The sequence below is a fragment of the Miscanthus floridulus genome, chromosome 13 (assembly GCF_019320115.1).
Source record: "Miscanthus floridulus cultivar M001 chromosome 13, ASM1932011v1, whole genome shotgun sequence".
In the NCBI taxonomy this organism is placed as follows: domain Eukaryota; kingdom Viridiplantae; phylum Streptophyta; class Magnoliopsida; order Poales; family Poaceae; genus Miscanthus; species Miscanthus floridulus.
The window spans coordinates 43,571,827-43,643,915 of record NC_089592.1 but is presented as its reverse complement, the minus strand read 5'-3'; the positions used below and the strand labels follow the sequence as shown (position 1 = coordinate 43,643,915).

General features: G+C 43.1%; 1 protein-coding gene and 1 pseudogene across 1 annotated transcript; one reads left to right on the top strand and one right to left on the bottom strand.

Annotated features, from left to right (window-relative positions):
* The first annotated feature begins 13,168 nt into the window (after positions 1–13,168).
* Positions 13,169–18,322, top strand: LOC136500313 (syntaxin-52-like). Its single transcript, XM_066495656.1, has 8 exons — positions 13,169–13,376; positions 13,489–13,586; positions 14,490–14,706; positions 17,074–17,175; positions 17,341–17,441; positions 17,665–17,765; positions 17,839–17,883; positions 18,045–18,322. Exons 3-8 carry the CDS (start codon positions 14,492–14,494, stop codon positions 18,174–18,176), a joined length of 696 nt encoding a protein of 231 aa, XP_066351753.1. The 5' UTR covers positions 13,169–13,376; positions 13,489–13,586; positions 14,490–14,491; the 3' UTR covers positions 18,177–18,322.
* A 2,899-nt stretch (positions 18,323–21,221) lies between these two features.
* Positions 21,222–53,867, bottom strand: LOC136499015 (arginine decarboxylase 2-like; annotated as a pseudogene).
* Between the last annotated feature and the right edge of the window lie 18,222 nt (positions 53,868–72,089).

Sequence of the window (72,089 nt, the reverse complement as noted above, 5' to 3'; positions counted from 1 at the left end):
CACTATAATTTTCTAAGAAGTTATTATGCACATTTGGTATAGGTTTATTATTTAACCTAATTTTCTAAATAAATTAATAAAGGCATATAATAAATAGTTTGGGCTTGACTATTATGTTTTATTGAGTGTATTTGATGTTATTGAACTGTTGGTATACTTGGTGGTGTCAAATTTGGAATGCTTACATGTGGTATAATATTGTTGCTTTATAATTCGAGTTAGAAGGGTTTTCGGATAGATTCTGTGGTTTGGTATGTTGCATAGCGAAAATGATGTTTTCTATGGAAATGGTTAATAACAAAGTTGTAGAGAACTTCTTCATCTACCTTGTTTTAAAATTTCAGGGTAATAGGCCAAAGGGTTTAGGAGTTATAGCTGTTTAAAGTTAGTCTCCCAAAATGCTTGCTCTCTGGAATTTCTGGACAACACTAGATTGATTGCCTATTTTGGTTAGGATAGATGGTGAATTAGCTTTTGGTGATTAAATAAGAGTTGTAGGAAATTTTATAGGCTTTCCAGAAAGTCCAAGATCACAGTATTTGGATAAGTAAAACTTTAGTTATGATGTAAACTTATAACTGTCATATGTAGCTTAGACATTGCCTTGTGTGAAATTTGTAAGTAGATAGAGAAGAGATATGCACCTACTAGGTAAACAAGGAGTTAACATTGCTATCATGGTGTTACTTATTTGCATTGTCGTAGCATGTACATTCCTCTATCACATCCTCCATGATCCTTCTTATGCATTCATGGGACTTACTTATGCATATGCATGCAATAGGTGCCACCGATGAGATCACACTTGTGGAGCTCGACGTCGACCCACAGGAGGAGCGTCAGGAAGTGCAGCACCAGGAGGTTCCTGGAGAAGAAGAGCCTGAAGCCAATCACATTTCCGAGTGCCCCAATCACCAGCCTTCAACATTCATGAAAGGCAAGCCCCAGAGCATTATAAGTCTCCCTATTTTATTAATGTCACTTAAAGTTATTCGTATTGCTGCATTACGTGACAGGAGTTGTTTGGAAACAATTGCTGCATATTACCTTCCTTGACTAGAAATATCTACCATGAATCCTATTTAAGTCCAGGAACGCTTATGATGCTTAGCTATGCTTAGACCGATGAAGTCGAGTGATTTCCTGTCACCTGCGAGCTATGGGTGATAACTTAATCATGGTTGGCTATATTGTGCTATCGTGGAACATAACCTGGTAATGTGGAATAAATGGAGACCGGTCGGAGTCTTATATGTGGTATTGTAGTGATTCCGTCTGTGTCGTTTAAGGACCGGACGTTGGAGGTCATCTTATCATCTTGAACGTAGCCTCTCACATAGTTGGTCGGATAAGTCGTTCCGACCGCGAAGCCGAGTAGCTCAACTCAGGCCAGGACCACGAGCGGTAAAACTGCGCACTCTAGATGGTAGTAAGGATGTGCGGAGAGCCATTGGTGTAAGCCCAAGGGTGGGATAGAGTCCCAATCACCCTTGGCAGAGTAGTTCTCTGATTGTGCAGCGCTGGTCGTACCCGCTAATTTGGTTCCTGAGTTGTACCAAAGGTGACTTAAGGCTACCTTGGTGTAGGTATGTCTGGGTATGTGTTAGGAATAAATCCCCAGCTGGGTAGGAATCGATTCGAATCGCCATCTCTCGGATAGTGAGAACTTGACTTGAGTTCCTTTCATCGTAGTAAATTATGGAAATGTTGGTTATGAGATTATGCAAGAACTCAACTAGATATGGTTATTATTGTGATGACTTAATGGTACCAACATGTTTGGCATAGGATAGTTGCTAATCTAGTATGAGATAGGATTAATAACTGGTGATTCACAATTAAAGGTATGTTGGAGAACTTATGCTATTTCTGCAAATAATGTCTACCAGCTCTACTTATAAAGCCTTGCATACTCCTTGGTGTCTTATTATAGTAGTTGGATGGGTAAGTCTAGCTGAGTACATTCTCGTACTCAGGGTTTTATTCCCATTGTTGCAGATAATGTTATGTATCATGGCTACTGCAAGAACTGCCTTGCTCCTGCTATGGATGAGGACTAGGACCATAGACAATGGTCATTCTGTATTTCATCTCACCTTTGTGCTTTTGGTTGGAGATGACTATGACACTGGCTTTGTACTAAACTACTTGTGATGTTGATGTTAAACTACTTTGCTTTCGCTACTTTCAAACTTGGTTTGTAATAATTATTCGAACTCTGATGTATGAGAAATATTTATGAACTGTGATGTAACATGTGATGGGTTGTGTTGAATCTATATGATCTTGGTTTGTATGTTGGTTGTTTGAGATCCTTCACGATTTCGTTGGACTACCAGGTTTATATGGGCTCAAGTATGACAGTTTGATCGCTTCGGTGATTGCTATTGTACTTGTGCTCTTATAAATTGGACGGTTCTGTGATAGATCTAAGGAAGAAGAAGATAAGGGGCTAGAGGAATGGATTGGAGATGCCACGTCCCCTAGGGGACTCCCTTTATAGCCAAAGGCGGTGCGCTATGAGTGGCTCTGGGCCCTCCGATCTGTCATCAGCGGCTACAAAGGAACCGGCGAGGCATCCCTTCAATCCTCGCAGGCCATGTATAAGGCGAGGGCATGGCTAGCCATGCTAGGCTTGACAGTGCTTTAGAATGCTATGTGAGGAAAAGAGTAATGCTTGGAGCTTGGTGTGAGGGGAGGAGAGGCTATGGGGTGGCTTATATAGGAGCTCGGGCCTCTACTGCGATGGAAACAAACCATGCACCGTCATGGCTACGATACACCGAGCATCAAGAAGACGCACGAGAAGATTGGGGGCCAGCAGAGCCAGGGTGGTGCGGCCACACCAAGGGTGTGCCCGCACCCCTAGGTGCTCCCCTTGGCCTGATTTTTCGTCCAGGTACTTGTGCCCATATGGGGATCCTTATGATACCGGTGTTGGATTATGATTCAACAGTATCACAGTGTGATAGAGCAAAGATGCACTTGATCAAGTTGAATCAAGAATATTCATATTGCATAATTTTCACATGATCTTGTATTAATGAGTGAATACACATGTGATCAGCAAAAATCAAGCAAGATAGAGCAAGAATCATGGTTTGTCTAGTGAGGGCATAAAGGACATTTTACCATGATGACTTGCTTAAGAAAAGAATAAACAATATTTTTATATTTTAAGTAAATGAAAGAATATGTTAGCAAAATTAATTTTTAAATTTTTATAAGTTTTGAGTGAATTTATAAAAAGCAATTAAGTCTATTCTATCTATTTCTATGTTAGTGTTATAAGAAGGCTCTAGGAAAACTTTTAAACATTGACCGTTAACTTTAAAAATGTTACCATCATCATCCTGGATGGTGATCGCGCCATGTGGCGAAGTGTTGATGACGGTGTATGGTCCTTGCCATTTGCTTCTTAATTTTCCTTCACCGAAGAGTTTGACTCAGGAGTTGAACAGAAGAACGTTATCTCCCTCCTTGAACTCTTTGTATTGGATTCGATGAACGTGCCATCTCTTAGTTCTTTCCTTGTAGAGCTTGGCACTGTGGTACGCCTTCTCTCGCCATTCTTCTAGCTCGGCAATTTGTTTTTGATGATTTCTGTTGCTAGCTTCACATCCATGTTCTAGCTCTTTATGGCCTAGTGAGCTCGGTGTTCAAGCTCAACTGGTAAATGGCAGTTTTTCCCATATACGAGCTGGAACGGAGACATGCCAATGGGGTTTTGTATGCTGTCCTGTATGGCCAGAGTGCATTAGGAAGCTTATTTTTTCAACCTTTCCCCATCTCATTGACCATTTTTTGTAATATGTTCTTGATCTGTTTGTTTGAGGTCTCAGCTTGGCCACTGGTTTGCGGATGGTATGGAGTGGTAATGTTGTGCTTAGCTCCAAGTTCTTTCAGAAATGCTCTAAATGTTTTGTCTATGAAGTGAGATCCCCTGTCGCTTATCACCATCCTTGGTGTTCCAAAGCGAGGGAAGATTACATCAGGGAACATCTTCCTTGCATGCCTGGAGAGCAACTCGGCAAGGTAGTGCTTCCACCTATTTTGATACGTAGTCAACAGTGTCGAGGATGTGCTCATAATCTTGGGACTTTTGAAACATGAAGCCAATGCCCCACACATCAAATATTTCTATTTGAAGATTATAGTGTAAGGGCATTGCGTTGCAAGCGTTGATGCTTCCTTAGAATTGGCACTTTTGACACCTTCGGATGAACTCCTTAGTGTCCTCGTACATCGTTGGCCAGAAGAATCCACATTACCAGATTTTGGCTTGTGTGTAGAATACTTCGTAATGGCCTCCGTACAGTGTTGCATGGCATCTTTCAATGATTTGTAGTCCCTCTGCTATTGGCACGCATCTCCTTAGCAGGCCATCTGAACATACACGGTACAGATACGAATCATCCCAAAGGTGACGTCGGCTTTCAACTTGCAATTTTCTCTTGTTCTCACCTGGTGGTACATATCCTAAAACCATGTAGGTTACGATGTTTGCATACCACGGGTTGGAATTCGTCACCTTGAGTAGCATGTCATTGCGTAGGAAGTTATTTATTGGTAGTTCCTGCATGTTATTGACTTGCATACACGACAAATCATCTGCAACGGTATTCTCTACTCCCTTTTTATCTTTTATTTCAAGGTCAAATTCTTGGAGTAAGAGAACCCATCTTATTAATCTAGGTTTAGCGTCTTTCTTTGTGAGCAAATATTTAAGTGCAGCATGATCAGTATAAATGATAACTTTTGCACCCACTAAGTAAGACCTAAACTTGTCGATAGCAAAAATGACTGCTAAGAGCTCTTTTGTTGTGGTAGCGTAATTAAGATGTGCTCTTGTCAGCGCTTTGCAAGCGTACGCAATTGTGTGATACTTCTTATCTTTGGTTTGGCCAAGGACCGCACCAACCCCATAGTCACTAGCATCACACATGATCTCGAACGGCAGCGACCAATAGAGTGGTTGAATGATTGGCACTAAGATGAGTGCTTTCTTGAGAGTGTGAAAAGAAATTAAGCACTCATCTGTGAACTCAAAAGGTGCATCTTTAGCTAGCAGGTTCGTGAGGGGTCTAGCGATTTGTAAAAAATCTTTGACAAACCACCTATAGAACCCTGCATGACCTAGGAAGCTATGGATCCCTTTTATGTTCATGGGGGATGGTAGTTGCTCAATGGCTTCTATCTTTGCCTTGTCTACCTCAATCTCCCTCTCGGACACAATGTGCCCAAGAACGATGCCTTCACGGACCATGAAGTGGCACTTTTCCTAGTTAAGTACTAGGTCCTTCTCTTGGCATCTCTGCAAGACTTTGTCTAGGTTCTCCAGACAGTTGTCAAAGGTTTTGCCATAGACTGAAAAGTCATCCATGAAAACCTCCATGATTTCTTCTATCATGTGTGAGAAAATAGACATCATGCACCGTTGAAATGATGCGGGCGCATTACACAACCCGAACGACATTCTGCGATAAGCATATGTTCTATATGGGCATGTAAATGTCGTCTTGCTCTGATCATTGGGGTGGATGGAATCTGATGATATCCTAAATACCCATCGAGGAAATAGAAGAAAGAATGCTTCGCCAACCGCTCTAACATTTCATCAATGAAAGGCAGTGGGAAGTGGTCTTTCTTTGTTGCCGTGTTGAGTTTTTGGTAATCAATGCACATTCTCCACCCCATGACGGTACATTGTGGAATTAACTCCTTTTTATTGTTTTCAATGACCATCATTCTTTCTTTCTTTGGAACCACTTGGATGGGACTAACCCAGTCGCTACGTGGTACGAGATAAATAATCCCAGCGTGAAGAAGTTTGAGGACTTCCTTCTTCATGACTTCCCGCATCGCATTATTGAGCCTACGCTAAGGCTCTCGAGATGGTGTACTTGAAGGGTCAATCAGAATGCCTTGGGTACAGAGAGTTAGGCTAATCCCCTTGAGATCTTGCAAAGAATACCCAAAAACTAACCAATATTTTTCTAAGATGGCGATGAGTTTGCATGTCTCCTCATTAGAAAGCGTCTCACTAATGATTACATGAGTGTTCTTGTCGCCAATTAGGAAAGCATAGCGTAGACCAGCGGGTTGGGTCTTTAGCTCAACCGGAGGTTGTGCCGGTACTTCCTCTTCAGGAAGATCTATGGTTTCTCCTAAGTTGTCCTCTTCTTCTATGAAGAGTTTTGCATGTTTTTCTAAGGATGACTCGGGGGAATCAAGGGGCAAAACTGACATAATTTCCTTGGGCAGATCAAGATGGGGAAGAGATTCTGCCACTAAGTTTTTGGCTCGAGTGATAGGAATGGTGAAGGTGTCTCTTCCCAACTTTATGTCCAATGCCCCTAATGAAGGAGGCTCCACAATAAGTTTTTCTAAGGGATGCCCTATCAAGATGTCAAAAACCTAGATTTCAAAGACATGGAAATCAAGGGCTACTTCAATATCCCTGTGATGTAAAATTGTATCGTGGAGAATCCCAAGCCCTTTTACGCTAGTTCATGGAATAGACCAAAGGGACTTAACTATTGGAGCCAGGGATTTTTCACCTAGATAAGCAGATGCGAAGGCTGCAAACATTAGGTTTGCTCCAACAGATGGGTTATACAACACATCCACCCAAGTTCCTTGAATTTTGCAATGAATGGTTGAAGAGGGAGTGAGTATCTAAATTTCTTCAGAAGAACGCTCTCTCTCGTCCACCCATTCAATGCTCATGATAGCGGTCAACTCCTTGATGGACTCTATAAGGGATTCTTTGTCTAATGGTTCAAGAGGAGTGACAGGAACTTGTGGCCTCTTTTGGCAGGAGTACTTCGAGGTGTTTCTGAAATCTTCAAAAAATTGGTCCTCAAAATACGGAAGATTCGAAGGTTGGAAACCTTCCTCCGAATCTTTTGGTTGGGGCGAGGGTCTCTCTAAAGATGCTATGGGTTTGGCTTCAGACGAAGAGACTTCCTCGTGGCTTGGTTCAGGTTCTACATGGAGGGGTTCTAGCGAAGGAGTGTTCTCTAGAATGCGGTCTTGGAGAGCTTCTCCTTCTGCTGTGGTTTTATGAGTAAATGAACCTTCGATAGCTATGTTGAGCTATAGGGCAGATTCCTTGCTAAGCCCTAACTAGAAATGATGTAAAAGCACATGGTTGGGTATAGACAAGTCTAGGCCAGATCTCGTTAAAATTGAAAAGCTATCCCAAGCTGCACCTATGGTTTCCTTCTCTTTTTGTTGAAAGTTGAGTATCTCCTGTCATAGGGCAGCGATTCGAGATATAGGGAAGAATGCGAGACATAATCTATTCCTTAGTACTTCCCAATCACCAGCTACCTTCCCTACATTGTGGGCGTACCATTGTTTCGCTCTCTCATCAAGTGAGAAAGGAAACAACTTCCATCGAAGTGTTTCTTTTGACATGCCTAAAACGGTCAGGCAAGCACAGAGCTACCCAAACTCCCTTAGGTGATGATAGGGGTTTTCACAATCTAACCATGAGAAGGCTCGTTCCCGAACCATGGCTATAAAGCCAGGGCGGAGTTCATAACTAGAAGCTGTGATTGGCTTCGAGGATTGTGGTGGTTCAACAAACTCACCCTTAGGAGCAAAAAGGTTAAGAACGGTAGGCTGCTCCATTGGAAAAGAGTAAAAAGAAAAGAAAGGTAAAAACAAAGGATACACGAGCAACTAGGTTCGGAGACTAAAAACGATACTTCCTTGTCAACGATGCCAGAAATGCTTGCTGGTGCTTCTTAGCGTAAGTAGAAAAGTCCACAAGCACACGGAAGTACCGTTGTAGCACTTCACCCAAAAGTATTCAGGGTATCGTATTTTCCCAAAGGAATGGTAGTGTAAGTAGTCTCTTGGGTAGTGTACCTAGGACAACAAGATGAAGGGTAACTTGGGTAGTGAGGTTCTTCTAAGGGCAAAAACCTTAATCGAAGATAACTTTTGCTACTATAGACTCATCTTGGGCACCAGGTTGCAACTGGTCTGCCAGTCGATGCCGGCCTATAGCTCTACACCATATCCGAACGTGGGGGATTATGAAAGACAGATAAGGCTGTCACCACCTACCGCCTACCCCTCAACCGAGGGATACGAGGCAAACAAAGGTAACGTGTAGCTTAGACACCACGTCTACGTTAACTGTTACTACTCTAGCATTGGCTATGAACTTTCGTCTTTATCAGGAGTCCTCTACTAGAGCACCTACCATGAGGACGAACAATGAACCCACAAGTAAGTAGAAACAATGATAACTTTTACTTAAGGGATCAAACCGAAAGATGAACACGAACTTCTTACTCAAAGTAGTAAGACGAATGTAGAGGTACAAGAGTAGAGGGGCCAACAAGTCTGGCACTCCGTCCACTCGATGTACAAGGCTTGCCGAGTACAAGAAGTATAGGGCACCGCTACTCCGCTATTCCTCTAACTCTTTCCTCTCTCACTCCCTACTCAAGTCTAGCAGGAAGCTAATGGAATGTGTGTAGCCCTTCTTCTTCTCCAAATGTGTATATGATTCTTGAATGTGAGGAGGGGGCTCCTTTTATAGCTTGAGTATGATGGTTTGGTGAGGTATTTTTGGGAAACACCTATGCAACCGTCCTTGGGCGCATTAATTGCAACGCCTCCAACTTTATCCCTTTGTGTTGTCCTTGATTGAACTAGCTAGAAGAAATACCTCCGTTCCCTATGGAAAATATGATACCCTAAATACTTTTGGGTAAAAGCTACAACGGTAATTCCGTGCGCTTGCGGAATCTTTCTGTTTGCGTTAAGAAATACCAACAAACTTTCTGGCGCCGTTGTCGTGGAACGGTTGCTATTTTCTTTGAACCTAGTTCATCCTCGTATTTGTATCTTTTATTTTTTATAAAAACAAAATAGTTTCTTTTATCTTTTTTCATCATGAAGTCATCACAATGCCAAGATCTTTGTGCTTCAAAGGGGGAGTTCCTCGAGACACCACCTCTTTCAAAACCAAACCTCTCATCTGACGGTGAACTCCACCCTAGTCTAAAAGCCATGGTTTAGGCACAACCCTTCTCAAGGCATAAAAATGAAAACCCTTGCTATCACTTGCACAAATTCAAGGAGATGTGTTCATGCCTGAGCATCTCAGGCATGACACAGGAAGCACTAAGGTGGAAATTATTTTCCTTCTCTCTCACAGCGAAGGCGAAATAATGGTACACTAACACCGTCAGAAGTATGAATGGGGACTAGGATGAACTTAAGGACAAGTTTTGTCTAGCATTTTTTCCCATCCCGTATCGTCTCTCTACCAAGGGTGATCCTCGACTTTGAGCAAAATGAGGAGTCTATAGGTGTAGCATGGGCTAGGTTTTCAAGGTTAATACATACCGACCTAGACTTGTCTTTACCTGACAGCGTATTGTTGCATCTCTTTTGTTCAGGTATTGACATAAATGTTGACCTATGCCTAGACGTGACTGCAGGAGGATAGTTTATACACAAACCCATGACGAAACAAGTAAAATTCCTCAAAAACTTCTTAGAAAGTCACACTTCTTCCGTCACACTTCTTTGAACCGGTGAAGCCTGTCACTGGAATTTGTTTCTTAATCGAAATCAACTCCAAAAACTACAATCCACGCAAATTCCACAGACTAAGTGGTGCTCAGTTTGGAATGGTGTTCTAAGTTTCAGTCATCTTTGATAGAAGTATTAGTGTATCATGGTAGATAACTAATACATACATCCCAAAGAGAATAATCAATAGAAACTGGACACAAGTGAGACTAAGGCTTCTTTGGAGAGGACCAAGCGACAATTTAAATACCATGAGGTGATATGAGATGCTAGCCTTAGGTATGCTAAATAGAAGGTTCCGAATGAATGTCTTCTTATTAAATGGATCTGAAGAATTGAAAGTAATTTTCAGCACCCATGGTATCAGTTGCTTTTTTCCTCTAATACGCAGGAGAGTTGATATCATTGCATTAAGAAGAATAACTCAGAGAATACAATGCACCCAAGGCATTACAGTTAAGGTAGAAATTTCCTCGAACTGCAGGGTCAAGAAAAGGCCCTAAAAGCTAGTTGCCCAGGACGCACCTACAGCACATGCCTACAGAACGTGTATATCTGAAGACAGTTACACCGCAAGGGGCCTTTTCTTCGTGCAAGCCACAGCTCAAACCCCACCAGCAGCCTACCGACTAGAGGTCCTACCGTTGCACTATCACTGAGTTTGCCACACCTCTCATACAGAAAAATATCATTTGTGCCTTTGATGAACTAAAATGACCCAACCAAACCGAACTACCAGCCTCCTATCTAGCAATGACCTCTGGGTGAGCCAGATCCCAAGCACCCGCTTGGCACAAGTTGTACACTGGGAGCAACTCCATCAAAGACAGCATCATTTCAATGCTTCCACAAGGACAAAGGAGCCAAAGTGATCAACGAATTTTAGGCCTCCCTTGATGTTGCCCGGGCCAAAACAAGTATTCTCAACCACCATTCACATAAGATTTTTCATCAGGGAATGGTGATAAATCAGATAGTCCATATCAACAAAAGAGGAGGAACCACACTTGTCTTGCAAATACACAGACACAAAGGATGTGTTGGATTGTCTTGTTCTCCTGGCCACATAGGGGGCAGTGAGCAGGGTGAGGTAAACCCCTAATGGCAGGTCCATCGGCCGGCCAACATCTGTTGTGCATTTCAAGCTAATCTTATGGAGGCACAGTGAGCAGGGTATCAGTTGCTGAGGAACAAATACATGCCACATGGGGGCTCGTTTTAGACACTGATCCTTATGGAGGGCCCATTTCTTGGTGGGGCTGTATGCCTGTATCCCATGTCTTGTTTGAAAAGGGGTTATCATATATTGTTCACAATAGCAGGTAGACAAGGTGTTCGACTGATATTTGGACACATGATGCCTCTCTTACAACCTTATTCTCCTTTGTCTTCTCAACTTGCAGGGATCGACTCACAAAACTAATTCACTTTTACAAGGAGGGGGAATGAGAGATTGGGTTCTGGAGACATTTTGTCCAAAATAAATCTTCAGACAGTGGGAACTACTTAATATGTTGAACTAAGTACCATATTATTAGTTGCGGATGAAAACAAGGGTTGAATGGGTTCAAGCAAAGTGCAGACAGTATACAAACAGGGGCCAATCTGTGTATAGATACTTGACTATGAGGAATATTTCAAGCTACGATGCACAGAAAATTTGGAACTGCAAAATGCCCTTGGAGGTGAAGATTTTCCTATGGCAAGCATTGCATGATAAGATCCAATCGGCTACAAAAGAGAAGGGGAAAAATAACTGGCAGTGGGGTGAATTTTGTGCTGTATGTGTCAAGCTTGAAAGTGTAAATCACATATGTTTGATTGCTTCATGAAAACATTCCAGTAGTCTTGCATCAAAGAATAGTGCAACTTGGATGCAAGCCCTAGGTCTCTGGAAGATATTATTCCTGACAGGATTTTCCATAAATTGGGAGTTACTTCTCTTTGGGGACAATTCAGTTTTTCAGAGGTTTTCTGGGCTGTTTGGCACATCAGAAATAAAACAGAGTTAACAAGTTCCCTAACAAATCTATACATGCATTTTTACTCATTTCTAGCTAAATTGGAGCGGTGGAAACTGCTTCTAGCGATCAATTTCAAAAGAAATCCCTAAATAACCTTATAGTACGATGCAAAACTAAACGACACACTTGTGACAAATCCTCAGCCAATGCTATAATTGTCAGGATTGTAACTTGTATCATGAAGCAAAAGCAAAGCAAGCTGAAACATTCCCAGCGAAATGGGACTAGTCAACTTCCATCTCATCTCGTTGCCCCTATCCTACTACCATTCCATCTAACCTTGCCTCGAGATGTAATTGCTACCGACATTAAGAAAGGAAGATGACCGTCTCTTGATACTCACCCGAACTCCTTGCGCTTTGGGGAGGGGGGGGGGGGGGGGGGGCTCCAGTCTAAGTTTTGGACTTGCTTGTGCGCCTCCGCCCGTGCCCGCGATGCCGCCGCCACCCGGGCCTCCGCTGCGGCCGCGGCCATCGCTGCTGCGTCGACGGGGAGATTGCTCTCGCCAGTGACAGAGGAGGTGGGGGTGGAGAGGAGGCGACGCAGGGATGCCACCAGGAGCCGGCTGCGAGGCCACAGCGCCGGAAGCATCGGGTCAAACCCGTGTTGTGGGGTCGGGCCCGTTCGGCACCCTTGAGGGCTTTGAAGGACCACGCTAGATTTTTCCGGGCCGTATGATGGAACGCCTAACGGTCCAAATCGATGCTTCCGCATGAAAATTGCATATTCTTTTTTACTCTATATCGATATAAGTATTATAAGTCCCTCTTTATAAAAAAAATCCGTGTTTGACAACTCAACTTTATTAGTAAAGCAGTTTTTTTATTTCATCTTTACGAGTAGCTTTACCAATAAAACTAAAACTATTTAAAAAAATTATTTAGCAAAACAACATCAATGAGTCCATGCAGGAGTCCAACGCTTTGGAGACTAGCACCGCTCCGCTCGACCGTGTATGAGTCTACCCCTCTAGAAGCCGTCTCACCGTGTGGGCCCGGGTGGTGGGCGAGGTCCTGCTTGCGGCCTACTTGTCTTACTTTAGCGCCGCCTCTGGGTGGTCGTGTGACACGGTAGTGGAGCTTGTCGATGCAGCCGCGCGATGAAGTGGCTGCGGCGAGCTGCTCGCCGTGTACCTTAGTTCAACTTCGGGCGACGAGGGGCGGGTCACGGCACCGCTCAAGCTTTGGTGGGCGTTCTTCTTGCTGTTGTTTGTCCTAACCCCGACTAGTCTACACATCGGCACAAAGCCACGACCTCAGCCAGTCGGAGGACTTCGTCGGCACGCAGGTGTCGAGGACACGCAATACAAAATATTTTAGCTTTTTTCTTGGAGATACTCTTAACAATTTCATGCATGACCGAGTGAGGAGAATTGTCCAAGATACCTCTGTCCCTATGACATATTCTATCATTTGGAGTTGTATGCTTATATATGGTGATATGAATTTAAAAGTAATATATTTAAGTGCGTATGAATTAAAAAATAATACAAAATAATGTAAATCATTAGGAAGCAATATTTGTCTTGTTTAATGTTTATTGTTCCATATAGTCACCATTCCTTTGTAGCAATATTTGGCGCATGCAGTCAGTAGCAGGAGGGAGGGAGACACACGCAGCCGCAGACACGCTCGGACTCTCCATCGCGGGTCGCGGCGTCGCCCAGATCCGCTCGCGGCCTCGCGCGCACGTAGCAGCCGGCAGCTGGCCACGCGCCGCTCCTCCAGTCCTCCTCCTCCTGCCTGCTGGCTGCTGCTGCTCCAGTCGCCGCTCTCTTACCGGTTACCGCTGGTCCGCAGCAGGCAGGGGCGCCGGCCCGCAAACGGGCCGGCAGTCCCGTGTTTTATATTTGTCAAACAAAAGAAAAAGTCCAATCATTGCCTCTCTTTCTTCCTCGCTACAGCTTCGTCAAAGGCGCGCGGAAAAGAAGTGGGGAGGCGACTCGGCCGAGGCCCCGGTCCCGATCTCCGGTTCTCCGATTTGCGCGTCCGGATCCACCAGGTTTGCTGTTTCGTGCCCTGATCTTTCCTCTGTATTCTGTTTCCTCGCCATGGGTACCCGCTTATTGAAGTTACGTGTGTCCGTTGGTATCTCGGTAGGGTATTTCGGGGAAACGGCGGCTGGGGATTTTGGTTATTCTGTAGATGCATACGCGTGATTCTACGGTGGGGGAGAAGATAGGTCATGGGGAATTTTGGGTTAATGGTGAATTCTAGCATTTTGATTTGGTCTTGCTGCTTTCAGCATGAGGCTTTAATTTAGTAACATAGTGTAGTAGGATTAATAATTGCTGTGAAGGGAGTTATCTTGTTGCAGCCTGCCACAAGTCGTTAACCTGCACATATAGAAGTAAAAAATGTGGTTTGAGTACCAACAAGCTGTGAAGCAAGAGACAGCATGCTATAGTCATCCGTATGTTGGGGTTAGCTGCAGCAGAGGCAAGCTAATCTTTTGGCAATGGTCATTGTAAACTTGAGTAGTCTTGTTTATCTAAGTGCTACCTTGGTGTTCTTTAGCCCATGTCTTGTTCTATCTTACTTAATGCCAAGGGTAGGTTTGCTGGAAAAAAAGAATGCTATTCTCGCAGATTCATGATGTATCATTTGCTCTAGTCAAACAAAATTCTTCTACATATGCAAATCCTTTTCTATGAAGCTTGTTGTACTCAATAATGGCATTGATAGACAGAAATGCCTAGAAATTATCTGTTGATAGCTTGCTCGTAAGAGCTCCCTGCATTTTGAGCCACAGTTTTTGTGGTGCTTTACATGGATATGAAAAGGCTCTACATGATACTAGTTTATTACAATGAAATTGTATGATAATGGGTTACAACGTTGTTGTGCTATTATGCTTATCCAAATGCTGCTCACATGACCTGTTCTGTCATTTTGAACGAACCAGCAATGGCATCATCTTTGGACCCATGGATGAAGGAGTACAATGAATCATCCAGACTTGCTGATGACATCAGTTCCATGATTGCCGATAGAGGGTCTCTTCCACAATCAGGCCCAGAAATTATGCGGCATACTTCAGCCATTCGGAGAAAAATAACTATTCTTGGGACTAGAATGGATAGCTTGGAGTCCTTGCTTGGCAGAATTCCTCCAAAGTCAATGTATGTCCTGTTGCAACTACTTTTGCAATTATGTGATACTGACAATGGGTGGAGTGCTTGCAATGACGCTATATTTGTTTTTCTCAGGTCTGATACTTAGCAATGAAACATATCGCTATTGAATCTTGGAGAACTTGTTTAAATGGATGATCTGTTCTGTCAATTCCATATTTGACGTGTCCTTAGAATCAAATTGAACAATATTGCATGCTGCCGTAAACGAAGGGTTATGATGTTAACACTGGCTAATCATCTTTTATTATCTGTTCACAACTTGTACATGGGAGACTAGATCTAGGGATGCAAAGTCGAATGATTGAGCTGTGAACTATGCCATGAGTAAGTGAATCAATAAAGATAAACACCTTAGGAGATGAAATGAAATGTTAGGATAGCACTCTCCTCAAAGCACCTCTTGCCTGCACAACTGGGTGCGCTCAAAAATGGTCGTATTGACTATGCAGGCTTAGCCTTTGCGGTGCTTGCAGCCGCTGTGCAGCCTGATGCACCCACTATGCAATTGTGCAGCCTAATCCACCTTTTGCCCTGACACTCGTGGACGAGGCCGCGCAGGCGTGCGACGACGAAGCGGAGTTCGGGAGAGGTGGCGACGGCAAGGCCGAGCTCTAACGTGACGACGAGGTGGACCTGAAGCGCCACCGCAACGGCAAGGCAGAGCGTGTGACGCGCGGTCATGCCAGCGAGGAGGAAAGGGCGCGGGCGAGCCGACAAGGCTGGGAGGTGGAGGAAGGGACACTTGGAGAGCGGCCGTGGAGCTTGCTTCTGCGTCGACTGAGGAGGACGCACTTTTTTTTTTGGGAGAGAGAGCTCATGTACAACCTGAAGAAAAGATGGAACTGGGAAGGAGTCTGCAAGTGCCTCAAATCACACATGTCGACGCCTCGTCACACTCCACGAATCGGCCGGCCACATCCTCGCCAAGTTCCGAGGTGCTCCTCCTAGCCGCTGAGGAGCTTGACATCACGCTCCTCTTGGCTGGTGTTTGGGCGGCTGCGAGCTGGCACAACTGCTGCTCCAATCACGTAGCAAGTGTGTTCGATGAATTGCCAATACCAATCTCAGATATGCAATGTAACCAAACACATATTAGTAGTTGCGGCTTACGACTATGCATTCAACCAACCAGACATACAAACAACTCAATAGAGTAATGCAGCCTAACCAAACAACAACAAATTGCATTCACTTGTGCAGGCATAGCTTATGTTGTATAACCTTTAATGCAATGCAAGTCCTATGCAAGTAACCAATCAGACCCTATGTGTTGTGCACAATTGCACATTGTTTCAGAATAGGTCGTGTAATAGTTTGTTTTCTTGTAGACTCTAGACTCCAGGAGGCCTGACCAAATATTGGTCATGGCCAAAGTTAGGCTAATACCAAATTTGTGTTATAAATATAGCATTTTGTTTGTGACCAAGCCAAAGTTGTGGCCATGCCAAAATTGGACTTGGTTGCAACCATGCCAATTTTTTTCTAAAACAAGTACGATAATGTGGGGACCACATCAGTGTTTTTTTATTAAATTTCGAAATATATTCATCATGGGTCTTATTTTTTTAGATTAAATCACAAGTAAGTTAATGAAGGGCAGGCCTGGTGCAAGCGGTAGAGTCTTACCGCCTGTGACCGGAAGGTCCTGGGTTCGAGTCGCAGTCTCCTCGCATTACACAGGCGAGGGTAAGGCTTGCCACTGACACTCTTCCCCAGACCCCGTACAGAGCGGGAGCTCTCTGCACTGGGTATGTCCACAAGTAAGTTAATGTTAAATGGATCACATACTGGACACATAGTTAGAAAACAAAAGTCCAAAGACTTACAAAATGTGCAGCACTTCTTGGACCACCCTCCAGCTGATGCATCAGCATTGCAGGTTGCAGCCCAGCCAAAATTTGACCAGCAATTTGCTAGCCTTTGCCTGGCCAACGATTTGGCCTGACCAAAATACTTTTGGGTACTAGAGCAGACACCTGCCAAATTGCATGGGCAGGGCCAGAACTTGGATGCCTGCTGGGGCACTGATCCAAACAACCCATAAGTTATTACATGAAAAGAGTGCAACTTATTGGTTATACTAGTAAATGGTTTCCTGCTTACAAATGGAAAACATGATTTCTTTGTTCTGCTGATTACTATGACGGTGTGGACAGCATTTCAGTCTATACATGTTTTGTGTGTACAAGTTGAGAGAAAAAATTCATTATGAGAAGGATTTGCATGTCAATGAAAAATATTATTCCTTGACAAAGAACTTCATAGTTTGATGTCTAGACATTTACTTTGATCTGATTTTTTGTGTACTATCAAACATTTTTGCTTGAAATTGATTTCTTTTGACTTGTGCAGCACTGACAAGGAGATGCATAAACGCCTAGACATGCTTTCCAATTTGAAGTCTAAAGCAAAGCAGATGGCCACAAGTTTCAACATGTCAAACTTTGCTAACAGGTCTGTCGTGTTAGCAATGATCTATAAGAACTCGTCCTTCCTAAATCATAATCTATTTTTTAAACACATTAGTTTACTGTATTCAAGTTTTCAGGTAAATATTATTATGATTTTTTGTTAGAACTATTATGTGAATATGTGCCCTTTTTTTCTTTTCCAATTTAGGGAGGATTTGCTTGGTCAGAGTAAAAAGGCAGATGATATGAGCAGAGTTGCTGGGTTAGATAACCAAGGAATTGTTGGCCTTCAGAGGCAAGTTATGAAAGGTATTGGTTTATTGTGGTTTGTTCAGTAGTGTTTGCTCGATGGACCTTACTTAAGGGGTGCAATCAACTGTTTGGATGGGATCATGTAGCACTGTTTCTTCACATCATTTGCATTTCATTTGGTTGGTACAGATCTACTAGGTTTCTTGGAAATGACAGTTGTGGGAGCAAGAACCATTTCATGGTGCTTTATTTGTTTGAGTTGTGTATCAACATTTTGCAGAGCAAGATGAGGGTCTTGAGAAGCTGGAAGAGACAGTGCTGAGCACAAAGCATATTGCATTAGCAGTCAATGAGGAACTTACACTGCACACAAGATTGATAGTTAGTGCCCCCTAACAAAACCAGTAGTATTTGTGTCTTTTACACGATGATAACTTCTTTATCTTGTTTGCAGGATGACCTTGAAGATCATGTTGATGTTACAAATTCACGTCTTCAGGTTAGGAATTAGTATCAGTATTTAAACCGTTGCTATTGCTTAACTATTACTACTACTTTGAATTGCTTGACTACTACTATGTACAAATTTTCACTGCCACATGCTATTCAAACTTCTCAAGTTTGCAATGGAACACTGATACAAAATTCCGTTTTGTTCAGCGTGTGCAAAAGAGGCTTGCAATTCTGAACAAGCGTACCAAAGGTGGCTGCTCATGCATGTGCCTGCTTCTATCTGTTGTCGCCATCGTGATTCTTGCAGTCGTTGTTTGGCTTCTCGTCAAGTATCTGTAAAGAGAAGAAAGAAGCAGCCGGCTACCCTGCAGACGAAATGCCCCTTATGTGTTACCTGCAGCCTTCGCTTGTAAAAGTCCCTTCTGTGTTACTCCATTGAAATGTACAGCCCTTTAAAAATAATATATATACGGTGGTTTCAGTCTCATCTTCCCTTTCGTGAGGGGAATTGTTATGCAATATGGGTCTGATTGCCTGCATGTCTCCTTATCCAAGGCACCGTAGTGCAAAGTCCAGTTTGGTTTTCTGCATATCTCCTTATACAGGATAGCACTCTCCTCAAAGCACCACTTGCCTGCACAACCGGGTGCGCTAAAAAATGGTCGTATCCACTATGCAGGCTAATGTCACGTCGAATGTTTAGATATATGCATAGAGTATTAAATATAGATCAATTATAAAATTAATTGTACAATTTGCGACTAATTTACGAGATGAATCTTTTAAGCTTAACTAGTCCATGATTTGACAATGTGGTGCTACAATAAACATATGTTAATGATAGATTAATTAGACTTAAAAAATCGTCTCTCAAATTAGCCTCTATCTCTATAATTGGTTTTATAATTAATCTATATTGAATACTCATTATTAATATCTAAACATACGATGTGAATTCTAGAAGCGAACCAAACACCCCTTAGCCTTTGCGGTGCTTGCAGCCTGACGCACCCGCTATGCAGTTGTGCAGCCTAATCCACCTTTTGCCCCGACGCTCGCGGACGAGGGCGCGCGACGACAAAGCGGAGTTCGGGCGAGGTGGAGATGGCAAGGCAGAGCTCTGACGCGATGGCGAGGCGGAGCTTGGACGCGACGGCGAGGTGGACCTGAAGCGCCGCCGCGACGGCAAGGCAGAGCGTGCGACGCGTGGTCATGCCGGCGAGGAGGAAAGGGCGCGGGCGAGCCGATGCGACTGTAGAGGACGAGAAAGGGTCGCTGGGGAGGCCCGATGCGGCTGGGAGGAGGAGGAAGGGACACTTGGAGAGCGGCCGTGGAGCTTGCTTGTGCGCCGACTGAGGAGGACGCACTTTTTTTTTGGGAGAGAGAGCTCACGTACAACCTGAAGAAGAGATGGAACTGGGAAGGAGTCTGCAAGTGCCTCAAATCACACATGTCGACGCCTCGTCACGCTCCACGAATCGGCCGGCCACATCCTCGCCGAGTTCCGAGGTGCTCCTCCTGGCCGCTGAGGAGCTTGACATCACGCTCCTCTTGGCTGGTGTTTGGGCGGCCGCGAGCTGGCACAACTGCTGCTCCAATCACGTAGCAAGTGTGTTCGATGAATTGCCAATACCAAGGGCCTCTTTAGTTCCCCTCCAAAACACCAAAATTTTCAAAAAATTTTATCGAATCTTTGGACGTATGCATGAAGCATTAAATATAAATAAAAAATAAAACTATGCATTGTAACTGGGCCCAATCTCAGATATGCATTGTAACCAAACACATATTACCACTATGCATTCAACCAACCAGACATACAAATAACTCAATAGAGTAATGCAGCCTAACCAAACAATAACAAATTGCATTTACTTGTGCAGGCATAGCTTAAGCTGTATAACCTTTAATGCAAAGTCCTATGCAAGTAACGTTCATCTGCATCTTGTGTATGGCGTTTGTCAGTTTGCAGTGATAAGTGTGGATTTATTCTGTGCCAGAGCACTCTGTCTCTCAGCTACCGTTCTTGTGCATCGAGTAAATTCAGGTAAAAGATATCTGTTGTGTGTGTTCTCATGGAACTCAAATCAAATCAAAACTTGCCATTTCAGATAGGCTGGGTGCAACTGCCATTTCCAGGACGTGTTATAGGATAACTTAATCTAAATGGCCTGTCGGATCAATTGCCATTTCCAGGACGTGTTATAGGATAACTTAATCTAAATGTCCTGTCAGATTTGTAAACTCGTTCGATCCTGTAAAAGCGTACATGTTACTGGCTTCCAGGAATAGTCACCATTTGCGTCCCATGTATTACATTGCTTACTTCCTTTTGTTTGCGACTGCATGTTTCATTCTATTTTCATGTTGGTTGTTACCTCCACTTTTATTTATCCTTGTGTTTCACTTTTATTTATCCTTGTGTTTCGAAGGACTGTTTTGTATGTTTGTTCGAAATTATCGGTTGAAGCAAGGAAAAAGTGTTGGTCTGTGAATCAATAGGGATACTGGTGTGCTATATCTTCCGGGATCAGGCTGCAGCATATAACGTCGACTGGATCAGGGATAATCTACCGTATTTGCTGATTCAGATGCACTATACATATTAATAAAAAACTTGGAAACCCTTGATTGCCAGTGTTGTTCCAGCCCTTACCGGGCAGCTCCAGTCCTTGGCAAGGGCGCACCCTAATCACTAGTGTCTATATACCTCAAAAGTTCCATAGGTGTTAATATATACTCCCTCCGTTCCTTAATATAAGCCATATAGTTTTTAGCACCAATATTAACGCACGGTTTGGGGAAAGATGTGAGACCGAGGAAAAAAAAGAAAAATCAGGCCATCTTCTCTCTCCCAATCAGATTGCTTCTTAAATCTAAGAGATTGGTTGGGGCATGTGCTATTTACGATGAAAATGTTTCTAAACTAATCGGCGTGGGAGCTGATACGTACCTATATTTTGGAATTTTCTTTAGAAATCTATATGGCTTATATTAAGGAACGGAGAGAGTATCACTGTAGTTTTTTTTATAACATACTAGCACTTATTACCCCCTAACCCACTAAATTTATCCTTTTTATAAAATGCCTAGTGTTCTTCGTCGGGCTAATCTGTTATATGCTAAGCCTGTCGCTTTATAGAGTTTTTTTTTTCTTAGATTAGGCTAAAACTAACATTGGGGCTTGGCCCAATTTAATCATCAACAACTGCAAATCCCAGTTCACCATATATATACTCAAAAAAAAATACGGAGCAGGCATTATTGACTTTATTTATGATTCCAGCCAATGGAACATACTTATGATTTCGCGCATACATTGACTTTGGAGGAATTCTGCCAAGCAAGGACTCATGGGGAAGAGCTTATTAACAAGTACTGTACTTATGTCACCGGCATCATGGGGAAGAGCTGCCCGACGCTTCAGTAGTCGGCCACCAGCGAGAACACGGAGTGGTTCATGTGGTAGTCGTTGTCGCAGAACCGACCAATTTATAAGAGTACAAGTATAATGGCAGCCCGCAAGCGGTTGCACTGTCATACTTGAACCCATATAAACCCGGTAGTCCGTCGAGTACCACAACGGGTCTCGATAAACGATTTACAACAACCAAGATCGTACAGGATTCAACGTACATGCCACATATTACATAAAGTTCACAGATACATTTCGTCATCAGAGTACGAATAAAAGTTATTACAAACCGAGTTTGATAAATAAAGCGGAAGCAATTAAGTTCGAAAATAAAGTTTCCAACATAGTTTAATACAGTGCCAAGTCGGATCACGGTCCACAAAAGCAAGGATAGGAATTAATAAAGAAGCCTGCCCAAGGCTTACTCCTCATCCACGGCGGGATAGAAGCAACTCTTACAATAACCATGATACACAGTGCCATCCGCAACAATGGGAAAATAAACCCTGAGTACGAGAAGGTACTCAGCTAGACTTACCCGTCATGAATCAGAAATAACATGACTCCAAGGATTATGCAAGGCTGTATAAGTGGACGTAACTTGACAACAATTTTGCGTAAAAGCAATTGAATTATGGTACAGTTACAATTTCTTTATCAGATTAATTATAACTATCTATTTCTAGATTAGCAACTATCCTATGCCAAATATGTGGTATATCATTTAGAAGCATACAATAGTAACCATAGCAGGTATTGTAATTCCATATTCATTCGAACCATCATGTTTCATAACACAGTTACTACGATGTTGGGACTAGCCAAGTTTCTCACTATCCGGGAGAGACGGCGATTCGAATCGATTTCAACCAGCTGGGAATTTATTCCTAACACAAACCCAGGTCTACCAGGCACGGTAGCCTTAGGTCACCTTTGGTACAACTCAGGTACACATTTCGCGGGTCCGTACCGCGCCTGCACAATCTGGAACACCAGATGCCAGGATGCTCACGCCAAGCCTGCCCTTGGGCTCAGTCTGATCGTTCCCCGGAAGGAGCGCACAACAGAACGGTTCCCGCCCTGAGTTGAATTACTCGGCTTCGCGGTCGGAACGAGTTATCCGGCCAGCTAAGTGAGAGGCATGCGTTCAATCTTGTCAGAAGCGCCAACAACGGTACGGTCCTTAATTGACACAGACAGGGATAGATCCACACCCAAGACCTCTATGTCTTGTTGCTTCTCTATCGACTTCCCGTCCAGTCTCGATTTACTTTTTCCCCATGGTTCTGTTCCACGATAGCAGATATAGCCAACCGTGCTTCGGTATCCACCTACATCTCGCAGGTGACAGGACATCACCCGACTTCTACCGGTCTAAGCATGGCTAAGCATATATTCGATCCTGGACCTATACCAGTTAAAGGTGTAATATCTGGACAAGGAATTTATATGCATCAAGTGGTTCCATTCAACTAATATAACCTAATGCATCAATCATAAGTACTTAAGTAAACATTTGTAAATTACGGGGAGACTTATAATGCTCCGGGGCTTGCCTCACAGAAAGGAAGTAGGGCGGTGGTCAGGACACTCCGGAAGCTCTTTAGGGTTCTGCTCCACGCCTTCGGGAGCTGCGGCTTGCGGATCCTCCTGCTGATTCCCTTCCTCTACTTCTTCGAATTCCAGCAACGTGATCTCTTCCTCCGATCCTAGATGCATGAATATGACATAAGTATTACGAATGCATATATGTTAACAAGTGCATCATGTTTATTGAGTAGGTGCATATCTCTTCTCGATTATTTAATTAACTATTTCCATAATACATCGATTATGCCATAAAACAGTAGCTACTTGTTTCACTCATAACTGGAGTTCTACTAATCCAAATTCAGTGATCCTGGACTTTCTGGAAAGCTTATCAAATTCTCTACAACTTTGTTATTAACCATTTTTACAGTACACATCATTTTCAACATACAACTCCTCAAACTACAGAATCTATCCGGAAACTATTCAATATGCAATACAAAGTAACAATACTTCTACTTCATGTAATCATTCAAAATTTGACAACATAAAATCTACCAACAGTTTAAGCATACCAAATACATTTAAGATAATATAATGGTGAAGCCCAAACTATTTATTTAAATGCCTTTATTGTTTTATTTAGATATCTAGGTTAAATAATAAACATATATTAGATGTGTTTCAAAAATTCTTAAAAATTTACAGTGCCTTAGTAATTCTATCAAAGGACTACTATAAAAATTTCATGTCATTTTACTAAGTAGAACATCCTATACAAAAATGATAAGGCAGCAAGGCTTGAAATAGCATAAATAGAAAACCCTATTGAAAAGTGTCAAGCAACAGATTTCCTATTTTTCTTAGCATCCACATACTACTAGGATTACCTCCAAAAATTTTCATGAATTTTGGATTCATAATTAATTTATAAAAATTTACACAAGGATTAACTATTCATAAAAGAAAAATCTATAACTATAAATCTACACATGCACTGGTCCTCAAATTTTTACCAGAGTTCATATATGCTAATACTAGCTTACCACAAAAATTGCATAAATTTTGGAGCATAGGAACTCTAGATATAAAATAAACAAATTTGAATGCATTCAAAAGCACATTTCAAATCCCTATTTAAATCTCCAAACATTTCTACTGTAAATGTTAAAAACATATGTTTCCTAAATACTACACTTCCTAAGGAACACTAACCAATTTATTTCACAATTTTTGGAGCTATCAAACTGAAGATACAAAATTTACAAAACAACACCAGATCTGGATTTAAATGAACTAGCATATTCTAGTCCTGTCGCTGACCGGTGGGACCCGCCTGACAGGGGACCCCACATGCCAGTGACCCACGAATAGAGCAGCGGCGCTGCTCGGCACTACGCAGCTACGGCTCATCGACGGCGAGCTTCGCCGACGATGACGTCTACGCTACATGACACTCGTGACCTAGCGCACCCATTGAGATACTTGGTGGGGCCTCTTGCCGGCGCTAACTACGACGGTGGCGGCCATGGCGGCTCAGAGGAGCAGGACGGCGGCGCCACGCCAGTGGAGGCCACGGCGAAGTCAAACGACACACTCTACAGGACTACGGAGACTCTACGACGGTGGCTACATGACCTAAACGGCTGGAGCTGCTCCGACAAAGCACGGCCACGGTAGCGGCCATGGCAGGAGCTCCGGCGAGGCATCCCCGCGGCGGCGTAAGGCAAACTTAGCTTACCAACGGAATGGCTGTGGATGCTGCTATGAGAGAAGGATAGAGCAGAGGGAGGCAAAGCTTTAGGCGCGACTGATCGAAGAATGGGGCGACAGTGATCTCAGGCGGGCTTGGCGGAGCGGTGCTGTGCTCGGCTGCTGCTGTGGCGAGGAATGAGGCCGGGGAAAATGAAAATGGTGAGCACGGGAGGGAGCGGGCGGACGCTGGGGAGTTGAAGGCGCGCGTCTGCCTGCCTTGGCCGCACTAGGCAGAGCGCCGGCAACACGCGGCCAGCCTTGCGTCCATGCGGCGGCCAAGACCTGAATCGGTCGGCCACTGAAGATTGCGATTCAGTTCGTTCAGTCGAGCGAGGAGCAGCCTGACAGCGCGTTTTTGAGTTCGATCAAACTCCTAATCCGTGGACTTCTAGCCAAAACTTCCTAAACCAAAGTTGAAGCCCGAAGTACCAGCTACAATTCTTGTTCAAAGAACTTGTCCTAATTCGCAACAGAAACGGAGTAAAATCATCCCAAACATCGACTGTCAGCACGGTTAGGGTACAAGACTTAGAAAAATTTCTTAAGTGTTGAAATCTTGATTTTGCTGATTTTTGTGGGACCTTTTCAAGCATGCTAGGAGCTGAATCAGTCAATGACCTAAAAATAAAAGTTGTTCCTTATGTCAAACACTACAACTTTGCTTTAGTGATCTCCTCCATGCAAGGTCTCTAACACCTAGTTCAAACTTGGTCAAACAAGCTACATTCAAATGATGATACATACTCAAACTATGACTTAATGACCTAATTAGCCCTAGCCCTAAATACCAAAGTTGTTCATGATGATATTCTAAACATGTTTAAGCTATTTGCAAGGTCACACAATCATCTACATGTTTACACTCATGATCATATGCACATACACATGGAAACATGAAATAATAAGAATATTGCACATGTTTCAATCGAATGTTTCAAATGTCAAAGCTTGTATATGAATGCTTTATGATCATGCTCATGCTATGCGAGTCAAGTTATGCAAAGCTAACACCCGAGGTGTTACAACCCCTCCCCCTTATAAAAATCTCATCCCAAGATTTGCAAGACCTACCATTCTTGGAAAAAGGCGGGATAAACTTCTCGTAGATAATCTTCTCTTTCCCACGTAGCATCTTGTTCACTATGATTGTTCCACACCACCTTATAGAACTTAATAATCTTACTCCGTGTTACTCTCTCCATCTCCTCTAATACTCGAATTGGCTTTTCTTCATAGGTCAAATCCGATTGAAGTTGCACGTTGGTGGGTGCAATAGCTTCTTCAGGTACTCGAAGACATTTCTTTAACTGAGAAACATGGAACACATCAAAGATTGCACTCATCTCTGGTGGAAGTTGTAACTTATACGCAACATTTCCTTTTCGTTCCAAAATTTTGTATGGCCCTACATATCTTGGCGAAAGCTTCTTTTTCATCCCAAATCTTTTCACACCTTTCATGGGTGATACTCTCAAGTATACATAGTCACCCACTTCAAAAGTTAGTGGTCTTCTTCTTCTGTCGGCATAACTCTTTTGTCTTGATTGAGATGCCTTCATATGTTGTTGGATGATACGTACTTGCTCTTCAGCTTCATTGACAAAATCAATACCAAAGTATCTCCTTTCACCGGGCTCAATCCAGTTCAATGGAGTTCTACATTTTCTGCCATACAAGGCTTCAAATGGAGCCATTTTGATACTCGCTTGATAACTGTTGTTATAGGAGAACTCAGCTAAAGGTAACCACTTCTCCCATGAACCTTTTGAAGATATAACACAAGCTCTAAGTAAATCTTCTAGGATTTGGTTCACTCGTTCTGTCTGTCCTGAAGTTTGCGGATGATATGCCGAACTTCTGATTAGCTTGGTTCCCAAAGCCTGGTGTAAGTGCTCCTAGAAATGAGCTATGAACTATGGTCCTCGATCGGAGATTATAGTCCTGGGTACTCCATGCAGTCTCACGATCTGGGAAACATATATCTCATCCGTATTTTCCAACTATATACCGTGTGTTCACGGGTATAAAGTGTGCTGACTTGGTGAGACGATCAACAATAACCCAGATTGAATCGTAACCTTGTGGCGTCATTGGAAGGCCTATGATAAAATCCATGCTGATTTCCTCCCATTTCCATCCTAGAATCGGCAATGGCTGAAGTAACCCAGCAGTTTTCATATGGACGACTTTCACTCTACTGCAGTTATCACACCTAGCAACATAGGCTGCGATCTCTTTCTTCATCTTAGTCCACCAAAAACGGGTTTTCAAATCTTGATACATCTTACTACTACCCGGATGGATAGACAATTTGGATGAGTGAGCTTCATCTAGAATTTGATTCCTTAGCTCATGGTCTTTTGGTACCACTAGCCGGTCCTCAAACCATAATATACCTCTTTCGTCCAATCTAAAATGTTTGGTTTCCTGCTCTTGCATTTTTCTCTTGATGTGACTTATTCCTACATCTGTCTGCTGTAGCTCTATGATTTTGCCCTCAAGTGAACAACTGATTGTGATATTGTGTAGTACTACAGGATGTAACAAGTTGAATCCATCTTCCAACAATGCTTCCACAGTGTTGCAATGGGACTTCCGACTGAGTGCATCGGCTACTACATTAGCTTTACCCGGATGGTAATGCACTTCTAAATTGTAGTCCTTAATCAATTCTAACCATCTTTGTTGTCTCATGTTCAGCTCTGGCTAGGTAAAGATATACTTGAGACTTTTGTGGTCAGTATAGATATGACATACATTGCCCAACAAGTAATGTCTCCATATCTTTAATGCATGGACAACGGCTGCAAGTTCCAAATCATGTGTAGGGTAGTTGACTTCATGTTTTCTCAATTGCTGAGAAGCATATGCAATTACTCTTCCTTCTTGCATAAGCACACATCCTAAACCTATTCCCGATGCATCACAAAATACATCAAAAGGTTTTTCAATGTCTGGTTGTGCTAGCACAGGTGCTGTAGTCAACAAAGTTCTGAGGGTGTGAAAAGCTGTTTCACATTCTGGTGTCCATTTGTACTTCTCATCTTTCTGAAGTAGTCTGGTCATAGGCTTAGCTATTTTTGAGAAATCTGGAATAAACCGACGATAGTATCCTGCTAACCCGAGAAAACTCCGAACTTCATGAACCGAAGTTGGGGCTTTCCAATCCATGACCTCTTGTACTTTGGATGGGTCTACAGAGATTCCATCTTTTGATAAAATGTGACCTAAGAAAGGTACTTTGCTCAACCAAAATTCACATTTGCTAAACTTGGCATATAGCTAATGCTCCCTCAATCTGGATAGGACAACCCTCAGATGTTCTTCATGATCTGACTCATTTTCTGAATAAATCAATATATCATCGATAAACACGACCACGAACTTGTCAAGTTCGGGCATGAATACCGAGTTCATCAGGTACATGAAGTAGGCTGGAGCATTTGTTAGTCCGAGGGACATAACCAAATACTCGTATAAGCCGTACCTAGTAGAGAAAGCAGTTTTAGGTATATCCTCCAGTCTGATCTTTATCTGATGGTAGCCTAATCTCAAGTCAATTTTAGAGAATACCTTTGCCTTCGCTAGCTGATCGAACAAGATGTCGATGCAGGGCAACGGATATTTGTTCTTGATGGTCACAGCATTGAGTGGTCTGTAATCTACACACATTCTTAGTGACTTGTCCTTCTTTTTCACAAACAAGGCTGGACATCCCTACGGAGATGAGCTAGGTTGGATAAGACCCTTGTCCAATAGATCTTGCAATTGAACCTTAAGTTCCGCTAACTCATTGGGTGGCATTCTATAAGGCCTTCTAGATACGGGTGCCGTACCTAGCACTAACTCGATCTTAAATTCCACATCCCTATCTAGGGGTAGACTGGGTAATTCTTCTGGAAATACATCGGAAACTCACAAACCACAGGGATATCACATATTGTGGTGGTTTGGATAGCACAGGCTAAATGTTAGGGCTCGAAATTGCGGGAGAGTGGTACTAGAAAAGCATTCCCTCCTGTGGGTTCTCTCAACATAATAGTACGGGTGCTAGTGTCAATAAGAACACCATGATCCTTCATCCAATTCATGCCTAAGATTACACTTATCGATAACCCGGGCAATATTATCAAATCTGTTGTGTACTCCCTCCCTTGTATAGAGATGAGTACATTTTTTACTATCTTTTTGGTAGTAACAGTTCCCCCTACTGAACTTATGTTAAAACCCCCTTTGCTTACTTCAATTATTTCTTGATCATGTCTAGATGCAAATGCTTGACTCATAAATGAATGAGAAGCTCCCAAATCAAATAAAACAACAGCGGGATGCTTGTTGATGAGAAACATACCAGCCGTGACAACTTCTCCGGTGGGCACTTCCTCCACAGCGGTATAATGCACTTGTCCCTGACGTGCCCTGGCATTCACCTGCCTCTGATTGTTTTGATTTGGGTTGCCATTCTTCTTGGGGTGGGGACATTCCTTGGACCAATGACCCAGTTGGTTGCAGTTGAAACATGGTTGATTACTTCTGAATCCGGTGGAGCTGTCCTGATTGCCATTTCCTTTTGGTAGGGCAATAGTGAACGCCTTACGGAATGGTTTCTGTGGCCTATTATTCTGAGCTTTAGGTGGTGGAGGCCTAAACTTGGGTGCAGGTAGACGGAATTGTGGCCTAGTTGTGATAGGCACTTTCGACTGGAAAGATCCGGAGGCACCTGGCTTCATATGCCCTCTTGCGACCCTTGGCAATTGCATGCATGTTGTTGTGGTTCTCTTGGGTCAAGGCATCACTAATAAACTCATTGTACGTGGCACACCTAGAATTGGCCATGGTCTTCATAAGTTTGGTACCCAGACCTCGCTTGAAACTCTCTATCTTTTTCTCTTCAGTATCCACGAAACTTGGAGCATATCTTGACAAGTTGTTGAATGCGTGCATATATTCTGTGAGTGACTTTGTTCCTTGAGTAAGCCTCATAAATTCGGCCGCTTTCATGCGCATCAGGCCCGGGGGAATATGGTGTCCCCTAAAAGCTAGCTTGAACTGTTCCCAGGTAACTCGCGCATTAGCAGGCAAAGACGATAGGAAATGTGTCCACCAGATCCCTACTGGTCCTTGCAATTGATGAGAAGCATACTCTGCTTTCAGATGCTCCGTGACCCTCAGCAGATGGAATTTTTGCTCAATGGTATTCAGCCACTCATCAGCCTGTAGTGGTTCCTCAGCCACCTTGAAGATTGGAGGCTTCGTATCTAGAAACTCCTTGAATGTACTGTGCTAATTTGGCTCGGCCCCTGGTTGATGTGGGTGGCCACGAGCAGTGTTTTGCGCGATAAGGCGCAAAGCTTCCTCCATTGTCCTCTGGCTCCCTAGGAACTGGGTAAAGAACTCCTGAGCAGACGGTGGCGGTGGGGGTGGCAAGTCATCATGGTTGCCATCCTGGCTGCCACCAGCTCCAGCATGGGTGCGCGTCATCTGCGAAGTTGCAACAATAAGCGATTATTGGTTGATGTCAAGAGATTGCAGATGAATTAGGTACTCATGCCAAACTGAAATTACTGGAGAAATTTCTCAAAATCACAATAAAAACAGAGGCATAACAATTCATTCTCGCAACATGACATCCCCAATTTGACCACTCATCGCGCTCATAACGCATGCAATTTAAATCGTGATTACCGACAAGGGACTGGAATTGCATTGATGTTCAACCGAACGTGCGATTAATCAACATTACATGATAGTCGGGTCACTAATGCCAAACTTGAACTACAGGTCCATTACATGAATAAAGGTGATACATTAGACCTTCCACTAAGTACTAAGCGATCTAATCCTCATCATGATCACTATCAAGGTCAGACATAGGATCATCTCCTTCCTCAGGCTCCACTTCTTCTTCAGGCTCTACTTCTTCTTCTTCCTCGTCCCCTTCTAGATCCATCTCTGTGGCTCTAGGTGGGACATAAGGGTGGAGCTGGTTGTTCAGTAGGTGAACCTCTTCATGTAGATTATTGTTGTATTCTTTCGCATGGGCCAGCTGCTGCCCCAGCTCGAACTGTCGAGCTCTCAGAACATCTTCCCTAGACCAGGCCGCATTCCTTTGGTGAGTTAACCGAGTCATCTCTTCAGTGAGCCTCTTAATCTCAGCATCATGCTCCCTCTGAAGCTAACAGTCGGTCCTCGCGGGCATGACCAAGAGCACCAGACACACGTCTGAGGCTACCTTCTACTCCATCTAACACTCTCATCACTACAAACATGGTGCTCATGGAAGGGTTATCACTGTTCTGCCCTTCTGCTGCACCAATCTCCAAAGATCTTCCTCTTGCCTGCTGCCATGAGTCAGTAGAGGGGTTACCCCTTGGAAAAACTCCAACCAAAGAGCCTGCCAGCTCCTGAGGAAGATGATCCATGATATCCCTCAGGATCCCAAAGGCTGCCCTGCCAGCTGCTTCTTCAGCAGTCCTGCCAGTTGACTCATAACACCAGCCTGTCCACTTAGAATCGTCACCTTGGGGATGAACAACGGCCTCCACAGTAACCAAGAGACCTTCCCCCAACTGCTCATTCGCCCAGAAGTAGCGGGGTTCCATTCCATCAGGATAGCCTACATAGCTGAGCACTCTCCACAAGAGTGTAGGCATCCCAAATTCTCCAAGAAATGTGTGACGTTGACGTGTACGTGGAGCAAGCTGACGGCTGGGAGCTCTGCCTCCAGTGGACTTGCGAGCAGTCTGCTTGGTGCGTGCCATCTGCACCATTAACATGCACCACTTGGTGAGACAATGCCATAATGGATAAGAGTTACATAACCGAGTAAGAATTTTATAAGGGGAGGAACAATGTAATTATGTGAATGGTAATTATCATGATGCATGCTCGTTCCGTACGTCCTCACAAACTTAGGAAAAATTTGTTTCTAATGGTAGACACGGTGGCATACATACGTTCTCTCATAAATAGCGTAACTAGTCGAGCTACACGTTTCGTTGTTAGTGTACCTGCATAAAATTTTATCTCAGCCCGAAACCCATAATGAAATATGCAGAATGTAATTGTAAATACTTCCATATATGTATATCCATACATATACCTCCGTATCAATCTACCCGACAATAATTTAAACCCATAATTAAATACGTACCATATACGCATGCAGGCATGCATACATAGCCGTACCAAAGCTAACTCTCCCCGACCGCACGCTCACATCTTGCGGTCATACACTCATCATCTTACCTTGGCGTAGAGGCATTTGATCCATACATTACCACTCAACTGAATGGTATCCATACAATAGCACGCCGTATGGACGACGAAGTAAAACCCCCCATGTTAGTACTTAAATAGCCACCTAATAGTCCTTAATTTGGGCATAAGGAAAGTGATCATTGGCACACTTTAGATTTCAAATACCTATTATATAACTATTAGTTGCTAGAGGAGGGTTTTTGGAAAACAAAACTTTTTGTTTTAAATACACTTGTGACAAATAACGTTGAATCTTGCTCTGATGCTAGCTGTCGCAGAACCGACCAATTCATAAGAGTACAAGTACAATGGCAGCCCGCAAGCGGTTGCACTGTCATACTTGAACCCATATAAACCTGGTAGTCCGTCGAGTACCACGACAGGTCTCGATAAACGATTTACAACAACCAAGATCGTACAAGATTCAACATACATGCCACATATTACATAAAGTTCACAGATACATTTCGTCATCAGAGTATGAATAAAAGTTATTACAAACCGAGTTTGATAAATAAAGCGGAAGCAATTAAGTTCGAAAATAAAGTTTCCAACATAGTTTAATACAGTGCCAAGTCAGATCACATCCACAAAAGCAAGGATAGGAATTAATAAAGAAGCCTACCCAAGGCTTACTCCTCATCCACAGCGGGATAGAAGCAACTCTTGCAATAACCATGATACACAGTGCCATCCGCAACAATGGGAAAATAAACCCTGAGTACGAGAAGGTACTCAGCTAGACTTACCCGTCATGAATCAGAAATAACATGACTCCAAGGATTATGCAAGGCTGTATAAGTGGACATAACTTGACAACAATTTTGCGTAAAAGCAATTGAATTATGGTACAGTTACAATTTCTTTATCAGATTAATTATAACTATCCATTTCTAGATTAGCAACTATCCTATGCCAAACATGTGGTATATCATTTAGAAGCATACAATAGTAACCGTAGCAGGTATTGTAATTCCATATTCATTCAAACCATCATGTTTCATAACACAGTTACTACGATGTTGGGACTAGCCAAGTTTCTCACTATCCGGGAGAGACGGCGATTCGAATTCGATTTCAACCAGCTGGGAATTTATTCCTAACACAAATCCAGGTCTACCAGCCACGATAGCCTTAGGTCACCTTTGGTACAACTCAGGTACACATTTCGTGGGTCCGTACCGCGCCGCACAATCTAGAACACCAGATGCCAGGATGCTCAGGCCAAGCCTGCCCTTGGGCTCAGTCTGATCATTCCCCAGAAGGAGCGCACAACAGAATGGTTCCTGGCCTGAGTTGAATTACTCGGCTTCGCGGTCAGAACGAGTTATCCGGCCAGCTAAGTGAGAGGCATGCGTTCAATCTTGTCAGAAGCACCAACAACGGTACGGTCCTTAATTGACACAGACGGGGATAGATCCACACCCAAGACCTCCATGTCTTGTTGCTTCTCTATCGACTTCCCATCCGGTCTCGATTTACTTTTTCCCCATGGTTCTATTCCACGATAGCAGATATAGCCAACCGTGCTTCGGTATCCACCTACATCTCGTAGGTGATAGGACATCACCCGACTTCTACCGGTCTAAGCATGGCTAAGCATATATTCGATCCTAGACCTATACCAGTTAAAGGTGTAATATCTGGACAAGGAATTTATATGCATCAAGTGGTTCCATTCAACTCTTATAACCTAATGTATCAATCATAAGTACTTAAGTAAACATTTGTAAATTACGGGGAGACTTATAATGCTCCGGGGCTTGCCTCACAGAAAGGAAGTAGGGCGGTGGTCAGGACACTCCGGAAGCTCTTCAGGGTTCTGCTCCACGCCTTCGGGAGCTGCGGCTTGCGGATCCTCCTATTGATTTCCTTCCTCTGCTTCTTCGAATTCCAGCAATGTGATCTCTTCCTCCGATCCTAGATGCATGAATATGGCATAAGTATTACGAATGCATATATGTTAACAAGTTTATCATGTTTATTGAGTAGGTGCATATCTCTTCTCGATTATTTAATTAACTATTTCCACAATGCATCGATTATGCCACAAAACAGTAGCTACTTGTTTCACTCATAACTGGAGTTCTACTAATCCAAATTCAGTGATCCTAGACTTTCTGGAAAGCTTATCAAATTCTCTACAACTTTGTTATTAACCATTTTTACAGTACACATCATTTTCAACATGCAACTCCTCAAACTACAGAATCTATCCAGAAACTATTCAATATGCAATACAAAGTAACAATACTTCTACTTCATGTAATCATTCAAAATTTGACAACATAAAATCTACCAACAGTTTAAGCATACCAAATACATTTAAGATAATATAATGGTGAAGCCCAAACTATTTATTTAAATGCCTTTATTGTTTTATTTAGATATCTAGGTTAAATAATAAACATATAATAGATGTGTTTCAAAAATTCTTAAAAATTTACAGTGCCTTAATAATGCTATCAAAGGACTACTATAAAAATTTCATGTCATTTGACCAAGTAGAACATCGTATACAAAAATGATAAGGCAGCAAGGCTTGAAATAACATAAATGGAAAACCCTATTGAAAAGTGTCAAGCAATAGATTTCCTATTTTTCTTAGCATCCACATACTACTAGGATTACCTCCAAAAAATTTCATGAATTTTGGATTCATAATTAATTTATAAAAATTTACACAAGGATTAACTATTCATAAAAGAAAAATCTATAACTATAAATCTACACATGCACTGGTCCTCAAATTTTTACCAGAGTTCATATATGCTAATACTAGCTTACCACAAACATTTCATAAATTTTGGAGCATAGGAACTCTAGATATAAAATAAACAAATTTGAATGCATTCAAAAGCACATTTCAAATCCCTATTTAAATCTCCAAAAATTTCTACTGTAAATGTTAAAAACATATTTTTCCTAAATACTACACTTCCTAAGGAAACACTAACCAATTTATTTCACAATTTTTAGAGCTATCAAACTGAAGATACAAAATTTACAAAACAACACCAGATCTGGATTTAAATGAACTAGCCTATTGTACTCCTGTCGCTGACCGGTGGGACCCGCCAGATAGGGGACCCCACATGCCAGTGAGCCACGAACAGAGCAGCGGTGCTGCTCGGCACTGCGTGGCTATGGCTCGTCGACGGTGAGCTTCGCTAGTGATGACGTCTACGCTACATGACACTCGTGACCTAGCGCACCCATTGAGATACTTGGTGGGGCCTCTCGCCGGCGCTAACTACGACGGTGGCGGCCATGGCGGCTCGGAGGAGCAGGACGGCGGCGCCATGCCGGTGGAGGCCACGGCGAAGTCAAACGACGCACTCTATAGGACTACGGAGACTCTACGATGGTGGCTACGCGACCTAAACGGCTGGAGCTGCTCCGACGAAGCACGGCCACGGCAGCGGCCATGGCGGAGCTCCGACGAGGCATCCCCGCGGCGGCGCAAGGCAAACTTAGCTTACCAATGGAATGGCTGTGGATGCTGCTATGAGAGAAGGATAGAGCAGATGGAGGTGAAGCTTTAGGCGCGACTGATCGAAGAATGGGGCGGCGGTGATCTCAGGCGGGCTCGGTGGAGCGGTGCTGTGCTCGGCTGCTGCTGCGGCGAGGAATGAGGCCGGGGAAAATGAAAATGGTGACCACGGGAGGGAGCGGGCGGACGCTGGGGAGTTGAAGGCGTGCGTCTGCCTGCCTTGGCCGCGCTGGGCAGAGCGCCGGCGATGCGCGGCCAGCCTCACGTCCACTGCGGCGGCCAAGACCTGAACCGGTCGGCCACTGAAGATTGCGATTCAGTTCGTTCAGTCGAGCGAGGAGCAGCCTGATAGCGCGTTTTTGAGTCGATCAAACTCCTAATCCGTGGACTTCTAGCCAAAACTTCCTAAACCAAAGTTGAAGCCCGAAGTACCAGCTACAATTCTTGTTCAAAGAACTTGTCCTAATTCGCAATAGAAATGGAGTAAAATCATCCCAAACATCGGCTGTCAGCACGGTTAGGGTACAAGACTTAGAAAAATTTCTTAAGTGTTGAAATCTTGATTTTGCTGATTTTTGTGGGACCTTTTCAAGCATGCTAGGAGCTGAATCAGTTAATGACCTCAAAATAAAAGTTGTTCCTTATGTCAAACACTATAACTTTGCTTTAGTGATCTCCTCCATGCAAGGTCTCTAACACCTAGTTCAAACTTGGTCAAACAAGCTACATTCAAATGATGATACATACTCAAACTATGACTTAATGACCTAATTAGCCCTAGCCCTAAATACCAAAGTTGTTCATGATGATATTCTAAACATGTTTAAGCTATTTGCAAGGTCACACAATCATCTACATGTTTACACTCATGATCATATGCACATACACATGGAAACATGAAATAATAAGAATGTTGCACATGTTTCAATCGAATGTTTCAAATGTCAAAGCTTGTATATGAATGCTTTATGATCATGCTCATGCTATGCTAGTCAAGTTATGCAAAGCTAACACCCGAGGTGTTACAGTTGTAGATGGTGTTGGCATCGCTGGTGACCCTCTTGCACATCTTCTTGGCCAGCTTATACATCTCGATGCCCTGCTTTTGGAGCTCGGCGGCATGCGAGTACAAGTCCACGTTGCTGCCACCATAGTGACCCGCCATCCTCGGCTGCTTCGAAGAGAGGTCCAGGATCTTGCTCAGCAGCTGGTCGCAGGTCTCGTCCTCTGGCGGCTCCGGGATCACCGACAACGCCTCGAGGATGATCATGGAGTGGTGCGTTATCATGGCGCGCCCGCTCTCGGTGCATAGCACCAGGGTGCGCGACGCCATTGTCGATGCACTTGAGCCGCTGCCGCCAGCACTGTCACAGAACCGACCAATTTATAAGAGCACAAGTACAAAAACAATCGTTGAAATGATCAAATTCTCGAACTTGAGCCCATAGCCCCATATAAACCCGGTAGTCAACTGAAATCTCGAAGGATTTCAAACCAACTTATATACAACCAAGATCACAGTAATTAAACATAACATATCGTACGTTACAACATTTCGCAGATGTTTGCAAATAGATTACATCATCACAGAGTCATCGTTATTACAAAACCAGTCATGTAAAACATGTGGAAGCAAATAGTTTGACTTACACACCCGAGTTCAAATACAAATACTGGTTCGCTGATCATAACCCGCAAAAGCATTCAGATAAGAGAAACAAAGATCATGCCCATGATCTAGTCTTCATCACCCGCCGCGTGGAGACAATACTTACAGAATCCCTGATATAGAAGGTCATTTGCAAAAAAGCATAAGTAATAATGATCAACTCTTAACCTAAACTAGCAGTGACTTTTAGCCATTAACCTATCATCTATATTAGCACCTGTACTAAACAATTAGTTTATTAGGGTGCGAACATTAATAACCATATCAGGTATACATTATGGCAACCTTATCATCATCATCCATTTAACCATATTGTTAGATTAATTGAATCTACGTTGCCGCTGCTCAGTCAAGTTCTCACTATCCGGGAGAGACGGCGATTCCAATCGATTCCTATCTAGCTGGAGGGGTATTCCTAAACACAAACCCTGCTTCCCTGTTAGGGTCGCAAACAAGTCACCGTTGGTACAATTCAGAAGTCGCGAGTCTGAAACAGTGCCACAAAATCAGAGAACCACTCTACCATGAGTGCTCGGTGACTTAACCCGCCCTTGGGCTTACGCCAATGGTTCCCTACACATCCTTACTTCCATCCAGATTGCGGACCCCTGCTCATGTCCCTGGCCTAAACCGAGCTACTAGGCTTCGCAGTCAGAACGACTTATCCGGCCAGCTAAGTGTTAGGCTGCGTTCAATATGACATGAGGACGTACAGCGTATTGGTCCTTAAATGACTTAGATGGAGTCACTATGTCTGAACCTACACAAGACTCCGTCCGGTCTTAATTCATTATTAACATGGTTCTTTTCCACGATAGCAAATAGAGCCAACCGTGATCCACCTCATCCTAAAGCTCGCAGGTGATAGGAAATCACCTGACTTCTACCGCACTAAGCATAGCTAAGCATTTAACCCGTTCCTAAACTTAAATAGGATTCCAGTGTGATCTCTGGACAAGGAGGGATATATAATGCAGCAATTGGTTCCAACCAATTCCTATACTTAATGCATCATCAATGAATAAAAGATACTCAATGTATTTGTAAAAACATGGGAGGCTTAATATGCTCCGAGGCTTGCCTTTCAGGAAAGAGGAAGGCTGGTGGTCAGGGCACTCGGGCAACTCCTCCGCGGCGGCTGCTTCGTCGGCTTCCTGCACCACGGGCTCCTCCTCCTGGTTGGCTCCCTCGAACTCCAGCAACGTCACTCCCTCCGGCACACCTATTGCATGAATGCGCAAGATAAATATCATGGATGCACATGAATGGAGTCAGGGATGCTCGGGGAATGCACATGTTCGCTGTAGTCTGCATATTCCAACTTAAGCCCTATTCAAATCACTTTACTTACCAAGTTTATACAACCTAATGTATAATTGCTCATCTTCAGATAATGACCTAGCACCTGCACCTAAGCATATTCTCAAGTTAGTCTAACCCCTAAACAATCAACAAGAATATTGCAACAAGCATACAATCAAGCATTTGTATTTCAACAATTGGAGACTATATAGTGGTATAGTAAACTGGCCATAACTGGAGCTTTATAAATCCAAATGACATGCAACAAGACAATTTGGAAAGCTTATGAAATTATCTACAATTCATTTTCAAACCTCAAAGGATGATTCCAACCTTTACCAAGTCGAATTCATCAATTAACAGAACTCTGCCTTCACAAGACAGAGAGTAGGCAAAACTAGAACCTAATTTTAAACAGCTGTAGTTCCTACACTACTAGGCCAAATGCTATCAAATTTTGACATGAGCTAGATACATAAATTATCTACAACTTTTATATACATCACATTTACAGCAAACCAAAATATCATGGGAAACTTTATAAAGTCCCCAGATCTGTCCAGAGGGACATAATGCAAACGAAATAATTATTAACTTATGATGTAAACACATAATTGAATAAAACTAACTCTACTCATTTATTACACATATCACAAGAACACCAGAAAGTAGGGTGTTCATCACCAAAACATTTCTTTTAATACCTTTCTTAATTTATTTAATTAATTAGAGAAAATAGTAAACATATATGAAAACTACACCATTAAATCTACAAAAATTACAGTAGATACTACATGCTCTAAGTAGACTACCATCAAAATTTCACACCATTTGAGCAAGTATAACAGCCTACACAAAAATGATAAGACATAATGGCTTAAAATGACATAATTAGGAAACCTTAGTGAAAAGTGTCAAGCAATGGATTTCACATTTTTCCTAGCATCCTTAAGGTACTAGGATACTACCCACCAAGTTTCATGGTCATAGGATTCCTAGATAATTTATAAAAATTCACACAAGTATCAATCAATGATAAAAGGAAAATCTATAACTCAAAAACCATACATGCAATGACTCTCAAATTTTAACCAGAGCTTCTACTAAGCAAGACTAGCTTACCCACAAAATTTTATAATTTTTGGATCACAGAAACTCAAGATATGATTTAAACAAGTTTGCATGCATTTAAAAACACATTTCAAGTTCCTATTTAATTCATCAAAAAAATTTTACATCATGTGCTCATGTCATATTTTTCTTAAATACTAGACTTCACTGTGAGTCTAACAAAATTTAAATCACACCATTTGGATCTACACATTTGGAGTTACAAAATTCACAAAATAGCATTCAAAACAGGAAATTTGAACTAGCTTTTGAACAAACAGTCACTGATGCGTGGGACCTGCCTGTCAGCCGGACCCACTTGTCAGCGATACAGAACAGGGGAGGCGGCGCTCGATGGCGCGGCAGTGGTCTAGCTCACCGACGGCGAGAACTCCGGTGACACCAAGGCCACCTACGTGCTCTACGTGATGAGGGGAACCGATTGGTGCTACCGGCGAGACCTAAGACCTAGCGGAGGTGGCTCGTCACCGGTGATGGCAGCACGGTAGAGCTCCGGCGCAAGGTGCCGGCGACGGCAAGCCATGGCTGCCTCAACCGAGCTCGGTATGAGCTTTAGAGGGTCGCTACGGTGTTACCCAAGCAAAGAGAGGAGGACGGGAGGGTTCCTAGCTTCCCCGACCATGGCGGCCTCAACTCCGTCGAGGTCACACTCTTGGCGGTGGTGGCGGGAAATGGCCAATGTGCCCTTACCAAGACTCAATCGGCTCAGCTAAGAGGTGGAAGAGGTAGAGGAGGACACGGCGGAGCTGTTGACGAGCTAGCAGTCACGTTTTTGTGGTGGCGAGCAAGCTAGGCGACGACGCTGGCTTGCTCGGCAATGGCGGAGCGGCGATGCTCTGTTGCTGTGCGCGATGGAGGCGACTGGAAACGCAAAATGGATAGGCGAGCTGTCGGGCAGGCGCGCGGGAGGTTCATGTCGTGGCCAGCAACGCTAGGACGATTGCGGTGCGTGGCAGCATGGTCAGACGGCCAGCGACGAGTGTCACCCATGAGGCGCTTGTTTTCTGAAGACGGCAGTCACTGTAGCATCGATTCAGTGAAACCAATCAGCCTGACAGCAAGATTTGACAATGTTTGATCTCTTAAACCGTGATGAATTAGTGGAAGCAATGTACATGAAAGTTGTAGAGCTATGATAGGGCTCCAACAATGCTTTAGAAATCATCAGCTAATTCACAATGGATCACGAGTTGTATCAAGCCAAAGTTGGCTCAATCAAACTGAAATTGCATTTAGGACTTAGAAATATTTTCAAGTGTTGAATCAGCCTTCAATACTGACTTGTGGGTCCTTTTTGAACATGTTGTGCACATTTTCATGACTTGGCTTCTAAACAAAGTTTGTTCCTTATAAAATTTGCTACAACTTTGCTTTAGGTTGCTCAGACATGCAAACATCCTAAGCTACACTTTTTAAACAGTCAAACAAAAGGGTTTACGGGTCAAAACAAGTCAAACCACTTTTTGAAATCCTATTTAGGCAACATGATCAATATGAACAATGTTCCAAATGACATTCTAGGTGTCACTAAGTTGTTTAAGAGAATTTTTAGTCACACCACACATTGGTCACACAGAATCAAGCATTGTATGTACTGAAACAATGAAAAACACATGAAATGTTACACTTGTTTCATAGTCATGTTTCACATGTTTCATGACCTTGTTGCATGGTATTAACTAGCTTTGTTTCACTAAAGTGAGTTGCACAAGTTGCACTTAAGTTTTGTACACCGTTCATTTCATAAAAGAAACAACACACATGAAATATGCAACATGTTGCAATGTTTCGAAATCATGTTTCATGTGATATAAGCTTATGAATGGATGAATGATGCTCATGTTCATGAAATGCAAGTGCAAATGTGGAAGGCAAACACCTGGGGTGTTACAACCCTTCCCCCTTATAAAAATATCATCCTAAGATTTGAAAAACGTACCATTGTTGATAGAATTCCTTATAACCATCCCTCAAATAATCTTCTCTTTCCCACGTTGCATCGCGTTCACTACCCTGATTACTCCACATGACTTTGTAAAACTTGACCACCTGACTCCGAGTCACTCGGTCACGAGTGTTAATCACTCGGACCGGCTTTTCTTCAAAGGTCAAATCTGATTGTAACTCGATATCCCCCAATGGAACTCTCTCTTCAGGGACGTGAAGATATTTCTTCAATTGGGATACATGAAAGACATTGAAGATAGCACTCATCTCAGGAGGTAATTGAATCTTGTATGCCACCTTACCACTTTGTCCAATGATTTCAAATGAACCAACATATCTCGGCGCAAGCTTTCGCTTCACACCAAAGCGTTGGACACTCTTCATGGGTGAGACTTTTAGATAAATGAAGTCTCCAACTTCGAACTCAATAGGTTTTCTACGTCGATCAGCATAACTTTTCTGCCTAGCTTGGGCTGCGGCCATGTGGGTTTGGATAGTACGGACTTGTTCTTCGGCTTCTTGAACAAAATCAATTCCATAATATCTTCTTTCACCGGCTTCTACCCAATTCAACGGGGTTCTACACTTCTGGCCATACAAAGCTTCAAACAGTGCCATCTTGATACTCTATTGATAACTATTATTGTACGAGAATTCAGCTAGGGGCAACCATTTTTCCCATGAGCCCTTAGCCGAGATGACACATGCTCTCAACATATCTTCTAAGATTTGATTCACTCGTTCAGTTTGTCCATTGGTTTGCGGATGATAGGCAGAACTTCTTACTAACTTAGTTCCTAATAATCCGTGTAAGTGCTCCCAAAAGCGAGCAGTGAACTATGGTCCTCTATCCGAGACAATAGTACGAGGGATCCCATGAAGTCGGACTATCTAATTAAAATACAACTCCGCATAGTCGGTTGGATGAAAGTCTATGCGGACAGGAATGAAGTGTGCAGACTTGGTCGGTCGGTCTACAATCACCCAAATGGAGTTAAAATTCCTTTGCATAGTAGGGAGTCCAACAATAAAATCCATACTGATCTCCTCCCATTTCCAACCTGGAATAGAGAGTGGCTGAAGTAATCCAGCTTTCATGTGCACAGCCTTGACCCAACAACAAGTGTCACACCTAGCCACATAAGCGGCTATCTCTTTCTTCATTTTGGTCCACCAAAATCGAGGCTTCAAATCGTGATACATTTTGCTGCTACCAGGATGAATAGATAATTTAGAGGAATGGGCTTCGGATATGATTTGATTTCTAAGCTCTCTATCCTTCGGAACCACCAACCTATCCTTGAACCATGACACGCCATCTTCATCTACTCGAAAATGTTTGGTTTCTTGCTCTTTCATCTTGCGCTTGATGTGGAACACACCTAGATCTGTCTTCTATAGCTCGATAATTCGACCCTGTAGAGTACAACTGACAGTGATGTTGTAAAGGACTGTAGGATGAAGGAGTTTTGACAAATGGACATCACTTTCAATCAACGAGTGGTAATGAGATTTCCTGCTCAAGGCATCCGCGACGATGTTTGCCTTGCCCGGGTGATAGTGCACTTGGAGGTTATAATCCTTGATCAACTCGAGCCATCTTCTCTGACGCATATTCAACTCTGGTTGAGTGAAGATGTACTTGAGACTTTTATGATCAGTGTAGATGTTGCACACATTGCCGAGTAAATAATCTCTCCAGGCCTTCGAAGCATGAACAACTACAACGAGTTCCAAGTCATGCGTTGGATAATTCACTTCATGCTTCCGAAGTTGGCGAGAGGTATAAGCAATGACTCTACCCTCTTGCATAAGAACACCTCCAAACCCAATACCTGATGCATCGCAGAACACATCAAAAGGTTTCTCGATATCCGGTTGTGCCAAAACCAGAGCCGAAGTTAGAAGAGTTCACAGGGTATGGAAAGCCGCATCACACTCGGGAGTCCAAACAAACTTCATGTCTTTTTGCAGCAACCGAGTCATAGGCTTGGCTATTTTAGAGAAATCCAGGATGAAGCGACGATAATAGCCAACCAACCCTAGAAAACTCCGAACCTCGTGCACCGAGATTGGAGCCTTCCAGTTCAACAGTTCTTGCACCTTGGTGGGATCAACCATAATTCCACCATCGGACAACACATGTCCAAGAAAAGGTACCTCACGAAGCCAGAATTCACATTTGCTGAACTTTGCATACAGCTGGTGTTCCCGCAATCTAGTGAGAACAACTCGCAAATGTTCAACATGATCTTCTTCATTCTCAGAATAGACCAAGATATCATCTATAAATACCACCATAAATTTGTCCAACTCGAGCATAAACACCGAATTCATCAGATACATAAAATGTGCGGGGGCATTAGTTAATCCAAAAGACATAACAAGGTACTCATACAGACCATATCTTGTAGAGAATGCAGTTTTTGGGACATCCTCAGGCCAAATTTTGATTTGATGATACCTAGATCTCAAATCAATCTTGGAAAAGACTTTTGCTTTAGACAACTAATCAAATAAGATGTCTATGCGTGGCAGAGGGTACTTATTCTTGATTGTAACTGCATTCAAAGGTCTATAATCTACACACATGCGTAGGGATTGATCCTTCTTCTTTACAAAGATAGCTGGGCACCCTCACGGAGATGAACTAGGGCGGATAAGGCCTTTCTTTAGAAGTTCATTCAACTGGGTCTTAAGTTCGGCTAGTTCATTGGGAGGCATTATATGGCCTTCTAGAGATAGGGCACTATACCAAGACGCAACTCTATCTTGAACTCCACTTCTCGATTCGGGGGCAATCCAGGCAAATCATCAGGAAAAACATCCGAAAAGTCACACATGATAGGGATATCTGCCAGAGACTTTGCTTGCACTGCATTGGTCGTGCAAGAAAGATTGATGTCTCGGGGTAACTGGACTAGAAAACCCTCTTGATTACCAGAATCTCTGAGCATGACTACCCTAGTTGATGTATCAATAAGCACTCCATGATGGCTCATCTAGTTCATTCCCAATATCACATCGATACCTAGCCCCAGTAAAACTACCAGATCAACCTAATAACTTCGCCCCTCTATCTCAAATTATACGTCCCCAACTACTAGCTTGGTTGGGATAATACCACTGGCAGCCCTAATACAATAACCCTCACCCTCAACATATATGTTTTCTGCATAAACTTGGATGCAAATGCTGGACTAATAAAGGAATGTGAAGCACCCGAATCAAATAGTACAACTATGGGGTGTTGATCAACCAGAAACTTACCAGCAGTCACTACCTCTCCTGAAGGAATCTCAGTTATATTAGTGTGGTTCACCTGCCCTTGACGGCCACCTTGGTAGTTATTCTTCTTAGGGTAAGGACACTTCCTCGACCAGTGGCCTAGCTTGTTGCAGTTCTAGCATGGCATGTTGCTTGGCGGAACGTTGGAACTGCCTTGACTGGTAGTGCCCTTAGGAAGAGCAACTGTAAATGCCTTACAAAACCCAGTCTTGGCGGGATTCTTCTTTAGCAATGGGCGGAACTTAGCGGCTGATGCTGGAGGGTGAAATGGAGCCCTCTGTGTGGCTAGAGCCTTGGATTGTGAGGCACCTGCCTCATAGGCCCGCTTACGACTTTTTGAAGCAGCATACACATCATTGTTGTTCTCTTGCGATAAGGCATCACTCACAAATTCATTAAACTGAGCACACTTGCAATTTCCCATGGTCTTCATCAATTTGGGGCTAAGTCCCCGCTTGAAACTAGCAATCTTTTTGGCATCGGTATCCACAAACTCGGTAGCATACCTTGCAAGGTTGTTGAAAGCCTGTAGGTATTCATTCAAGCTCTTGTTCCCCTAGGTCAGCTTCATGAACTCTATATGTTTGATCGCCATGAGACCAGGAGGAATGTAATTTCCCCTGAAAGCAGACTTGAACTGGTCCCAAGTGATTTGGGCATTAGCAGGCATAGTGGACCGATAATGACTCCACCAAATGCCAGCTGGCCCATGCAGTTGGTGAGATGCATACTCAGTCTTCAGCACCTCAGTCAAGCGGAGCAGATGGAACTTCTGCTCGAGAGTATTTAACCACTCATCAGCTTGTAGGGGCTCCTCAGCCTCCTTGAAGATCGGGGGTTTCATGTCAAGGAAATCCTTGAAGTCACTATATTGATTTGGTTCTGGTCCTTGGCGTGGACCACGGCCATCATGATTCGCAATCGTACGGAGAGCCTCAGCCATAGTGCGCTGTCCTTCTACAAGAATTGCCATCAATTCCGTGGGTGTGGGTGGTGGTGGTGGTGGAAGATCATCATCATCACCCGCACCGATGGAATGAGTACGAGGCATCTGCAACAATGCGCAACCAGTAATTATTGATGATGTTAGCACATTGGAGAGGAACAATGTAATTGTGCCAAACTGAATTTACTGACGAGAATGAAAACTTCATACAATAAACAGAGGCAATAATTCATTCTCCAATCCCCACATCATCAATTAGATTACTAGCGCCATACGCAGTGCATTCCAACATGACAAGTTTTAAACTTAACCATTACGATACGCATCCCGAAGGGAGCGAATTAAAGTACATTACATGCCAAGTTTGAATTAAAAAATACATCCAACATCAGTCATCGCACTTAAGTCCATTACATCAATGATTGCAAAAGCTTAACTAGTGAGACTTGCTAACTACTACTCATCGAAGTGATCGCTGTCCACATTGGAGACACCTTGGACTTCTTCTAGGTCTTCCTCTTCTTCTTCATCTACAGGCTCAGCTGCATTATCATCCATCTGCACGTCCTCTTCTTCATCATCGGCCTCAATCACTTGAGGTCCACCCACATTTGGATGCCTTGGTATGGGGCGAGGAATAGGAAACAGACGGTTGTGCAGTTGATGGTGCTCAACTTGAAGCTCTTCAAGCTATTCTTATAGTGCTTGCTCTCTTTGAAAGGCGTTGTGGTTAGCCAAAATCCAACCCGACGTCTTTCTTCTGCTAACTCTAAAGCTGCATCTCTATGACAGGTCACATGATCCAACTCTTGTGCAGTCTCATCTTTCTCAATAGTGAGGTTCATCAGCTGGTTATGAAGCTCGTCTCTCTCACGTGTTGTTTGGGCCCACTGTTGTAGACGATAATTTGCAATACCGTGAATCTCCTCAACTTCTTGCTGAGCTCTCCCACATGCATCCGCCCTACGGTGATACTTGCGGGTACGCAACCTGAACTTGTGCTGGGCTGCCATTGCCTTGCCAGTTTCATCTAGCGCACTAGAAAGGGTGTTTTGCCTGACTTGATAAAGCTTCAAGACCACCATTATAGCACTCATTCCTAGCATTGTCGCTTTGCACACGTTTGCCACGGCCTTGAACCAAGGCCTGACCAATGTCCTGAGTCCACTCAGCCTCAGTAGGAGACACTCGGGGAATGGATGAAGCAGGTCCACCTACTAACTCATCCCTGAAGCTTTGTGCTATATCCATCAGCACATCAAGGGCAGCAACCTGAGCGGCTTCCCATGGGCTTCGTCCATCAGTCTCAATGCTCCACCCATGCCACAACGGTCTTGTGGGGTTTTGCGGCACTATAAAGGTCACGACGTACCATGGTACATCTCTCAATGGTACCGCCTGCCTCCACGTGTAGCTGGGTGCCTCCGGGTACCCAACTGAACTGAGCACTCTCCAGAGCAGGGTGGGAGTACCGAACTGGTCCAAAAAGGTGCTGCTACCAGTAGGAAACACGGGCGCGGCCATCTGTATCAAAAAGGGATGCAATTCACGTGAGAGGATTATTTTGCTGAGAGGTTGCACTTTATACTTGGGATAAGCAATTATAAGGGAGGGAGTAATGCAATATGAATGACATGAGTGAATATGATGCATGCTCGTTCCGTACGTCCTCACAAACCTAAGAAAATTTAAGCTTTAGCGGAATATACGGTGGCATACATACGTTCTCTCAATTAGTGGTAACTAGTCGATCTACATGGTGCATTGTTAGCGTACCTGTAGAAAACTTCATTGCAGCCCAACCCAACAAGATATAATGCTAATAACACAAGTCATAACTAAGACACTCTCCATATATACATCCCCAGATATATATACTTCGGTATCCAAACTACCCAACAAATGTACCCACAATTAAGTACCTTCATATATACATGTAAGCAACATGTAAATACTCCAGTAACCACAACTAGCTCTCCCCTAGAACGACGGTTGGACGGTCATGCTCTCGCAACTCACGCTTACCTTGGCGTAGAGGCAATTGATCCATACATTACCATTCAAACGAATGGCACCCATGCAATATCACACCGCATGGACGACGAAATAGAAACAATCAATTTCCCCCACGTTAGTAATTATATATAAGCCACCTAGAAGTCCTTAAGTGGGCTACAAGGGATGTGATCACCAGTACACCATAAAAATTTTGATTTTTGAACACTTATGTATAACTATGAGTTGGCAAACTGTTTTCACAACAAAAGCTTTTGTTTTAAATAGCCGTAAGACATGTTTAATGTTGAATCTAGCTCCGATACCAGCTGTCACAGAACCGACCAATTTATAAGAGCACAAGTACAAAAACAATCGCCGAAACGATCAAATTCTCGAACTTGAGCCCATATAAACCCGGTAGCCAACTGAAATCTCAAAGGATTTCAATCCAACTTGCATACAACCAAGATCACAGTAATTCAACATAACATATCGTACGTTACAACATTTCGCAGACGTTTGCAAATAGATTACATCATCACAGAGTCATCGTTATTACAAAACCAATCTTGTAAAACATGCGGAAGCAAATAGTTTGACTTACACACCCTGAGTTCAAATACAAATACTGGTTCGCTGATCACAACCCTGCAAAAGCATTTAGATAAGAGAAACAGAGATCATGCCCATGATCTAGTCTTCGTCACCCGCCAGGTGGAGACAATACTTACAGAATACCTAATATAGAAGGTCATCTGCAACAAGAGGGAATAAACCCTGAGTACGAGAATGTACTCAGCTAGACTTACCCGTCGAAAACCAAAACAAATGACACCAAGGATTATGCATAGCTTAATTTAGTGGATCTGGCTGACACTTTCTTTTTGCAAAAAAGCATAAGTAATAATGATCAACTCTTAACCTGAACTAGTAGTGACTTTTAGCCATTAACCTGTCATCTATATTAGCACCTGTACTAAACAATCAGTTTATTAGGGTGCGAAAATTAATAACCATATCAGGTATACATTGTGGCAACCTTATCATCATCATCCATTTAACCATATTGTTAGATTAATTGAATCTACGTTGCCGCTGCTCAGTCAAGTTCTCACTATCCGGGAGAGACTGGCGATTCGAATCGATTCCTATCCAGCTGGAGGGGTATTCCTAAACACAAACCCTGCTTCTCCCCGTCAGGGTCGCAAACAAGTCACCGTTGGTACAATTTAGAAGTCATGAGTCCGAACAGTACCGCAAAATCAGAGAACCACTCTGCCATGAGTGTTCGGTGACTTAACCCGCCCTTGGGCTTACGCCAATGGTTCCCTGCACATCCTTACTTCCATCCAGATTGCGGACCCCTGCTCACGTCCCCGGCCTGAACCGAGCTACTAGGCTTCGCGGTCGGAATGACTTATCTAGCCAGCTAAGTGTTAGGCTGCGTTCAACATGACATGAGGACGTACAGTGTATCGGTCCTTAAACTGACTCAGACGGAGTCACTATGTCTGAACCTACACAAGACTCCGCCCGGTCTTAATTCATTATTAACATAGTTCTTTTCCACGATAGCAAATAGAGCCTACCGTGATCCACCTCATCCTAAAGCTCACAGGTGATAGGAAATCACCTGACTTCTATCGCACTAAGCATGGCTAAGCATTTAACCTGTTCCTAACTTAAATAGGATTCCAGTGCGATCTCTGGACAAGGAGGGATATATAATGCAGCAATTGGTTCCAACCAATTGCTATACTTAATGCATCATCAATGAATAAAAGATACTCAATGTATTTGTAAAAACATGGGAGGCTTAATATGCTCCGGGCCTTGCCTTTTAGGAAAGAGGAAGGCTAGTGGTCAGGGCACTCGGGCAACTCCTCCACGGCGGCTACTTCGTTGGCTTCCTGCACCACGGGCTACTCCTCCTAGTTGGCTCCCTCGAACTCCAGCAACGTCACTCCCTCCGGCACACCTATTGCATAAATGCGCAAGATAAATATCATGGATGCACATGAACGAAGTCAGGGATGCTCGGGGAATACACATGTTCACTGTAGTATGCATATTCCAACTTAAGCCCTATTTAAATCACTTTACTTACCAAGTTTATACAACCTAATGTATAATTGCTCATCTTTAGTTAATGACCTAGCACCTGCACCTAAGCATATTCTCAAGTTAGGCTAACCCCTAAACAATCAACGAGAACATTGTAACAAGCATACACTCAAGTATTTGTATTTCAGCAATTGGAGAATATATAGTGGTACAGTAAACTGGCCATAACTGGAGCTTTGTAAATCCAAATGACATGCAACAAGACAATTTGGAAAGCTTATGAAATTTTCTACAATTCATTTTCAAACCTCAAAGCATGATTCTAATCTTTACTAGGTCGAATTCCTCAATTAACAGAACTCTGCCTTCACAAGACAGAGAGTAGGCAAAACTGAAACCTAACTTTAAATAGCTGTAGTTCTTACACTACTGGGCCAAATGCTATCAAATTTTGATAGGAGCTAGATACATAAATTATCTACAACTTTTGTATTCATCACATTCACAGCAAACCTAAAATATTATGGGGAACTTTCCCCAGATCTGTCTAGAGGGACATAATGCAAATGAATAATTATTAACTTATGATGTAAACACATAATTGAATAAAACTAACTCTACTCACTTATTACACATATCATAAGAACACAAAAAAGTAGGGTGTTCATCACCAAAACATTTCTTTTAATACCTTTCTTAATTTATTTAATTAATTAGAGGAAATGGTAAACATATATGAAAACTGCACCATTAAATCTACAAAAAGTACAGTAGATACTACATGCTCTAAGTAGACTACCATCAAAATTTCACACCATTTGAGCAAGTATAACAGCCTACACAAAAATGATAAGACATAATGGCTTAAAATGACATAATTAGGAAACCTTAGTGAAAAGTGTCAAGCAACAGATTTCATATTTTTCTTAGCATCCTTAAGGTACTAGGATACTACCCACCAAGTTTCATGGTCATAGGATTCCTAGATAATTTACAAAAATTCACAAAAGTATCAATCAATGATAAAAGGAAAATCTATAACTCAAAAAACATACATGCAATGACTCTCAAATTTTAACCAGAGCTTCTACTAAGCAAGACTAGCTTACCCACAAAATTTCATAATTTTTGGATCACAGAAACTCAAGATATGATTTAAACAAGTTTGCATGCATTTAAAAACACATTTCAAGTTCCTATTTAATTCATCCAAAATTTCTACATCATGTGCTCATGTCATATTTTTCTTAATTACTAGACTTCACTGTGAGTCTAACCAAATTTGAATCACACCATTTGGATCTACACATTTGGAGTTACGAAATTCACAAAACAACATTCAAAACAGGAAATTTGAACTAGCTTTTGAACAAACAGTCACTAACGCATGGGACCTGCCTGTCAGCCGGACCCTCTTGTCAGTGATACAGAACAGGGGAGGCGACGCTCGATGGCGCGGCGGTGGTCTAGCTCACCGACGGCGAGGACTCCGGCGACACCAAGGCCACCTACGTGCTCTACGTGATGAGGGGAACCGATTGGTGCTACCGGTGAGACCTAAGACCTAGCGGAGGTGGCTCGTCACCGGTGATGGCGGCACGACAGAGCTCCGACGCGAGGTGCCGGCGACGGCAAGCCATGGCTGCCTTAACCGAGCTCGGTATGAGCTTCAGAGGGTCGCTACGGTGTTACCCAAGCAAAGAGAGGAGGACGGGAGGGTTCCTAGCTACCCCGACCACGGCGGCGTCAACTCCGAAGGTCACGCTCATGGCGGCGGTGGCGGGAAATGGCCAATGTGCCCTTACCAAGACTCAATCGGCTCAGCTAAGAGGTGGAGGAGGTAGAGGAGGACACGGCAGAGCTGTTGACGAGCTGGCAGTCGCGTTTTTGCGGCGGCGAGCAAGCTAGGCGATGGCACGGCTTGCTCGGCAATGGCGAAGCGGTGGTGCTCTGTTGCTGCGCGCGATGGAGGCGATTGGAAACGCAAAATGGACAGGCGAGCTGTCGGGCAGGTGCGCGGGAGGTTCATGTCGTGGCCAGCAACGCCAGGACGGCCGTGGCGTGTGGCAGCGCGGTCAGACGACCGGCGACGAGTGTCACCCACGCGACGCTCGTTTTCTGAAGACGGCAAGTCACTGTAGCATCGATTAAGTGAAACCAATCAGCCTGACAGCAAGATTTGACAGCGTTTGATCTCTTAAACCGTGACGAATTAGTGGAAGCAATGTACATGAAAGTTGTAGAGCTATGATAGGGCTCCAACAATGCTTTAGAAATCATCAGCTAATTCTCAATGGATCACGAGTTGTATCAAGCCAAAGTTGGCTTAATCAAACTGAAATTGCATTTAGGACTTAGAAATATTTTCAAGTGTTGAATCAGCCTTCAATACTGACTTGTGGGTCCTTTTTGAATATGTTGTGCTCATTTTCATAACTTGGCTTCTAAACAAAGTTTGTTCCTTATAAAATTTGCTACAACTTTGCTTTAGGTTGCTCAGACATGCAAACATCCTAAGCTACACTTTTTAAACAGTCAAACAAAAGGGTTTAGGGGTCAAAACAAGTCAAACCACTTTTTGAAATCCTATTTAGGCAACATGATCAATATGAACAATGTTCCAAATGATATTCTAGGTGTCACTAAGTTGTTTAAGAGAATTTTTAGTCACACCACACATTGGTCACACAGAATCAAGCATTGTATGTACTGAAACAATGAAAAACACATGAAATGTTACACTTGTTTCATAGTCATGTTTCACATGTTTCATGACCTTGTTGCATGGTATTAACTAGCTTTGTTTCACTAAAGTGAGTTGCACAAGTTGCGCTTAAGTGTTGTACACTGTGCATTTCATAAAAGAAACAACACACATGAAATATGCAACATGTTGCAATGTTTTGAAATCATGTTTCATGTGATATAAGCTTATGAATGGATGAATGATGCTCATGTTCATGAAATGCAAGTGCAAATGTGGAAGGCAAACACCTGGGGTGTTACAAGCACGACGCTGGACGCGTACTCCTCCAGCCCGTACGCCACGTCGCCACCGACATGTCGGAGGCGCCCGACCGGGTCCCGTCGTAGTCCACCCTGAGCCCGCCGCCGCAGTCCAGCATGGTCATCGGCGCGCCGTACTTGTTCACCAGGTTGCAGTAGATGCCGGCGGCCTCGCTGACCGCCTTGTACACCATCTCCGTCTTCGGGATCATGGAGCCGATGTGGAAGTGGAGCATCGTGAGCTAGTGCAGCTTGCCCATCTTCTTGAGCCTCTCGGCCACGTCGTAGATCTTCTCCTCCAGCAGGCCGAACTTGCCGCGCTTGCCGGCCGTCGAGCCGAAGTGGCCAGGTATCTTGGTGAGAAGCTTGGCCCGAATGCCGATGACCGGCTCGATACCCAGCTTGGCGCTCTGCTCGACGACGATGTCGAGCTCCTCCTCCATCTCCATCACGAGGCCTATGGCGCTCTGCAGTTGAGGCCATGGTTTTCTTTTTCGGCCGAAATCTCCTGATATTTTCAATATATCCTTTTTATCCGTAGATGCCGATAAGAAAATATCTATCTTTTTTGTACAAATTTTGTTTAAATTTACTTAAATTCAAATTAAATTTTATTTGAATTTGGTCTGATATTTCTAATATATCCTGTTTGTCCTCTTTATCTGTGACCCTGATAAATTTTAATTTCCAAAAATGAAAACCTTGGTTGAGGCCCATGGCATGCGCCGACAGCGCAAGCGAGATGAAATCCGCATCCTTGTAGCCATTGCACACCAAGTAGGCTGCTGGTTTGGCCTTGGTGAGGCAGCCCATGGCGATGAGCAGTTCCGGCTTGGAGGCTGCCTCGACCCCGTAGCTCTCGTCGTAGCCGAACCTGACGAGGTCCTGGATGATGTCCTGTTCTGGTTCACCTTCATCGGGTACACGCCATGGTACCTGTTCTTGTACCCGGTGCTGTGGACGGCATCCTTGAACGCGGCGTGGAGAGAGTCGAGGCGGACCTTGATCACATCGGGGAAGCGGAGGATCATCGGGAACTGGACTTCCTTGCCGTCGTTGGTGCTGCCCGCTAAGACCTTTTGGATGACGGAGTCCACGTCGATCTCCTGCCCCGGCGTCGTCTCGCGGCCATGGGGCTTGGCGCAGAGGTGTCCCAGGGAGTTCACCGTGAAGTAGGGCTCGCCCCAGCCGAGGATGTTGTAGAGCTCGCCGTAGTTTTTGGCCATGGTGAGCAAGTGATTGCCTGTCCAAAAACAGTAACCTGTGGTCCTGTTTCCTGAAACTGAAGTTGTGTTACTAGTTACTACGTACCTCAGAGGATATACATATATATTGGGCGAAAATGGTTTAGGTGTTGAACAATTAGAAATGGCGAACAAGGTGCGGTTTGGATAGCATATTAATATTATAGGGTATGTCAGGGGACAGTCGGGTGCATTGGGCATGATCAGCATCATCCGGAGGACGAATAATTTTACAGTGCATTGGGCATTCAGTTTACACAGGATTTAAATTGCTGGTGAAATTTCGGACTCTCCGGAGGTAAACGAATTTACTTTTGTTCAAAAACATTGTTTTTAATAAATTTTACCTTACTTAAAAATAGTTTATGATTATTACCGAAACAGTTTTTGTCAACCATATATTTACTGGCTGGTTCTATTAGAATCTTTGGTGATAATATATCACTACTGGTCACATCTAGCCTAGACACCAAGGTAATCTCTAGCCTAGGTAGGTAATCTCTAGCCTAGGTACCACGTCTACATTTATCGATTACTATCTTACTCATCAACGAAGCAAGGCATCCAATCAAAGCATAAACTAGGTAGTGGACGAGGAACCAGTAAACAACTTAAATATTAATTGAATGCTTAATTAAATAGAGAGGACAAAGTTACCGGATATTACTCCAAGCAGAGATGCATTCATCGAGCTATAGAGTAGTGGAGAAGCTGATAGCCTTGACTTCTCCGCACTCTCACATGGTCCCTCTTTCTATTTTTCTAAATATGATAATAGTACAGCAAACATTCACTATTCTAGGCTCTGTTCGGTAGGACTTATTGCTGTTGTGGCTGATTTATAGGCTGATTTGTTGTGAGAGAAAAATATTGTTCTATAGCTAAAAAAGTAGGGCTAATTCTGGCTTATAAGCTCAAGCAAACAGAGCCATTATCTTTGCCTTTTTGTGTGTTTAAGAGAGAGATTAATGGACTATTTATTGTGATAGGATGTGTCTTGGGAGGGTGGAGATGCTTCCTTGATGCTAGAGAATATTCCTACATGGAGTAGGAGTAAAGTTAAAACTTCCAAGGAGGTGTCTTGGGGGAAATAAAGATGTTTCCTTGATAACAAGAAATATTCCTACATGGACAAGTTGAAGCTTCTCAAGGAGGTGTCTTGGGAGGAATGAAGATGCTTCCTTGATACAAAAATATTCATAGGTAAAGTAGGAGTCAAGTTGAAGCTTCCAAGGAGGTATCTTGGGGGTGGATAAAAAAAGTTATTTGTAGATAGAGTAGAAGTCAAGTCGAAGCTTCCCAAATGTCCTCCCCATGTTCCACCTAACCCAAACCGACCTTGGAATGTCAGTGGATAAGTTCTCCATGTGCTAGCTTCATAGGGCTCAAAACCTTAATAAATCAGCGTTAACCAGGGAGCGCTAGATGGAAAACAATACGCTAGTAAAATAACCGCTACAAACCGTCTTCTTCTAAATGCCACGTAACCCTGGCCGGTCAGGCGGTTCCCACACTCAAGTGCTCCCCTATGTGCATGGGGGGCTCATATGGACCAATCGGTCGGCACCTTGCACTGTGTCGACTAGTTCCCACCTTGCATGTTGATCGAACAAAAGATTACAAAATAGAACTTGCCTTTAGCTATGTGGTCACCCACACTCGACTACCTACATGTCTATGAAATAGAATCCAAATTTGCTAATGTCAACATTTGGTGAATGGTTTTGAAATTTTAAAAATACATAGTTTAGAGACTAAGCATCCAAATTAAATTCGATTACATCATTGTGCTTCTTAAAATAAATCCTTCAAAATAAGACCCACATTGATATATTTAGATAAAGTTTCATTATCGAACATTTATCTTATGAAGTAGCATATTTTCTTTGAAGGGGCTCATCGACAACTTCGGCCTGAACACCTACTTTCACTAGTACGACTATGTGGACTACACCAAGCGTGACTGAGGATTCGATCACGAGCGTCGGCCAAGAGGGGCTAGGGGAGCACACTAGAGGACCAACCACTCTGGGGCGTGAAGTCTTTTTCCCGATGCTCGTGAGTGAAGATTTGGAGGCCTCGTAGCAACCTTCGGCCACAACTACTTTGACTACTCCAACCATGACAACTACATCCATTTCTGAAGAGAAGACGCATCATCAAGTGAAGCTCCTGACGTGAAAGCCTGAAGACAAAGGCTCATGCATCAAGAACGCCTCAGCTCAGAGACGAAGACCAGTGTGCCGAGAAGATACCGGAGGTGAAGGCCTTGGAGACAAAGACCCGTGCATCGAGACGGTCCTAGAGATGAAGACCTGCTTGCCGAGCGAAGCTGATGAACCATGTTATAGAAGCAATAGAAGGAGCCAAACCCGAAAGATGAAGACGTCCCAAAGATCAATGCACTTGGAGCTAGAAGCATTAGGAATTAGAACATGTATATGTTAGAGTCATGCACATGCTCTTTTCTTCATGCTCTTTTTTCCCACAAGATTTTTGGGATGGAGTTTTTAGTGAGGCACATATGTGTAGGTTGCGAAGGGCAATCTTCGCAACCAGGCTTTGAGTTCTATTGTGCCTCTTCTTGTATGAGCATCTACTAGGTCATGTAGTATCGACCATATGACCTAGTAGTTGAGAGGCTACTTTTGGGGGAAGCCCATATGGTATATGGGCCAACTCCTTCTTGAAGAGGCCCAATAGAAGTTAGTGTAGTGTCTTATTGTCGGATTGTTTTGCTCTGACAATATCCAGCAATGTGATCGCGTAGATGGAATCAGATGGTAGCACATGAGACACAAGGATTTATACTAATTTGGGAGCATAGTGCGCGCTAAACCCTAGTCCAGTGGTGCGGCTGCTCTTGTATTCGTATGCTCAATTACAAAGAATGTTGCTCCTAGCTATGAGGATAGATGGAATAGGTGAAAGATGGATCCCATGCCCAAGGTCCCTACCCTCCTTTATATAGGTAGGAGAGGTAGGGTTATAGGGAGGGCGATTGGGCTAACAGATTGTGTTCCTAGTTTGTTACAACAGATTGATCCTAGCTATCGTCCAGATACGTCCATCTTGGTTTGCCTTGATCTCCACATTGGTCGACCGCGTTAGCCCTTGTGGGCCTCCTCCTTGATGCCTGCTGGGTCGATAGCTTGGTGGTGGTCATATATACGGGCAGTGTAGGTACCTCTTGCCCATATCTATGACAGTAGCCCCCGTAGGACTTAATGATAAGCTAGCATGTAGCTTCAAACCCTCGGGACGTTGTAGTCTCCCTTATAAGTTCTACGTACTGTGAGTACACAGTAAGCATCTTCGGGTGCCGAAGCTCTGAGCAGTGCACTTGGATATTCCCAAGTATTGGGGAGCCAGTATGTTGCCGCTCGAGTGCTAAGAGCATTTCTCGGGTAGCGAGAATCTTCTTCAAGCATCGAGTGAGATGGTGGTACACCGTACATCATGGAACATTGTTCCCTAGCATCTGTATGTGCTTGGCTCAGGTGGTACACCCCATATCAGGAAACGTAGTTTCCTAGGCGTAGCCCTCGGAACATTGTTAACATCGTGTTCGGGTGGTGTACCCAATAACCAGAGGCGTAGCCTCTAGGAAATCATAGATGCCATGCTAGGGTAAAAATACCGCTGTACTCGAGAAGTTGGTTCCCGACGTATTCTGGTGTGTAAATAGTGGTTGCATATCATTAAGTCCTAGCCATAAAACAATAATGAGGAGGGGTAGGTGCACCTCCATCCCTCGCGCGTCACTAAGCCAGTTGATTTTTAGGGTGACCTATTGTAGGTCGTTTGTTAACGAGCACTAAGGGCATCACATTTTTCTTCGAGACCCATGAAGTAACATGATTTGAATTTTCGTGAGCCTCATTAGTGGAAGAGTGAGAACATGGTCTTGGAGCCCTATGGCCAATATAACAGTGTCTCGGGCCAGGCACTACTGTGGGTGAGTAACGAACGCATGAGCAGCTGTCGATAGTTGCGTTTATCACTCTTTGAGCTGGTAATGGGTAGAATGAGTGAACGTCCGCTATCACTAAAAGGAAGCGATAGGACAAAGCCTGACCAGTGGGGGCAAGTCATAAAACTCTTTTTCTAGATTCTAGGAGCTCGTACTTTGGTTATCTCCATGGGACAACCAGTTTTCTGGTTTCCCCAAAGGGGCACACATCCGCTAAAATAAGGTACTTCGAGCTCATCCAGATATTGGGTGATTTATGTGACACCGAGTGTCAAATGTTTAGGATCAGACTGGTGACGCTCCTAAATACCCCCTGACTCTAGAGGGGCAAGGTTGGTAGCAAATGAATCACTACGCTTACACCTACTGAGGGGGTGAGCCAGACCGAGTACTCGATCTGAGTGTCGTCTCACTCGCCTACACTAGCTCGGGTGATGGATTTTAGACCTTTTGGTCCCACAGCCTCCATGGTTACGTGGATGGGTTTCTTCTCTATGAAGCGGAAGCATCAGTTTTGGTGGCTCATCTCCCCACATGTCTATCTCAAAAGCCATGCCTCTTAGAGATCATGGGGGCATAGCTGGGCCTTAACTCCTCCTTTCGCCTGTGGAGACTACTGAATTCCATCGACCGTGCACATCCCCTGCCTATAAAATAGAGGAATAGAGGAGGAGGGTTAGTACATCTGCATAGTAGCCTTTGCACGCTCACCTTCCTTTGCTCATAACATCTTCTGTCGTCGTCAGATCTTGCCTTCCCTCCATGGCCGGAGAGAAGCGCCAGCAGGAGGAGCCTAAGGAGGGATATGCCAAGAGGGGTGTGCCTCCCTCTGCTCAGGCCTTCTACCTAGGCTTGATGGGGTTTGGGTAAGGATAGATCTATTGTTCACTTTGTTGGGAAAGGACCTGATACGTTTCTTGATGCAGTGGTTTCTCGTCGGCGCGCTCGATGCCATGGTCGGCCACCGTCTAGGAGGCCCTATCGCTGTCACGTCCCCCGACAACATAGGTCGCGCCACCACCAGGTTTGCCTTCCTCCTCTAACAATGAGGAGGCCAGAGAAGGCGAGCACCATGTCCATACCATGAGGGAGGAGCTAGACATGGCTGGGCAATCCCTCCGAGACGGGTGTCGGGAGGTGGAACGGCTGAAGGTGTGCCTTCTGGTGGCCAAGACCATGCTCGGTGCCTCAGACGGAGAGGCAGCCGACGCTAGGGCTGCCATCATGGCAGCCCACGCTAAGCTTACCAGTGAGTTGAACTTGTTTGTTTCCTTTGCGGAATTTTTCTTGTCTTGGCTTTGAATCTACGCATTTTTCAGCGGTGCAGGAGCAGCTAAGCACTCTCTAGGCTTAAGCAGTGGATCTTTGTCGGGCCACCGAGGAGCTGGCTGGCAGATTGGTGGACGTGACTCGTCTACATGACGAGTCAGCTGACTAGGCATGTGGCGGTTCCACCATGGAGCGAATTAATAGCAACTGTTGCGTGGTGTTGGAAGGGGCGATGAGGGCCACCATCGATCTAGTGCAGCCGACAAGATCAAGCCTCCATGAGTAGGCTCTCAGCCTCCTAGCATGAATCAGGGCAGTGATGTCACATGGTGTTCGCCTTGGGGCCACAGCGGCCCTAGCCACCGCCTAGCTTCGTCTTCAGCTGGAGGTGAATCTGCATACAATGGAGCTCAGGTTCCCGTCGAGGCAGAGGTGCCTAAGGATGTCGACGTCAGGCGGCTAGTAGCCGATTTTGGTGTCATCGCCAATGCCATTGCGGCGGTTGTAAATGTAGAGCAAGTCATCAAGGACACTCCTCATTGAGGCTAAGTCCTATTGGTTTGCTTTTGTGTAAAATGTTATCTGAATAAAATTTTGCTTTGCAGACTAGTAGTTGTATGATTGAGGTAGTAGCCCCTGAGCACTCGGGTAGGTTAGTATAACATGTCTGAGTGCTGAGACCACACATATCACTACAACTCCCTTGGCGTTGCCATGTCAGTACAATGCCCCTGAGCATGAGTGTCGATTGGTTAGTATGGCTTCACTTGGGAGGTAACATGCGTAGCATTTAGGACGTAGCCCCTAAGCCATTCTTTGAGAAAGTCTTTCCTTAGCTATCTAAGGCGTAAAATCCGTTCATGCATGGCAACCGTATTTTTTAAAGGGGGGAAGGCAACGATTAGTGCATATTGACGGCACTGGCAGAGTTTGCCTGGTTGTCTTTGTCTCTCCTCTACTCGGGGTTGACCCAAGGTTTATTGCAGCGTGCACCGTTTGTGCTCTAGGCCCCGGTCATGGGGTCCTCCTCTTCTGGCTTTGCTTCTTTGGGCAAGTTGGGTTTTTTGAGGGCACTGGTGTAGCCGGCGAAGCGAAAATCATAGAATCGGGAGGTAAAACACTGGCCGGGGTTTCTGGCGTGAGCTAGTGCTCTAGGGGATCGGGGCGAGCATTGGGGCATTCCTGAGCCTGCCTCCTATTTTTCCTCATAAGCAAGTTTTGACTCATCCAGAATCAGGTGCCGTTGGGCCTATTCTACAGCCAGCCTCTCACACTCGTATGCATCTTGAAAGCTGCCCGCGACAGTGATGACATCGAGGGGGCCTGGCATTTTGAGCTTGAGTTAGGCATAACTGGGGATTTCCATGAATTTGGTGTAGCAGGGTCTCCTGAGGATGGCATGTGTCACAGAACCGACCAATTTATAAGAGCACAAGTACAATGGCAGCCCACAAGCGGTCGTACTGTCATACTTGAGCCCATATAAACCCGGTAGTCTGTCGAGTACCATGACGGGTCTCGATAAATGATCCACAAACAACCAAGATCGTACATGATTCAACATACATATCACATATTGCATAAAGTTCATAGATACATTTCCATCATCGGAGTATGAAACAAAGTTATTACAAACCAAGTTTGATAGATACGGAAGCAAATTAAGTTCAAAAGTAGCATTTGTCAACATAGTTTAATACAGTGCCAACATATGATCATAGTCCACAAAAGCATATAGAGGGATTAATAAAGACGCCTGCCTGAGGCTTACTCCTCATCCATAGCAGGATAGAAGCAACTCTTGCAATATCCATGAAATACGGTGCCATCTGCAACAATGGGAATAAAACCCTAAGTATGAGAAGGTACTCAACTAGACTTACCCGTCATAAACCAGAAATAAATTGACTCCAAGGATAATGCAAGGCTTTATAAGTGGAGGTAGCTTGACAACATTTTGCATAAAAAAGCGATTAACTCAATTATACAATTATACTTCGGTCATCAAGTTAATTATAGCTATTTATCTCTAGATTAGAAACTATCTTGTGCCAAACATGTGGTATATCATTTTAAGAGCATATAGTAGTAACCATAGCCGGTGTAGTAATTCCATCTTTATTCGAACCATCACATTCCATAATACAATTACTACGATGTTGGGGCTAGCGAAGTTTCTCACTATCCGGGAGAGACGGCAATTTGAATCGATTTCAACCAACTGGGAATTTATTCCTAACATAAACCCAGGTGTACCAGCCACGGTAGCCTTAGGTCACCTTTGACACAACTCAGGTCAACATTTTCGTGGGTTCGCCTAGCACCGCACAATCAGGGATGACCAGCTGCCAGGACGATCAGGACTACCCTGCCCTTGGGCTCACGTCTGGCTTCCCGCACATCCTTACTACCGTCCAGAGTGCGCACTTTGATAGAGCGGGGCCCAGCTTGAGTTGAGCTACTCGGCTTCGTGGTCAGAATGAGTTATCCGGCCAGCTAAGTGATAGGCATGCGTTTAATCTTGTCAAAAGTGCCAACAACGGTACGGTCCTTAATCGACACAGACAGAATCATATGAGTCAACCTACGCATAGACTCCGCCCGGCCTCGATTTACATTACCCCATGGTTCTTTTCCACGATAGCAAATATAGCCAACCGTGCTTCGGTATCCACCTATATCTCGTAGATGACAAGAAATCACCCGACTTCTACCGGTCTAAGCATGGCTAAGCATATGTTCAATCCTAGACCTACACAGGGTTAAAGGTGTATTTATGGACAAGGAAATTATATGCATCAAGTGGTTCCAATCAACTCTTATAACCTAATGCATCAAACATAAAGGACTCAAGTGATATTTTGTAAAACAATGGGAGACTTAGAATGCTCCGGGGCTTGCCTTTCAGAAAAGAAGTAGCACGGTGATCAGGGCACTCTGGAAGCTCTTCTAGATTTTGCTCCTCTTCTTCAGGAGCTATGGCTTGAGGAATCCCCTGCAATGTCCCCTTCCTCTTCTTCATTGAATTCCAGCAATGCTATCTCCTCGGTCGATCCTAAATGCATGCATATGACATAAGATATTGCGAATGCATAAATGTCGACAAGTATAGTATGATAAAACATGATGAACGCATCCTTGTAAAAACTCTCAGTAGCATGGTGTGAAAGTAATAACAAGTGCATCATATTTTACTGAGTAGGTGCATATCTCTTCTGTATCACCTAAGCAAACACTCATGCGACTCATTTACTGAACTACAAAACAGCAGCTACTAGTTTTAACCATAACTGGAGTTATATATATTGAAATCACATGAATGTGGACATTATGGAAAGCTTATGAAATTTTCTACAACTTCCTTTTAATACTCTTAAGGTGATTCAACAGTTATCTAGGTTAAACAAACCAGTCAATCAAATTTGTCCAGAAAGTAAACATTTCGGACAGCAAACTTGTAACAGCTAGAACTCTAAAACCCTGAGTCCTATGACTGTGAAAATTTAACACAAGATAGATTAGTAAGTTATCTACAACTTTGTTATTAACAAGTTTTATAACAAAGATCATTATCCACATGAAATCATCCACACAATCAAAACTGTACATGCAGCCTTGTACTTGAATTATAAAGTGATAATTAGTTAGTTGCATACAATCAATTGCTTCTAAGTCTTACCATTGACATCAACAGTTACTATGCATCATAAGAACCATAGAAAACATCATGGTTAATCACAATCTAATTATTTAAATGCCTTTATTAATTGAATTGGATAATTAGGGTAAATAACAAACATATACCAACTATGCACAATAAATTCTCAGAAAATTACAGTAGCTTCCTAGCGCTCACAATAGACTACTGTGAAAATTTCATACAATTTTCACATGTAGAACATCCTATGCAAAAATGACAAGCTAGCATGAGTTATTTTTGTGAAAATAGTAAATCCTATAGAAAAGTGTCAAACAATAGATTCTATATTTTTCCTAGCTTCATATTAGTGCCATACTACTGTACAAAAATTTGCATAGTAATATTTTACATATTTTTATCCCTACAAATTTCCTTAAAAAATGCCATTTATTAATAGATAAATAGAAAGACCATATTTCAATCAAGTTTATAGCAAGATTAATATTTTTCCTAGCTATAGAATGTCAATACAAAACCAACAAAATTAGAATCACCATTTTATCATTTTTCTAGCTCAAGATATCTAATTTACAAGATTGTACATATTTAAAAAGCATTTATCTAAACACATTTAAATCCCCAATAAAAATATTAGTAACTGTGCATATTATATTTTTATAAAACACTACACTTCATGAGGGACACAACAAAATTTGTTTCACAAGATTTGGATCTCTACAGCTCAACTTATCATTTTTCAAAGTTTGCATCAAATCTGAAAATAAATGAACTATCCTTTGAAACTGTGTCGCTGACAGGCAGGATCCGTAGGTCAGTCGACCCCACACGTCAACGACGACAAAAAATAGAGGAACACGCAGGATGGCCGGAGTTTGCCGACGTTGGCTTCTCTGGCGATGAAACCAAAACTACGGTGACCCTTGCGACCTTGCGCACCTGATATGGTAGCTAGGTGGACTAATTAGTGAAGCTAAGCTCGACAGTGGCGGCCATGGCGGCACGGCTGTGCGGGTCGACGGCGATACGCTGGAGGTGACCACGACGACTCGATCTAGGGCTCGGCCAAGCATCTATAGGCTATGATGAAACCAGAGCAATCACTATCGTGGCACACGACGGACGAAAGCATCCCGGCCATGGCGACGGAGCATGGCGGTAGAACACTGGTGAGGGCAAACGCGGCACGAAAGCCTTATTGTGCGTGGCTAGTGAGCTATGCAAGAGCAGTGAGACGCTGGGATCATGGTGGAGTTGCTGTGGTGGCGAAGAAGCGATGCGGGGCAAGCTTGGTGGCCGGCAAAGCAACAGCGACGAGCTTGGCGCTGCGGCGGTTGCTGTGGACCAAGGCGGAAGCGAAGGAGGAGGCAGGGAAATGCAAATGGGAGCACGGGGCATCACGGGCGGATGCTGGGGAGGTTGAGGCATGCTCTGGCTCGGCGTGGCCTAGCTAGGCAGGACCTTGATGACGCGTGGCCTCATTTCATCCACATGGCGGCCAGCATCTGAAGGCGGTGGGCCATGACAGTGCGCGGCGTGGCGTTCTTCAGAGCGCGAGGATGAGCCTGACAGCGCATTTTGGTGGCAATCAAACTCCTAATCCATAGATTATTAGTGCAAACATTCTGAACAAAACTTGTAGCCCTAAGTACCATCTACAAAAATGCTTAAGAAACTTTCTCCTAATTTGCAACGGTTAGGGAGTAAAATTAGCCCAAAGTTGAGCTTGTCACACTGTCGGCATCAAACACTTAGCAAATTTTTCTAAGTGCCAAAAACAGGAAAAAGCTGATGCTTGTGAGCCAATTTCAAGCATGTTAGGAGCTAAACTAACTTATGACCCAAAAATAAAAGTTGCTCCTCTCATCAAATACTACAACTTTGCTTTAGTGACCACATCCATGCAAAGTCTCTATCACATAGTTCAAACTAGGTCAAACATGCTACATTCAAATGATGGCTTACACTTAAGCTATGACTTAGTGACCACATTAGCTCTAGCCATGAATACCAAAGTTGTTCATAATGACATTCTAAACATGTTTAATCTATTCCTTTGGTCACACAAACATTTCATACATTGGTTACACATTTCACTTTCTAGGTCAACATGTATATCATCACTTAGGAGCTTAATTAGACAAAGTGATCTTCATGAACAATGTTCCAATAGTCATCCTAAGTGTAGCTAAGATGTTTTAGTAACTAACATCAACTACTTACACCTATTCACTCATGATCATAAGCATACACAAAGAAAACATGAAATAACAAGGCATGTTTCATTTGTTTCATTCATATGTTTCAAATGTAAAAGCTTAAATATGAATGCTTGATGCTCATGCTCATGCAATGCAAGTCAAATTATGCAAGCTTAACACCTAGGGTGTTACAGCCCCTCCCCTTATAAAAATCTCATCCCAAGATTTGCAAGACCTACCATTCTTGGAAAAAGGCGAGATAAACTTCTCGTAAATAATCTTCTCGTTTCCATGTGGCATCTTGTTCACTGTGATTTTTCCACACCACCTTATAGAACTTAATGATCTTACTCTGGGTCACTCTTTCCATCTCTTCTAACACTCGGATTGGCTTCTCTTCATAAGTCAAATCCAATTGAAGCTTTATGTTGGTGGGTGCAATAGCTTCCTCAAGTACACGAAGACATCTCTTCAACTGAGAAACATGGAAGACATAGAATATTGCACTCATCTTTGGTGGAAGTTGTAACTTATAAGCGACATTCCCTTTCCGTTCAATAATCTTGTATGGCCCTACATATCTAGGCGTGAGCTTTCTTTTCACTCTAAATCTCTGTACTCCTTTCATGGGTGATACTTTCAAGTACACATAGTCTCCCACTTCAAAAGTTAGTGGTCTTCTTCTTTTATCAGCATAACTCTTTTGTCTTGACTGAGCGGCTTTCATATGCTGTTGAATAATACACACTTGCTCTTTAGCTTCAGTGACGAAGTCAATACCAAAGTATCTCCTTTCACTGGGCTCAACCCAATTCAACGGAGTTCTACATTTTCTACCGTACAAGGCTTCAAAAGGAGCCATCTTGATGCTTGCTTGATAACTGTTGTTGTAGGAGAACTCAGCTAAAGGTAACCATTTCTCCCATGAACCCTTGGAAGATATAACACAAGCTCTCAGCAAATCTTCTAAGATCTAGTTCACTCGCTCAGTCTGTCCTAAAGTTTGTGGATGGTATGCTGAACTTCTAATCAATTTAGTCCCCAAAGCCTAGTGCAAGTGCTCCAAGAAATGAGCTATGAACTGTGGTCCTTGGTCTGAGATTATGGTCCTAGGTACCCCATGTAGCCTCACAATCTGAGAAACATACAGCTCAGCGTACTTCACCATGTGATACCTTATGTTCACAGGTATAAAATGTGTAGACTTGGTGAGACGATCTACAATGACCCATATTGAATCGTGACCTTGTTGTGTCATTAGAAGGCCTGTGATAAAGTCCATACTAATTTCTTCCCATTTCCAACCTAGAATAGGCAATGGCTGAAGTAATCCGGCAGATTTTAAATGAACGACCTTTACTCTACTGTAATTATCACACCTAGCGACATAGGCTGCGATCTCCTTCTTCATCTTGGTCCATCAAAAATGGGTTTTCAAATCTTGATACATTTTACTACTATCCAGATGGATAGACAACTTGGAAGAATGTGCTTCATCTAAAATTTGATATCTAAGCTCATGGTCCTTTGGTACCACAAGTCGGTCCTCAAACCATAGCACACCTCTTTCATCCTTTCTCTTGATGTGAAATATACCCACATCGGTCTTCTGCAGTTCTACGATTTTGCTCTCAAGTGAACAACTGATGGTGATACTGTGCAGCACAACAGGATGTAACAAATTAAATCTATCTTCCAACAATGCTTCCACAGTGTTGCAATGAGATTTCTGACTAAGTGCATCGGCCACAACATTGGCTTTCCCTGGATGGTAGTGCACTTCTAAATTGTAGTCCTTAATCAGTTCTAGCCATCTTCACTGTCTCATGTTCAGCTCAAGTTGGGTAAAGATATATTTGAGACTTTTGTGGTTAGTATAGATATGACATATATTGCCCAACAAATAATGTCTCCATATCTTTAATGCATGAACAACTGCTGCAAGTTCTAAATCATGCATAGGGTAGTTGACTTCATGTTTCCTTAACTGCCGAGAAGCATATGCAATAACTCTTCCTTGCATAAGCACACCCCCCAAACCTATACCCGATGCATCACAGAACACATCGAAAGGCTTTTTAATGTTGGGTTGTGCCAAAACAGGAGCTGTAGTTAACAGAGTCCTGAGGGTGTGAAATGCTGCTTCACATTCTAGTGTCCACTTGAACTTCTCATCTTTCTGAAGTAGCCTAGTCATGGGCTTAGCTATCTTGGAGAAATCCCAAATAAAACAATGATAGTAGCCTGCTAACCCTAGAAAACTCCAAACTTCATGAACCAAAGTTGGGGCCTTCCAATCCATGACCTCTTATACTTTCAATAGGTCTATAGATATCCCATCTCTTGATAAGATGTGACCTAAGAAAGGTACCTTACTCAACCAGAATTCACACTTGCTAAACTTTGCATAAAGCTTGTGCTCCCTCAATCTAGATAGAACAATCCTCAAATGCTCTGCATGATCTTCCTCATTCTCTGAATAAATCAATATATCGTCGATAAACACGACCACGAACTTATCAAGATCAGGCATGAATACTGAATTCATCAAGTACATAAAGTAGGCAGGAGCATTCGTTATACTCATATAAGCCATACCTATTGGAGAAAGCAGTTTTAGGTATATCCTCTGGCCTGATCTTTATCTGATGATAGCCGGATCTCAAGTCAATCTTGGAGAATACCTTTGCTTTTGCCAACTGATCAAACAAGATGTCGATGTTCGGCAAAGGATACTTGTTTTTGATGGTCACAGCATTAAGTGGCCTATAGTCCACACACATCCTCAAGGACATGTCCTTTTTTACAAACAATGCTGGACATCCCCGTGGAGATGAACTAGGTTGGATGAGACCCTTGTCCAATAGATCTTGTAGCTGAATTTTAAGTTCCGCTAACTCATTCAGTGGCATCCTATAAGGTCTTCTTGAGATAGGTGGCGTACCTGGCACTAACTCAATCTAAAACTCCACATCCCTATCAGGTGGAAAACCTAGTAACTCATCCGGAAATACATTAGGAAACTCACAAACCATAGGAATATCACAAAGGGTAGTGGTTTGGATAGCACAAGCTAAGTGTTGGAGTTCAAAATTTCGGAGAAAGTGGTACTAGAAAAGCATTTCCTCCCTTGAGTTCTCTCAACATAATAGTATGAGTGCTAGTGTCAATGAGGACACCATGATCGCTCATCCATTTCATGCCTAAAATCACATCTATAGATAATCCAGGCAGTATTATCAGATCCATCGTGTACTCCCTGTCTTGTATAGAGATAAGCACATTTCTAACCATCTTATTTGTAGAGATAGTAGTCCCAGCTGAACTTATACTATAACCACCCTTGCTTACCTCAATTACTTTCTGATCATGTCTAGATGCAAATGATTGGCTCATAAATAAATGAGAAGCTCCCGAATCAAATAGAATAATGGTGGGATGCTTGTTAACAAGAAACATACCTGCGGTGACAACTTCTCCTGTAGGAACCTCTTCAATAGCAGTGTGGTGCACGTATCTAGGACGTGCCCTAGGATTCACCTGCCTCTGATTTCCCTAATTCTGATTGCTGTTCTTCTTACGATGGGAGCACTCTTTGGAACAATGGCCCAACTGATTGTAGTTGAAGCAAGGTTGATTGCTCCTAGGTCTTGTGGAGTTTCCCTGCCCTCCATTCCCTTTAGGTAAGGCAATGGTGAATGCCTTACGGAATACTTTCTGAGGTCGGCTATTCTGAGCTTTTGGTGGCGGAGGCCTAAATTTTGGCACTGGTGGGCGAAACTATGGCCTAGCTGTTACAGGAGCTCTAGACTGAGATGACCCTGAGGTGCCTGCCTCTGTTGCCCTCTTGCGGCCCTTAGCTGTCGCATGTAGAATGTTGTGGTTTCCTAGGTCAAAGAATCACTAATAAACTCATTGAAGGTGGTGCACTTGGAGTTGGCCATAGTCTTCATCAGCTTCGTGCCAAGACCACACTTGAAGCTTTCTATCATCTTTTCCTCTATATCAACTGAAACCTGGAGCATAGCGAGACAAATTGTTGAAAGCGTGCATATACTCTGTAAGGGTCTTAGTCCCTTGTGTGAGCCTCATAAATTCAGCCACCTTCATCCGCATTAGCCCCGGGGAATGTGATGTCCCCGAAAGGCCAACTTGAACTACTCCCATGTGACCTATGCATTGGTAGGTAGAGAGGACAAGAAATGTGTCCACCAAATCCCTACCGGTCCCTGTAGCTGATGGGACACATACTCAGCCTTCTAGTGCTCGGTGACCCTTAGCAGACGAAACATAGATTCACCAAAACTCATGGAATTTATTAGTTTAAACCCCTATACCTATGTTTGGTGATGGAATTAAGTATAAATGCAGGTTATGTTGATAGTTTATAATTGGTGTTAGTGACCATCAACAAGCTCCCCCAAGCTTAACCTTTGCCACTCCCTGAGTAGAGCTAAACTCAACAATGGATCAGGAGTTGCTACAATGCTTTCATGCCTCAAAAGTACACATGCGTTCAATAAAAAATTCTCCTCTAGATTAGAATAAACTGATCTTCTACCATGGGGCTTCTCAGCCTTCACTTGGGTCTTGAGCAATTGAAAAATAGAACAATCAAGTCAAAATATATGTTACCCCAAGCTTAACCTTTGCCAGTCCCCATAGTGTATCTCAAGTTCTTTGTTCCACCATTGTTCCGGAGTTTTTATAAGTTTTTAAAATAAAACTCAGAGATTCCATTGTATGACATTCTCAAGTCTCTCAATATATGTGGTATTTGTGGATCCTCACCAAGGCAATGAAGATGTTATGCATTTTTCTCTTCCTACCACTAAGGCTTATGTGGAGTTCATAGGTAGGGAAAAGCTAGAGCAGACTTGCAATGCATATATTGTAAAGTCAAATGATGGATCCAAAGAGAGCTGAGTCATACAATTAAATCAAGATGTGCATGTGTGTGGATATATGTGGTGGATATATATAGTGGCTAACCTAATTCTACTTTGCTCCTTGAAAACATATCTCTCTTTTAAAACTTGGAAATAATTTTATAAGAGAACAGGGGCTATCTTATTCATCTCTTTCTTTTTTTCCTTCAGGTGGGCATCTAAGTACCCATTATTTTAGATATCTTGGACACTTGTCATTTTTCTCAACTCTCTTTTTTTTCTTTTTTTATGAATAACTTTTGCATAGCCCCATGCCCCTTTCTTGCAACAAAACTTTTGAGAGATAGCAATAAGAACTTGGAGCATTTATTTGGTGGATGAAAAACCTATCAAGCATGTTTTTGTGTTCACTCCTAGTGTAGGAGTAAAACATTTTTGGGCGGATCTAGATGGAAGGCATGCTTTTGCGCCTACCCCCAGTGTAGGAGTAGTGCATATGTGGGTGGTGTGTACGTGATCTTGATTTTAAGAGCATGACAAATCTCTCATAAGGGTCACAAAGCTTGACAAAACTCAATGCAAAAGCAAGCAAGCATATATGTGGAAGTTTTCCTAGCCTAAATAACATGTATGGCTCTGGTAGAAATTCAAGCTTTTTCATACAGGAACTCATCATGTAGTATTTTTGTGTTTTCAAAAAGTAAATCTCTAGAACTTTAGTGTAACTTAAAACAAGATAAACAATAGCTCAGACCATTTCATATTATATCCGTCAATTACCTAGACTTAGATCAAGCAAATGCTACCCACGAGTTTCAAGTTTAGAGTAAATCCTTATATCAAAACAGTCGTATCCAAAACTCGAGAGAATTCAAGGCTAAAAACTAGGTACTTGAAAGGAATTACAATAAAGCAACTATTCATCATTTCCATTCAAGATATTATTCTAAGTCCTCTTTATTTTATTAAGCTCTTAAGAACAAATTAAAGCAAACTAGACATACCTTTTATTTTATTTCTATTTTTAGATCACACATTATTACTATAACTATATATATTTATTATAAATATAACTTTTTATTTTATTTTTAGTTATTCATCTTTTTTTACTATTTAAAAGAAACTAAAATTAAAACAAAAGGAAAAGTAATACTTACCTAGATACACAGGGGTGCTTCTCCCCTAAGCTAGCTCTTTCGGTGAGGGTTCGGTGTTGTAAGTCCTTCAAACCAGACTTCTCCTTGTGAACTTCATTGATCAAGTTCCTCGGTTTGCTCTAAAGATGAGGATCATTGTGATGACACCTCTAATGGTGATGTCACCTTCTTCCGCCAAACCCGCCTTGGTTTTTAGTTTGATTTTGGGTTGACAGGTTCAGTGCTTCCACCTATAGAAATTAGGGAATCAATGACTCTCCCACACTTTGCTTGAAGTGTGCCTGCTCATAAGACAAGGTAGAGATCAAGTGCATGGGCTCTGTTGGTGGAAAAACACGAACAGAACCAAAACTTTATTCATTCTTCTCTAGTCTTAGGCACATGGAACAAGATGAAGTTGATGTTATATGCTATGTTCATTTATATCATGGGTGAAAGGATCAGAAGATTGTGCATGAATGCAGCATTTAAGTACATTTGGCTAAAAGGGTTGAATTGCTTAATACATGGAAAGTATTGTCTATCTGTGCATAATGTATCACTCTTTACATGATTATGACTAACATCTTTCAGAGATAATATGTGCACTTTTTAGCCTATTAGGTTATGACTATGAGCTCAATGAAGTGGTGCTAGGAACAAGTTTAAAGAACTAAACATGTTGAGTTAATCAGATTGGATTAAGTAAAATTGTAACTCAAACATGTTTGTTTCTTATTTCTATTATGTGCATACTAGAATCAGGGTAGATGATGAGCATTTACCTTAGGATGTTACCTTTGTCATTGGAGCGTGATGACACCATATAACGAAGGGTAGATGACTCAGTGATGGTCCTTCCTATTTGCTTGAAGTTTTCCTTATTTGGCTAGTCTTGTAGTACGAGTTGTTCATGAGCTTCTTGTCTCCTAGATTGCACCCTTTCTTTCTCATCCTTTTGTGATGCCATCTCTCTACTCTTTGATCTTTTGACACCTTCTTAGACCTTTCACCTCACTCATTGTTTTATGCCTGCAAAAGATTAGTGGACAACACATACCCGAAGGAAAATATAATT

Bases quoted from the DNA above. Each gene is read 5' to 3' on its own strand.
- LOC136500313 (XM_066495656.1), top strand. From the start codon at position 14,492: ATGGCATCATCTTTGGACCCATGGATGAAGGAGTACAATGAATCATCC. The intron at 14,707-17,073 runs GTATGTCCTGTT...TGACTTGTGCAG, and splicing joins AGAATTCCTCCAAAGTCAAT to CACTGACAAGGAGATGCATA. The intron at 17,442-17,664 runs GTATTGGTTTAT...AACATTTTGCAG, and splicing joins TCAGAGGCAAGTTATGAAAG to AGCAAGATGAGGGTCTTGAG.